The 60,948-nt window shown below is 45.5% G+C and overlaps 2 protein-coding genes across 3 annotated transcripts in view; one reads left to right on the plus strand and one right to left on the minus strand.

Moving 5' to 3' along the window:
• PLPPR3 (phospholipid phosphatase related 3) overlaps nucleotides 1–1,682 on the plus strand; it is a 13,024-nt gene extending 11,342 nt beyond the window's left edge. Inside the window, exon 8 of the mRNA XM_060784916.2 lies at nucleotides 1–1,682. This exon is cut by the window's left edge and continues 748 nt beyond it. Coding sequence (XP_060640899.1) covers nucleotides 1–578 — 578 coding nt within the window. The 3' untranslated portion in view covers nucleotides 579–1,682.
• An 11,566-nt stretch (nucleotides 1,683–13,248) lies between these two features.
• PTBP1 (polypyrimidine tract binding protein 1) lies at nucleotides 13,249–60,680 on the minus strand. 2 transcript variants are annotated; one of them, XM_060784914.2, is made up of 15 exons: nucleotides 60,565–60,680; nucleotides 50,768–50,798; nucleotides 36,037–36,112; nucleotides 34,841–35,013; nucleotides 33,239–33,385; nucleotides 32,172–32,342; nucleotides 31,942–32,052; nucleotides 31,275–31,449; nucleotides 30,180–30,257; nucleotides 26,621–26,769; nucleotides 22,088–22,121; nucleotides 21,495–21,587; nucleotides 20,390–20,606; nucleotides 18,199–18,276; nucleotides 13,249–15,996 (listed from the first exon to the last, which is right to left on the minus strand). In XM_060784914.2, the coding sequence occupies exons 1-15, from the start codon at nucleotides 60,570–60,572 to the stop codon at nucleotides 15,864–15,866; spliced, it is 1,674 nt and encodes a 557-aa protein (XP_060640897.1). In that variant the 5' UTR covers nucleotides 60,573–60,680; the 3' UTR covers nucleotides 13,249–15,863. The 2 variants fall into 2 exon arrangements, with proteins under 2 accessions (XP_060640897.1, XP_060640898.1); XM_060784915.2 differs by lacking the exon at nucleotides 36,037–36,112 and having other exon boundaries at nucleotides 60,565–60,646.
• Nucleotides 60,681–60,948: the final 268 nt, after the last annotated feature.

Consider the following 60,948-nt stretch of genomic DNA (forward strand, 5'->3'; position numbering starts at 1 on the left):
TCGCAATGTCCAAGCCACCGGGGATGGTGTCGGTGACGCCGAAGCACTCGGAGACCACCTCTTCCTCCTCCACCAGCTCTGACTCATCACAGTATCGCTCCCCGTCTGAGCGGGACAGCTCTAGTGTGGTTACCATCGATGCCCACGCGCCGCACCACCCCATTGTCCACCTCTCATCTGGGAATGGACCCTGGGAGTGGAAGGCCACCCAGAAACAACCCTCAGATGGCGGGCAAGACGTGTACGAGATCAGCGAGGCGGGCAAAGACTATCGTGGCTTCCGGGTGGCAAAGAGCAGTGGTGGCGGGGTGTCGCCTGGCTCATCTGTCAGCGACATGGAGCAGGACATGGAGTCCCGGTACGGGAGCGTGGCCACCATCAACGTGGCCGCTGGGGTGGGAGCAGCCTTGGGGACAGCAGAGGCCATGGCCCTGGAGAGCGCGCTGGGAGTGGCCAGCCGAGAATCGACGCTGCGGAGGAAGCCGTGCAGCCTGACCGTCAGTGAGAAGGACGGCCCTGCCGAGGAGGCCGAGAACTTCTACAAGAAAATGCAAGCCAACCGGCGGTTTAAGGAATAACGCACCAGATTTGGTGCCAAAACTTGAATGGAGACATGTACGATTCCTCCACGAAAAAGAAATGTATTTAGGATAGCGGTTCGGGTTCGTTTTGTGGTGGTCACACACACAGACTAGCGCCTCACTTCAAACAAAGTTGTCAATTGACCGTGAATTGTACAGATTCAGCGGTGATCGTTTTGGCTGAACATTGATTGGATTTTTTCGTAGTGGAGGGAAAAAAGCCTGCTGATCAACACCTTATTCACACCTACCGATTGTAAAACTATTGATTGTAAAATTAGAGCCAGGTAGCTAGAGTGCAGGAATTTTTATAGAAGATAGAAAGATTCCTCTGTATTCCCGGAATGTAGTTTCCAGCGCAAAGCAAAGAATTTTGTCGGCAAAACGAGGGAATGTGTAAATAGTAAATGAACAAAAGAAGGAGGGTTGGAAATGCGTGGGGATCGGACCCTGTGTTTTGCCGGGATCCCCCCCCCCCCCCATGGACACTGCTGATTGAAAGATATTAACTTAGTTGTAGACTGTACGAGGAAGAAAAAGAAGAAAGCATAGGACGGATATTCTTCCATCGATAAGGAAGAAAGGTCGAATAGGCTTTTGGGGGAATATTTTGTCTTCCTCACAGTAACACCTGCAAGAAAGCAAAGCCGTTGAGCAAGGATGTGAATCTCGGTTGTGTCCAGCATTCTCGCTGCGTCAGCTAGAATGTTTTCAACGCCGTCACATCATTCAAACTGATGGTTCTTGGTGCTTTTTGGAAAGGAGCGCTGGGAGAAATTGCATGAGGAAGACATTAAAAATGTATAGAAATATGGAGAGGGATGCCTTTGGTTTGGAGGGGTAAACGAGTGAGCTATTCCCCAGCCAAGCGAGACAGTGAGCATGGAATGTCATAAACATGGGGAGTATTCGAGAGTAGAAGTAGTGGTTCACTTAATTCAGCCTGTAATTGTGTTTTTGTTCCTGGTTAAAAATTCATTCCCATGTCCCATTGTTCCTTGCGAAAGAGTCAAACAATGTACTATACGCTTTTGTCCAATAATCCAGTTTTTTTGTCCTCACATTTTTGAATTAAAGATTAAAGGGGAGCGGAAAGGGAAACTGTTGTTTCCAAAGGTCTTTTGCTATCGTTGGGTTCATCTACACCAGGCATGGGCAAACTCAGGCCTGGGGGGCGGATGCAGCCCTTTGGGCTCTTTTCTCAGACCTCCTCTTTCACCATCCTATCCTTCCTTCCTTCTTCCTTCCCTCCCTCTTTCTCATTCCCTTCCACCTTTTTGTTTTTCCTTCCTTCCCTCCCCCATTCCCTCCCTTTTTCTCCTTCCATCCTTCCCTTCCACCCTTTCGTTTTTATTTCCTTCCCTCTTTTCTTCCTCTCCCTCTATCCTTCCTTGCCTCTTGTCTTTCTTTCCTTCCTCTTCCCTTCCACCCTTTCTTCCTTCCCTCCCTTTCTCCTTCCTTCCCTCCCTTTTGTCTTTCCTTCCTTCTCTATTTCCTCCCTCCTTCCCTCCCTCCCTCCCTTCCCTCTTCCTCTTTCCATCCTTCCCTTCCACCCTTTCATTTTTCTTTCCTTTCCTCTTTCCTTCCTTTCCCTCTTTCCTTCCTTGCCTCTTGTCTTTTTTCTTTCCTCTTCCCTTCCACCCTTTCCTCCTTTCCTTCCTTCTCTTTCTTTCCTCCTTCCTTACCTCACCTCCCTCTTTCCCTTCCACCCTTCCTTCACTCCCTTTCTCCTTCCCTCCCTTCCCTCCCTCTTCCTCCTTCCATCCTTCCCTTCCACCCTTTCATTATTCTTTCCTTCCCTCTTTCCTTCCTTTCCCTCTTTCCTTCCTTGCCTTTTGTCTTTCTTACCTTCCTCTTCCCTTCCACCCTTTCCTCCTTCCTTCCTTCTATTTCCTTCCTCCTTCCCTCCCTCACCTCCCTCTTTCCCTTCCACCTATCATCCTTTCTTCCTTCTTTCCCTCCCTTTCTCCTTCCCTCCCTCACATTTGTCTTTCCTTCCTTCTCTATTTCCTTCCTTCTCCCCCTCTCCCTTCTCATCCTTCTCTCCTTCGCTCTTTCCCCTCTCTCTTTCCCCTCCTTCCCTTTTGTCTTTCTTTCCTTCTCTCTTTCCTTTATCCTTCACTTCTTCCCTTCCTTCTCTTTTTCCTTTTCCCTTCCTTCCTTCCATCCTTCCTCCCTTTCTTCGTTCCTTCCCTTCCTTCCTTCCTTCCCACCGTTTCATCCTTTCTTCCCTTTTGTCTTTTCTTCCCTCTTTCTTCCCACTCTCCCTTTTTCACCTTCCATCTTCCCCTTCTTTCCTTTCATCATCGGGAAACCAGTCCTCCTAGCAGGGAGTGCTAGCATGCAGCCTCCAGGTTAGAAAGTTTGCTCATGCCTGATCTACACTGTATGATTAGTGCGATTCGACGCCAGTTTAAACTGCCCTGGCTCCTGGGAGTTGTTGCTTAACCTTCTCTGCCAAAGAGGGACGAAAAGACAACTCTCAAGACACCTCCGTTGCATTGAAAGTGGCGCCCAACTGCCTTCATCCTCCCATGGTAGATGACTCCGTAGGCCTCTTTTTGTAGGAATTTTGGCATGTAGAAAAGGATTCATCCTAAAGAAGAAGGGAAGATAGAACTTTAAGGGGATTTTTAGAAAGAATCCCGACCCACAGCATGAGAAACGGCGGGGTTAGAAGAGGGACGCATTCACAAAGTGGGGGGAAGGGGGGAGCATGCATTTTGGGGACATTTTGGGACGTTCTCTTTGAGGTTCGGCCCACGGGTGGGAAAATTCGCCGTGGATCTGTTTTGAGTTTCCATCCTTGTTTTTCCAAACTCTGTACAGATTTGTCATTGAATACCATTGGGGCTGCCCATGCCGTTTCCAAATGTCTTATATACGGTCGCGAAAACTGAAAAAGAAAAATGAGAGTCTTCTTGTTTGAAATTTGGCGCCGGCAAAGGGTGATGTGGAAGCCGAAGATAAATAAAGGGATCCAAAAAAGCAAATCCAAATGGTTTTCCGAGACTGGAGTTTTCGTCCAATGATAAAGCTTGATGAATTGGCTGAGTGGTTTACGTACGAAGATGATCACTGCCTCGTTGGAGCAGGGACAAATACCATAGAGCCTACAAAAGGCAATAGTAAGACCAATTTTGAAGAAGGCATCCTAGGATTCCTCAATATTACATAACTATCAGCCCATGTTTCTCAACCTTCCTAATGCCGTGACCCCTTAATACAGTTCCTCATGTTGTGGTGACCCCCAAACATAACACTATTCTTGTTGCTAATTCATAACTGTCATGTCACTGTATTGTCGAAGGCTTTCATGGCTGGAATCACTAGGTTCTTGTGGGTTTTTTCGGGCTATAGAGCCATGTTCTAGAGGCATTTCTCCTGACGTTTCGCCTGCATCTATGGCAAGCATCCTCAGAGGTAGTGAGGTCTGTTGGAATTAGGACAATGTCATGTCACTACTGTTATGAATCGTCATGTCAATATCTGATATGCAGGATATATTTTCATTCACTGGACCAAATTTGGCACAAATACCCGGTATGCCCAAATTGTAATACAGGTTGGGTTGGGAGATGTCATTTGGGAGTTGTAGTTGCTGGGATTTATAGTTCACCTATAATCAAATAGCATTCCAAACTCCACCAATGATGAAATTGAACCAAACTTGGCACACAAACTCCCATGTCCAACAGAAAATACTGGAAGAGTTTGGTGGGCATTGGCCTTGAGTGCTGGAGTTGTAGTTCATCTACATCCAGAGAGCACTGTGGACTCAAACAATGATAGATCAAGACCAAAATTGACAGGAATACAGTAGCAACACTGGTGGAGTTTGGGGAAAATAGATCTGAACATTTGGAGAGTTGAAGTTGCTGGGATTTATAGTTTACCTACAATCAAAGAGCATACTGAACTCCACCAGTGATGGAATTGAACTGAACTTGGCACACAGAACTCCCATGACCAACAGAAAATACTGGAAGAGTTTGGTGGGCATTGACCTTGAATTTTGGAGTTGTAGTTTACCTACATCCAGAGAGTACTGTGGACTCAAACAATGATAGAACTAGATCAAAATTGAGAGGAATACAGTAGCAACACTGGTGGAGTTTGGGGAAAATAGATTTGAACATTTGGAGAGTTGAAGTTGCTGGGATTTATAGTTTACCTACAATCAAAGAGCATACTGAACTCCACCAGTGATGGAATTGAACCGAACTTGGCACACAGAACTCCCATGACCAACAGAAAATACTGGAAGAGTTTGGTGGGCATTGACCTTGAATTTTGGAGTTGTAGTTCACCTACATCCAGAGAGCATTGTGGACTCAAAAAATGATGGATCCAGACCAAATTTGGCACAAATACTCAATATGCCCAAATGTGAACACTGATGGAGTTTGGGGAAAATAGACCTTGACATTTGGGAGTTGTAGTTACTGGGATTTATAGTTCACCTACAATCAAAGAGCGTTCTGAACCCCACCAACAATAGAATTGGGCCAAACTTCCCACACAGAACCCCCATGCCTTGAAGGGACTCTCTGGTGAGAGTTTCCCTCCAGCCTCGCACACTCTCCCTTGCCCGCACATACGCAGCACGCTACCATGTGCCGAGCACGCCTGCCCTCCCCTCCCCGCTTGGAGTCTCAGAAACAGCCTCCCCTTGGATGAGAGACCGGCCAATTACAGCAGAGGAGGGCTTTTAGTGGGAGGATTTGCCGCCTGTTTCCAAAAAAGGGAGAGAAGGACAGGCGGAGAGATCTTCAGCCTTATCTGTCAAAGGGGTTCCTAAGACCAGCAGAAATATGATTTCTGATGGTCTTTGGCAAGACCTCTAAAAAACCCCTCGCAACCCCCGCAGGGGTCCCGACCCCCAGGTTGAGAAACGCTGTTCTAGAGCAAGTGGTGGCTTCTGAACTCCAGAGATTCTTGGATGAAACTGATTACCTTGATCCATCACAGTCTGGTTTTAGGCCTGGTCATGGAACGAAGATGGTCACCTTGGTGGATGACCTCCGCAGAGAGCTAGACGGGGGAGTGTGTGCTTGTTGGTTCTCTTGGACATCTCAGTGGCTTTCAATACCATCAACCATGGTATCTTTTGGGGGTGGCTCTCTGGAATGGGTCTTGGGGGCATTGCTTTGCAGTCAATCCACTCCTTCCTGGAGGACCGTTCCTGGATGGTGATGTTGGGGGACACCAGCTTGGATCGCTGGCCATTGACCCGTGAAGTCTCGCAAAGTCCCATTCTATCCCCCATGCTCTTCAATGTCTACATGAAACACTGGGTGAGGTAATCCGGAGTTTTGGAGTTGAGTGCCATCTCTATGCAGACTTGGGTTGTTGTAGGTTTTTTCGGACTATATGGCCATGGTCTAGAGGCATTCTCTCCTGACGTTTCGCCTGCATCTATGGCAAGCATCCTCAGAGGTCCAATTTTCGTGTGTCTTGGAACAGTTTCTCCCCGTAGAGATGTTCAACGTATTGTCAAAGGCTTTCATGGCTGGAATCACTGGGTTGTTGTAGGTTTTTTCAGGCTATATGGCCATGGTCTTTCCACCAAACTCCAAGGAAGCCCCCTGGATCCTTGACCAGTGTCTGGCAGCTGTGATGGACTGGATGAAGGCTAACTAGCTGAAGCTTGATCCAGATGAGGCAGAGGTTCTCCTGGTCAATTGTGAGGCCGATTGGGGTCTAGGGTGGCTACCTGTGCTCCCCTCTGAGGACACAGGTCCGCAGTCTGGGGGTCCTCCTGGACTCAGCACTGAATATAGGAGCAGACTTCAAAATGATGGACAACCATAGAGAAGGTAAGGAAAGAGGAAGAAAAGGAAAGGAAGGTGGGAGAGAGAGGAAAAAATGAGAAGGAAAAGGAAAATAGGAAAGGGAGAAAAAGAAGATAGGAAGAAAGAAAAGATGAGAGACGGGAAAAAGGACAATGAGAAGGAAGAAAGGAGAAGCTGGATGGAGGATAGAAAGAAGATGAGAAAAGAAGAAGGAAGAAAATTAAAAAGAAGGAGAGTGGGAGGGAGGGAGGAAGGAAAAGACGGGGGGAAAGAAAAGGAAGGAAGAGAGGAAGAAGAAAGGTAAAAAGAGGAAGAAAGAAAAGGATGAGAGGGAGAGAACAAAAGGAGAAGGAAGAAAAAAGATGGACAAGCATAGAGAAGTGGAAGAAGACAATAGAAAAGGAAGGACAAGAGACCTCTTCCAGAAAATTAGAAACATCAGAGGTAAAATGCAGGCAAAATGGGTATGATCCAAAACAAAGATGGCAAGGGTCTAACAGAGGCAGAAGAGATCAAGAGAAGGTGGCGAAACTATACAGAAGATCTGTATAGGAAGGATAATAATATCGAGGATAGTTTTGATGGCATGGTGAGTGAATTAGAACCAGACATTCTGAGGAGTGAGGTTGAATGGGCCTTAAGAAGCATTGCTAATAACAAGGCAGGAGGAGACGATGGGGTTAGGAAAGGAAGGAAAAGAAGATAGGAAGAAAAGAGGAAGAAAGAAAAGGATGAGAGAGGAAAAGAAAGAAAGGAGGATAAGAAGGAAGAAAGGAGAAGATGGATGGAAGATAGAAAGAAGGTAAGAAAAGAAGGAAAATGGGAGGGAAAGAGGGAAAGGACAGAAAGATTTCAAAAGATTTGACCATTGAATCTAATGCACATCTCAATTTTGGCTAAAACAAATTGAGTAAATATCGTAATAATAATAGTCCTAGAGTTGGAAGAGATCCAAGATCCAACTAGTCCAACCCATTTCTACCATGCAGGAAAAGCACAATTAAAGCCCTCCTGACAGATGGTCATCCAGCCTCTGCTTATAGAGAAAATACAGCCATGTTTTAGCCAGCCTAGTGTGAAGAGCAAACCTCAAGGGAGATATTGACAAGCTGGAATGTGTCCAGAGGAGGGCGACTAAAATGATCAAGGGTCTGGAGAACAAGCCCTATGAGGAGCGGCTTAAGGAGCTGGGCATGTTTAGCCTGAAGAAGAGAAGGCTGAGAGGAGATATGATAGCCATGTATAAATATATGAGAGGAAGCCACAGGGAGGAGGGAGCAAGCTTGTTTTCTGCTTCCTTGGAGACTAGTATGCGGAACAATGGCTTCAAACTACAAGACAGGAGATTCCATCTGGACATGAGGAAGAACTTCCTGACTGTGAGAGCCGTTCAGCAGTGGAACTCTCTGCCCCAGAGTGTGGTGGAGGCTCCTTCTTTGGAAGCTTTTAAACAGAGGCTGGATGGCCATCTGTCAGGGGTGATTTGAATGCAATATTCCTACTTCTTGGCAGGGGGTTGGACTGGATGGCCCATGAGGTCTCTTCCAACTCTTTGATTCTATGATTCTATGATGCTACAGTTTCCTCCCGCCCAGTTGAAATATTCGAACTGCTCCAATATAAAACATCCTGGCTTAGGACAATAGCAGCAAACTCGGGCGTCGAATTCTCCCACCTTGGCCTTATGGTTTCCAAATATCAGAGCTGATACCTTCCTTCTCTGCCAACGGGAGGGTGGGGAAAGAAACGAGATATTTGTAGCCGCAACGTGGGCGGCCCAGGCTGCCCCATTTAACCTCCCGACAAGGCTCATGGTTAATCCTAAAGCCCCAGATGTTTGTTTGCTAAATATACGGGTTGACCCTTTGCAGCCTTAACACCACAATCACACACCCAGATCTCCTTTCTCTTTCTCTGCGCCGCTGGGCTTATCTTGTGTGTGGATTAAGCCTGGGTGCATGCACCCCATGTAGAGAGATAGATCTAGAAAAGTCAAAGTATATAGATTTCCCCTGACCCACTTCTATTTATCACAGGATGCTGAAACTGCACCTGTGTAATGATATATGTCTCTATAGGTGACGTGTCAATTTACAACTCAGAACTGAGAATGGCCTTGATGTGACAGGTGCGGAAGTGGTGTGAGGTTTGAGAATGGACCCAGTGGAATACGGAGCAGTCCTCAAGTTCCTTTCCTTGAAAGGTCGCACACCAAAGGAGACGGTCGACGAAAAAGGCTTGTGGTGGTGATTCTCCATCATAGCACGGAGTCAAGAACTGCATTCATTGCTGAGTCTAGAACCCCAGGTTTCGGCGGTGGCCAGGGGAGCTTTTGCACAGCTAAAACTCGTGCACCAGCTGCGCCCGTACCTTGGGAAGTCTGATCTGGCCACGGTGGTCCATGCTCTGGTTACATCCTGAATAGATTACTCTACATGGGGCTGCCTTTGAAGACTGTTCGGAAACTTCAACTAGTTCAACGGGTGGCAGCCAGATTACTGAGGCGGCATACAGGGAGCATACCACCCCCCTGCTATGCCAGCTCCACTGGATGCCAGTCCATCTCCGAGCCCAATTCAAAGTGTTAGTTTTGACGTATAAAGCTCTATACGGCTCTGGCCCAGCTTACTTGTCCAAACGCATTCATCCCTACGTCCCACCTCGAAATCTAAGATCATCCGGGGAGGCCCTGCTCTCGCTCCCGTCAACAGCACAGATGCGTCTGGCGGGGATGAGAGACAGGGCCTTCTCGGCTGTGGCTCCCTGCCTATGGAACACACTCCCAAATAAGGTAAGATCTGCTCCCTCCCTCCTGGCTTTTAGAAAAAAAATAAAATCATGGTTTTGGGACCAGGCCTTCAGGCAGTAGAAGTAAATGTATGCAGCATTTCAGAAAGACAATGACTGGAACGGCGATTCGACGGGCGAGACTGTTTTATTGTTTTAATGATTGTATTATTGCTTGTGGATGCACTGTTTTTAACTTGATTTAAAAACAGGGGCCCTGCTCTCGGTCCTACCACCCTCGCAATCATGTCTGGTGGGGACGAGGGACAGGGCCTTCTCGGTGGTGGCCCCTCGGCTCTGGAACTCTCTCCCATTGGAGATTAGAACTGCCCCTTAGAAAGTTGATGAAAACCTGGCTCTGGAATCTGGCATTTGGTGAGTGAGTCAATTAACTCTTGACCACACGGACAGACGGTGATGAATTGTGATTTTATTCTGACGACTTGGCCTTATGTAATTATATGATTGTATTTTAATGTGTTTTTATATTAGCGTATTAGGGGATGTGATGTTTTAAACTATTGTGTATGAATCCTCTGTTGTAAACCGGCCTGAGTCCCTCGTCGGTGAGAAGACCGGTATATAAAAGTTCTAAACAAACAAATAAATAAATAAATAAATTTATGTCTAATTGTAGTGTATAATTGTAATTGTTTGTACTGGCATTGAATTTTTGCCATTACTTATGTGGAAACCGCTTTGAGTCCCCCTCGGAGTGAGAAAAGAAGTATACAAAACTGTAAATAAAATAAATAAGAACTGGCATCGTCCATTCCAATGTAGTTGGATTTTGGTGCAAACAGCTCCCGTTCCAGGGCGACTCCACTCTGCTATTGAGGAACACACCATCCAGCAAGTGGAGGTCGCCATTTTGGGAAAACACAGCGTAACCATTCACCTGGCCCAAAATGTCAAGGTTAATGTGAGGTCCGTGGGAAAAAATCACCCAAGACCATCTTCACATGCATAAGGTATCCACTCGCTGGGTCCCCCAGCTTCTCACACCTTTCCAGAAGCAGGAACGAGTCAAATGCTCTCAGGCTCTCTTGACAATGACGTGCCACGGAAACCGGGACTTTTTCAACAGATTGATCACACATGGGGAAAGCTGGGTCCATCGCTCTGATCCTGAGACTCAAGTCCAGTCGATGCAGTGGAAGCATCCTGACTCAGCATCTCCAAAGGCGGCATATGCCCAACTCTTAGCTGGCAAGGTCATGCTCACAGGATTATGGGACCAGCACGGAGAAGTATGGAGGGATTTCCTATCAAAGGGAACCAGGATCACTGGGGCTGACTGGGCTTCACTGCTGCGGACATTGTGGGAGGTCATCAAAACCAAGAGACAATGCGGCATGCTCCCCAAAGGGGCCCACCTTCTGCAAGACGATGCACCAGTTCACTCCTCACCTGTTGCCCAAATGGAAGAAGCATGCTCCAGTGGCTTTGGAAGTCAACCACATCCTTTCTTTACCCGACCTCACACCATTGGATTTCCACCTCTTTCCAACAATGATTTTGGAAGGGCAAGTGTTTTTCAGTTGACGAGATTGTGATTTCTGAAGACACAAGGTAGCTTTTGGAGCAACCTGTCACTCCTACAAGCAAGGTGTTTACAGTTGCTTAAAAAGATGGGAGGAGTGTGTGTCCCTAGGTGGCACCAATGGAGAGAAGGACTCAGAACTGGACCAAGTTTCATTGCTCTCAATCCACAGGAAGGGGGTCAGGGGAAATCTTTAGTAAACACCCCTCGTATGTACATTGGTTTGTAACCCCAAAGCTGGCCCACAGACCATTTACGATCAAACTTTTTTAAAAAATGGAGTTTGAACTTAAGCTGATGGAAAGAAACCAAGCTGATTGGCTGTGGGTGGGTGAAGTGGCCCTCTATGATGTCACTAGGAAAGAGAGTGAAGTGGCAGCTGCTAGGTAATGTGTGAGAGAAAGGAAGGAGAAAAAGGAAAGGAAAGGAAGGGGGAGAAAGAAAAAGGAGGGAAGGAAGCGAAAGGAAGGGATGAAGGGAAGAGAAAAGAGAAAGGGGGAAGGAAGAGGAAAGAAAGAGAAGGAAAGGAGGGGGAGTAAAAAAAAGGAGGAAGAGAAATGAAGGAAGAGGAAAGAGAAAGGGAGAAGGAAGAAAGAAGGGAAAATAAAAAAGAAGGGGTGAAGGAATAGAGGGAAAGAGAAGGGAGAAGGAAAGAAAGGGGAGAAAGAAAAAGAGGGGAAAGAAGGGATGAAAGGAAAGAGAAAGGAAAAGGGAGAAGAGGGAAGAAAGATGGAAGAGAAGGGGAAGAAGGGATGAAGGAAGAGAGGGCAGAGAGAAGAGAAGGAAGGGGAAAAGGGAGAAGAGGGAAGAGAAATGAAGGGATGGAAGAAGGGACGAAGGAAAAGAGGAAACAAAGGAAAGGGAGAAGAGAATGGGAAGGGAAAAGGGATGAAGGAAAAGAGGGAAGAGGAGGGAAAACGAAGGAAGGGGGAGAAAGAAAAAGGAGGGAAGGAATAGAAGATAGGAAAGAAATGAAGGAAAAGAGGAATAAGAAAAGGGAGGGAAGGAAGAGAAAGGAAGAGGGGAAAAAGAAGGAATGAAGGAAGAGGGGAAAGAGAAGGGAGAAGATTTGGATGAACTACAACTCACATCATGCCAGATTAAGCACGAAAAACTTAATCAGTACTTCAAGTTTGTTATGTTGGGCACGTTTGCTCTAGATGCATCATCAGTTGGGTTCAGTGTTCTCTCTGGCTGAAGGCTAAACTACAACTCCCACTATGAGTCATACCCCTCCAGTACATTCACTTGGCCATGGGTGTTGTGTGCCACGTGTGACTCAAGTCCATCATCTATGAAGGTCACAGTTTCTATGGTTGTGGATGAACTACAACTCCCAGAAAGGAAAGTCAGCCCCCACCCCAATCCTGTCCAGTAATCAAATTTCTGCATATCAGGTACGTGTGCCTGGTTTGTTCCAGATCCATCCGTGTTTAGGTTCACAGTGCTCTCTGCATGTAGGTGAACTACAACTCACTCACAATGAATTTTCCCTAAAGACCTGCAGAATTTTTTGCTGGTCATGGGGGCCGTGTGTGCCAAATTTGGTCCAATTCCATCTTTGATGGAGTTCAAAGTGCTCTTAGATTACAGGTGAACTATACATCCCAGTACCTATAACTCCTAGAAATCATGAATTCTCCCCAAACCTCTCTAGTATGCTCTGTTGCAGATCAATTCCTGTTTCCTATGTGCCATAGAAAAGAACAGGAAAGGATGAAGGGAGAGGCAGTGGGCAGGGTCATGCAAATTCCACACCAATGGAGAGAGTAAGAAATACTGGGATGTCTGTGGTAAGAGGAAAAACAGAAAATCAAGGATGAAATTGTTCCCGTATGAAAGCATTCACTTCGGTGGTGGACAGAATGGTGTTTGTGGAGGACGCTGGCAGGGCTCTTGGACATGTTCATGGCGCTCTTTATAATCTGCGATGTCACTGGAGGGAGGGCCATTGGTGTCTCCTGAGGAGTGGGAGCTATAGCTATTTGTGGAAGTGGGGTCCCGTCTGTGTAAGTGGACACTCGAGCCACACACATACATATGTATTTTCAATATATTGAGCACCCTTGTGCTGGCTGGACTGCTGACCTAAAGGGTCAGTGGTCTGAACCCTAACAGTGGGGTGAGCTCCTGCCTGCCAGCTCCAGCTTCCCATGTGAGGAGATGAGAGAAGCCTCCCATAGCATGGTAAAGTATTTGGGCGTCCCCTGGGCAATGTCCTTGCAGACGGGCAATTCTCTCACACCAGAAGCAACTTGCAGTTTTTCAAGTAGTTCTTGACACAAATATATATATAATCATGTAATTAATTTGTTGTTGTTCTTGTTATTATTATTATTATTATTGCAGAGGTAAGTGCAAAATGTCACATGTGGTGGCAGCGGAGAGATATATGCACACCCACAATCAATCCAAACCCTTTGGTTATATGGGAAGGAAAGGGAACATAAAATGGGAGGCAGCTAGAGTCGCGCAAGGAGTCAAGCAAAACAAAACAGAACAAGAGGCAACAATAAAAGGGAGGAGAAAAAAAAAGCAGGAGCAAAGAATACAGAAGACATTTATTGAAAGGCAAAATAAAAAGAAGTACAGACCGGCCACTGACTGCCGTTTACTACAAACTTAAAACAAGCCAATTGCTAAAAGGCTATGGAAAAAGATACTACAGTCTGTTATAAAATAGTTTTAATTTCAAATATCTTTTTTTGTAATACATGTTGTTTTTTTTGTCTTTTCAGCCAGGCAATGGGAAATCTGCTGTTGCGCATGGCCCGCCCCTTCCACAATACTGAACCTGGCAATCGCTGGTTATCAAAATATACATCTGTTTCGCCGTAAAAATGCATGCGGGCGGGCAGCGCCCTTCTCATGTCTTACAACAGGTATAAAAAAGTATAAATATTTACACCTTTTGCTTCTTCTCGTTACTTACATTTACATGCCAAAAAAGAGAGGAAAACACAGGATCCAAAAGAAAGGGGGGGGGGGGGACTCCACTCCAGACAATGCCACAGAGTGACCCCACTGTCAAAATAGCAAAATATTAAACTTAAGACCATTCTAAGGTGGATTGCATTAGGATTGGAATGTGCGGCGACCCAGGAGGGACTCAGCTTGGTTTCACTTTGCCCCGCAAAATGTGAAGAGGGCTCCTGGAAGCCCCTTCCCATCCTCCTCGTACCCCTTCTGCCATTATTTTGGGGACAGTTAGGGCATATATTCGTGGAGAATGGTGATAAGATGGTGATAACAATGGCAAAAAAATGAGGAGGCTCCGTCTGTGGTATAAGCGACTCGGCCACCCAAACCGACAACACTTCATCATTCAAGCGGTCCACACACTCCTCCAGCATAGACTGCATCCCCCCTGTTGAAAACAAGGGATGACTTTCCCCAAATGGAGTCTAAGACTTCAAAGAGAAAAAAAAGAGAATAACCTCAAGTGACAAAAGCGAGCCAACGGCTCCTGCGGAACAACAACAACAACCAGGAGCAACTTGAGACAACACCACATACACTGAGAAAAATAAATCAAAAACAAACAACAGCTTTGGTCCACAATTTGAAAAAAAACCCCTGATATGAACTACAACATTCTGGTTTTTATCTTTATACGAATGGAAAGATAGAGGGAAACAAACCGGTAAGGCAACATCGGAATATACAAACAGGGTTGGAATGGGAAAGTTGAAAGGCCTCGATGGAATGGTGATTTAGGCACCGATTGGGGAGGGAAAAGGTAAACGAAGGTATCTTTAAATAATGCAGAGAGCCTGGATTATTCAAAGATGACGCCCCTCCCCTTTATTTTTTAAGTCAGATCCCTTTCGTTTGAAGCAAAGCACTTTACGTTTAAATGCTCCTCTCGATAAAAACTAAAAGGGCTGTTTTCGCCAGCTTACAAATTACTAAAGTACAGGGATACAAAAGTAATAGAAGACTAAAGTTTTGATATATTTATACTGTCTTATCTATGACAAACATTAACGCTATCGCCTTCTGCATATATATATATATATATAAATACCTTGATGAACCCCATTAGGATATTTGGTCAACTGGGAATACAGCTAAGGCAGAGGACAGACCAAACAAATAAAAGAAGAAAGGACTAATTTTTTTAAAAAGGGGAGGATTATAACCAGGATTTGAAGGCTGCTATAGTTAGAGATGCTGGTTTCAGTGACGGAGGTAACCAAGGCACCTTAAGGCTCAAAATGGGTAGTTTCCAATCCGCTTGGGTTGGATGGTACTTACATTCGGGCCTCCATTTGCACCGTGTTTGCAAAAAGGCTGACGGCGAAATGTTTTAAACCTGTGTCATTTTTTGATCAAGTATTTTCACCCTGCAGGGAAGCTAAGCTTAGGCCACAATGGGGGCAACGTTAAGCGCCGGAAATGGAGGAGACAAAAAAGCCGCTTGTCTCCCCTTTCCTTCACTGCATGTGACTCATAACGTCCCACAGCCCTTTTGTAACTTTCCTAACGATCCAAATGAGGAATTGTAATTTCTCTAAGGCACCATGAGGTTAGTTGGGCGCATAGGCTGAGGAAAAGAAGGCCTTTCCTCATCCGCCCCCCCTCCCGCAAAAGGCTGAGCGGCATTTAGAGAAAATTCAGAGCTGATGCTAACAACGCATCAGACAACTTAGACTGGGGAGCTTCCAAGGCCGAAAGCTAACCTTGTGAAGGCAATACTACGCTCTAGAGTGGGTGCCATCTTTGTGTCTCGGCTCCCCAACAAGAACGTTAACTTTTTCTCCAGCGTAATGGATTTCATTTGATTTCTTTTCCCTTGGTCAAAGGATTCTGACACATCAACATTGGATTTTGAAAAAAAGGCCTAGTAAACTGCACTTCTCTTTAGAAAAATAAAACATCTGTTGTCTTTTTAAGGTCACTTCTGCTGCATTCGTTTTCTCTCCCTTGTGCTGTTTTGTTTTGTAAAGTGGCTTCCCCTCCCCTCCCCTGGAATGATAGAAGTTGGTCTCGCCCGCATCAGTGGGCTAGCCCCTTTAAAAACAAAAATAATAAAAAAATCAAGAAGCCGGACCCTTGAAGAAGGGCGGCAACGGCGGCAGTTGACAATTGCGATTCGTTGTTTTATCAGTCACGTTGCTGCCACCGCCATGTTGTTGCTTTCTTTTTAAAAGGCGCTTAAATGGTAGATTTTGAAAAGGAGACACGCAAGTGGTGGCTCTCGCCGAGGTCATGGTTGTGGAGGTCAATGAGGGACTGGATGGCTTCCTCGACAGAGCCCATCTGGATCAGCGCCATCTTGCGATCTCTCCTGTTGGGGGACAGCAAGAAGGATGAGAGAGTTAGGGGATCAGGGCCTCTGACATTTGCTCTGAATGCGTGGCCAGAGGGAAGGGGGGGGGGCATCTCTTTGCTGGGTGATTTCAGAACAGGGAAAAAAGGGGCAACAGCAGCCCTTTCAGCAGATCAGAAGCTGCTGAGCACAGAAGCAGAGCCAATGAACTCCAGCAATTACAGGAGCGGAGTCAAACTTAAAGCATTACAAAAGACTTTACTGAAAGAACTACATTTCTGTGTTGTCAAAGGCTTTCATAGCCAAAACCGCTGGGTTGCTGTGAGTTTTCTGGGCTGTCTGGTCATGTTACAGAAGCATTCTCTCCTGACATTCCACCCACATCTATGGCAGGCATCCTCAGAGCTTGTGAGGTCTGTTGGAAACTTGGCAAGTGGGGTTTATATATCTGTGGAACGATGTCCAGGGTGGGAGAAAGAACTCTTGTCTGCTTGAGGCCAGTGTGAATGTTGCAATTGGCCACCTTGATTAGCATTTAATGGCCTTGCAGCTTCACAGCTGGCTGCTTCCTGCCTGGGGGAATCCTTTGTTGGGAGGTGTTAGTTGGCCTTGATTGTTTCCTGTCTGGAATTCCTGTTTTGTTTTTGTTTTTTTTGTTTTTTTTTTAGTGTTGCTTTTTATTTACTGTCCTGATATTCAATCTTTTGGATAGTGGGAACCAGATTTTGTTTCTTTTCATGGTTTCGTCATTTCTTTTGAAATTGTCCATGTGCTTCTTCTGGATCTCAATGGCTTCACTGTGTAGTGTGACATGGTGGTTGTTAAGAGTGGCCCAGCATTCCTGTGTTCTCCAATAATATGCTGTGTCCAGGCTGGTTCATCAAGTGCTCCGCTATGGCTGGCTTCTCTTGTTGAATTAGCCTGTATTGCCTTTCCTGTTCCTTGATTCGTACCTGGGCAATGCTGCTGCATTTGGTGGTCCCTATGGAGACTTGTCCACAGCTGCATGGTATACGGGAGACTCCTGCAGAGCTGAGAGGATCCGCCTTGTCCTTTGCTGAACGGAGCATGTATTGGATTTTCTTAGTGGATCTGTAGATATTTTGTAGGTTGTGTTTCTTCATCAGCTTCGGTCAGTGGTTCCCTTGATGTATGGCAAAAACCCTTTTCCTCTGGGTGGACCTCTGTCTTGACTCTTGTGGCTTGTTCTTGGTCTTGCTGTTCTTCTGTTGTCTGTGGTGGAGTCTCCATTGGCCTGTATAGCCCAGTTCAGGTGGTTCAGTTCACCTTGTAGGTTGGCCTACACACTATCAACAGACCCAATAAGAAAATCCAACAAATGCTCTGTTCAGAAAAGGACAAGAGAGATCCTCTCACCTCTGCAGGAGTCTACCGTATACCATGCAACCGTGTACAAGTCTACAGAGGGTCCCCAAAACGCAGCAGCAATGCCCAGACATGAATCAAAGAACAGAAAAGGCATTGCAGATTGATTCAACCAGAGAAGTCAGCCATAGCAGAGCACCTGAAGAACCAGCATGGACACAGCACAGTATGCGAGAACACAGAAATGCTGCACCACTTTCACAACCACCATGTCAAGACTACACAGAGAAGCCACTGAAACCCACAAGCATGTGAACAATTTCAACAGAAAGGAAGAAACCATGGAAATGAACGTAATCTGGATACCAGTATTAAAAATTCTAAAATCAAGACAGAAAATAAAGAAGACTTGAAAAACAGGGGAAATCCAGACAGGAAACAATCAGGGCGAGTTAACATCTCCCAACAAAAGATCCCCCCAGGCAGGAAGCAGCCAAGCTTTGAAGTCGCAAGGCCATTCAATGCTAATTAAGGTGGCCAATTGCAACATTCACACTTGCCTCAAGATGACAAGAGTTTTTTCACCCACCCTGGACATCATTCCACAGATATATAACCCCACTTGCCAAGTTTCCAACAGACCTCACAAGCTCTGAGAATGCCCGCCATAGTTGCAAGCGAAATGTCAGGAGAGAATGCTCCTGGAACATGGCCAGACACCCCAGAAATCTCACAGAAACCCAACTACATTTCTATATAGGAAGGTCAGGACCTTTTCCTCTGGAAACATCTTGAGATTGGCAAGGCCAAACTAAAGGCAGCAAGGAAGAAAGGAACATGACCTCACCCGGAATCACTACTCTGCTCCCAACTCAAGGAAAGAACTGGACTTACTGGAAAAATTTGAAGCCTTTCACAATGCCTCCGTTGCTTGAGAACAGCAGCTTGATGTCCTCTTCAATGATTGAAGGCCTAGAGGGAGGAAAAGGGAACAGAGGCTCAAGAGTCTTCAAGGCATACTTGCCCAATGGGTTGCTTCCTCCTCCTTTGGTTTTTAACTATGAATTTTAAAGGAAATAGGAAATCTCCTACAAAACAGGAGCTTTTTTGTTGAGTTCCAAGAGCCAGAGAAGTAGACGGTGAAAACAGAAGAACAGCCTGCCTCAGGGGAGCATGCTTGCTTCATCAATGTTCAATATTTACACAAATGACCAGCCACAGCCAGAAGGGACAGAGTTTCATCTATGCCGATGACTGTGCCATCACCGCTCAAGCAGAGAACTTTGAAATGGTTGAACAGAAGCTCTCTGAAACTTTAGGTGCTCTTACTGTCTATTACCAGGAAAACCAGCTGATTCTGAGTCCATCTAAAACACAGACATGTACTTTTCACCTTAAGAACAGACAAGCATCTAGAGCTCCGAGGATGACCTGGGAAGGAATCCCACTGGAGAATTGCCTGGAAGTCACTATGGACCGTGCTCTGACTTACAAGAAGCACTGCTTGAATATCAAGCAAAAAGTAGGTGATAGAAATAATATCATACAAATGTTATTTCTAGCACAACCTGGGGATCACAACTAGACACAGTGAAGACACCTGCCCTTGCGCTTGGCTACTCTGCTGCTAAATACGCATGCCCAGTGTAGAATACATCTCACTACGTTAAAACAGTGGATGTCGCTCTTAATGAGACAGCACTGCTTGAATATCAAGGAAAAAGTGTGTGATAGACACAATACTATATGAAAACTGACAGGCACAACCTGGGGATCACAACCAGGCACAGTGAAGACATCTGCCCTTGCGCTTTGCTACTCTGCTGCTGAATACGCATGCCCAGTGGGGAATACATCTTACCACGTTAAAATAGCGGATGTGGCTCTTTTATAAGAAAAATATTTTTATTGAAATTTGTGGCTCTTAATGAGACATGCTGTATTATCACAGGATGTCTATGTCCCAAACCGCTGGAGAAATTATACTGTTTAGCTGGTCCTTCACCACCTGACACCCGCCAGGAAGTAACTGCAGCCAATAATGAAAAAACCAAGGCAGTGACATCTCCAGCCCATCCTCTATTCGGATATCAGCAGCACACCAATGCCTTAAATCAAGAAATAGCTTCCTAAAATCTACAAAGATACTCTCAGGAACACCTCAGCAAGCGAGAGTCCAATAGTGGCAGGTTAAGACCTGGAACCTCAATCCATCGCTGATACCGAATAAGAAACTCCCTCCTGGGCACACAAAAGACTGTGCGACTTGGAAGGTGCTGAACAGGCTGTGCTCTGGCACCATGAGATGCAGACCCAACCTTAAGAAATGGGGCCACAAAGTGGAGTCCACGACAAGCAAGTGCAGAGAAGAGCAAACCACAGACTACTTACTACAATGCAACCTGAACCCTGCCACGTGCACAATGGAGGACCTTCTCACAGCAATACCAGAGGTACTCCAAGTGGACAACTACTGGTCAAAGAACATCTAGTATAATGCCAAGTTTTAAACTTTGTGTTTTTTAATACATTACAACTGTACTCTCAATTTGCTTTTGACACGATACATAAATCCATTGTAAAATGCCATCCATTATAATGTGCACCCTAATTTCTGTACTACTGATGCCAACAAAAATACGTAAGATACACCCACAATTCTAAGATGCAGCCCATTTTTTGAGATGTTTATATAGAGGGGGAAAGAATGTCTTAGAATGGAAGAAATATAGTATCAGAGTCAGCAAATCATTCAAAAGGAGACAGAAAAGTGCTCTGCAGGGTATTAATTATTATTGTTTTAATTGGTTTTTATATGATTTTTAATATATGTTAAATGTTTTTAATTGATATGTATGCATGTATTTTTATGGCATCTAATTGTTGCCAATCTGTATGCCGCCCTGAGTCGCCTTCGGACTGAAAAGAGCAGGATAAAAATGCTGTAAATAAAATTAAATAAATAAATAAATAATGTTCATCCCTCAAGTTTCAGGCAGGGAAGGGTATTTGCTGGCTTTGCTCAGAGACTCCAATGGGCCTGCAATTCTCTTCTTCCCTAGAGGAACCCATTTGGACCACTTACGGGATGTTGGAGAGATGAAGAGTGGCCGATGGAGGGAAAATGTTCTGGAAGTTCTTAGAACCGGGCTTCTTGAAGCGGTGGAGGGGGGAGTTGCCATAATCCTTGGTCAGGCCCTGGTCCTCCTGCCCTTCACGGGGCAGCTGCACAGTCTGGTGCTTGGAGAGCGTGATCCGGATGGGCTTCCCATGCAGTTTGTGGCCATTGAGGTGGCTCATGGCTGTCAGGAATGAGAGAACGATACAGGCATTTTACGTCACGGAGGCAGCACCGGCCTTCAGGGCACAAATACGACAACATCCTATCTTTGGGAAATGTATTGGATGGTCTTTGGGATCTCTTCCGACTCTAAGATTCTATGATCCATCCATCTTGGGGAACTGGATGGCCTTTGGGGTTCCTTTGACTCTAGGATACGATGATTCAATCATTCATCCATCCATCTTAGGGAATTGGGTGACCTTTGGGGTCCCTCTGACTAGGATTCTATTATCTATCTATCTATCTTTGGAAATTGGACTGGATGGCCACTGGAGTCACATTAGACTTTTGAGATTTGATCATCTATCCATCCATCTTTATGAATTAGACATCCTTTGGGATCCCCTCTGACTACAGGATTCTATCATCTATCCATGAGTCAATCATCCATCCATCTATTTTTGGGAATTGGATGGCCTTTGGAGTTCCTTCCAACTAGGATTCTATCATCTGTCCATCCATCTTTGGGAACTGGATAGCCTTTGGTGTCCCTTCTAACTCTAGGATTCTACGATTCAATCATCCACCTATCTTTAGGAATTGAATGGCCTTTGGGGCCCCTTCCAACTCCAGGATTCTACCATCTATCTTTGCGAATTGGACAGGATGGCCACTGGGATCCCTTCCTACTCTAGGATTCCATGATTCTATCATACATCCATCTGTCTTTATGAATGGGACATCCTTTGGTGTTCCTTCCCACTCTAGGATTCCATGATTCTATCATCCATCCACCTATCTTAAGGAACTGGATGGCTTTTGGAGGCCCTTCCGACTCTTAAGATTAGCCTTCCCAGACTGTTCTCAGATGGCAGGCCTCACAGGGAAGGAAAGCCCATATGCTCACCCAATTGGGCTTGGTTGCCATCTGCCATCTGAACCAAGGCGTTCTCCTTCTTGTTGAACAAGATCTTCACTCTCTGGACATCACCATAGACCCCTTGAGGGGAAAAAAAGGGGGTGGGGACAAAGACATGTCTTCAAGGGGGGAAAACCTGCCATTTCTTGCCCCCCTCCCAAATTCACCAGATTGCCTTCAATTGGGTTGTATCCCAAGGGCGAATCAGAACACTAAAAAAACCCAACTAAAAAATAACAAAGTCAGCAGACCTGATGGGATCCTTGCTGAAAATTTGAAACTGGACCAGCGGTGAAGTTGAGAGGGGCAATTCTCTGGAGCAAAATGCCAACCGCTGTCAGCAGAGACAAGGTAAACCAATGCCTCACTTCCCCTTATGCTATTTCAATGTGGCTGACCCCAAGGGGCATGCAAAGCAACCCAAAACCATGCACAAGAAATAAAAACTTGCATTTGGGTAACTAAAGCATTCAGCCCAACCACCCCTCTTCCCCACGCCAACACCGTCTTTCCCTCCCCCCCCCAAAAGTAATGAAACAAACCAAATAAAATAAAGTAATAAAAAAGTGTGAATAACATACCGAAAAGAATAAAGAGGCATTGGGGCGTAACTCTCTTTAGAGAACAGCAGAGCAAGGCAGCGGAGGGACAGGGAAGAGGTAAGGAATCGGAGGGGAGAGCGAAGGTTGCGCAAATCGTCGCCAACGAAGGAAAGGTAGAGTAGTCCCCGCAGGAAATGGCGAAATTGGTTGATGGATGATGAAGTTTTCAAGATGGTTAATATTGGAGGGCAAGTTGGTTTCCGAAGAGCAGGAAGGTTTGGTGTTTTGTTTTTGTTTTTGAGAGGGGTGTATTTTTTTTTTGTTTGGTTTGGTAAATAAAATAAAAAAATTGTTTCAAGCAACAACAGGAAGCAGAAGAACCGTGCAGTCAGTTGGCAAAGAAATTCCGGATCGGGGAGAAAGGGAAGGAAGGGAAACAAAATAATAAAATATCAAGGGAAGGGGGTGGGAGAGAGAGGGGGGGGAAAAGGAAAAAAAGTAGCAAAAACACAGGTCAGTAAATACATAAAAGAAATATGTAGTGTTCCATCAGTAAAAGATGTATAGATTTCTAAAAACGCACAACACTTTCGTTTACAGAAGGGGAAAAAACTAGTTAATAGGTGGATTTGTTTGCAACCTAGTGGAACACAACAATAAAAGAAGAGTACTTTACTTCAAGTAAGGTTTATCTAAGAAAAGGAGGCAGCACTGCAACAGAGGGGCTTCGGAGCAAATTTTGACCCTTTGTTTTGCTGTCAAGAGAATGGCGGTGGGGGTCTTCCACTTTGGAGTCTTTCAAATTGAGGTCAGACAGGCGTCCTTCGGGAGTGCTTTTGTGGTGGGCTCCTTTATGGTGGAGTGGCCTCTGGGATCCCTTCCAATTATAGGATTTTAAGCTGGATGGATCTCTCTCTGGACTGCTTTGGTTATGTGTCTTCCTGTTTAGCAAAAAGACATGGGAGCATTTGACATCCCTTCTGTGACTTAACGGCTCAGAGACATCCATGAAAAAAGGTTACTTCGGCCTTTATTATCTCTATATTTCAATTATATTGTACCCTGCCTCAAGCCTTGACAAGAGGCAGGTACGAAATAAAATAATTACTATTCTTATCTATTTATCTATCTAAGGTGTGTATGTGTATGTGCGCGCTATAAGCAGCTCCGAGTCCCTGTGGGGAGAGGGGGCAGGATAAAAATAAAGCTTATTATTATTGCATATCATAGTTTGTCTCTCGTGTTTGTATGTCAGACTGTACCACTGTTAGGCGACAATCCCGTAGCCCTTCCAGATGTCACTGGACTGGCTGCGGTTAGGTGAAGTGGCCCTCCACAATGTCCCTGGGAAAGAAATGGGGGGGGGGGGAGGGACGAAAGAGGGCCATGTTGCCATGAAGACATTTTGAGGCAGGCTCTTTCAGAGCAGGAGAAGGGAGAGAAGAAAAGGAAAAGGAAGGGGGGGGGAGAGAGAAGAAGGAAAAGGGTATGAGGGGAGGGAAAGAAAAAGAGAGAAGGGTAAGAAAAGGAAGAAAGAAAATGGAGAGAAGGAAGGAAGAGAAAGGTAAAGAAGAAAGGAGGGAGGGAAGAAAAAAGAAGGAAGAGAAAGGACAAGTATGGAGAAGAGAAAGAGAGAAGGGAAGAGAAAGAAAAGGAAGAAAGGGAAGAGAAAGGAAGGGAGAAAGAGAAAGGAAAAGTATGGGGGAGGGAAAGAAAAAGAGAGAAGGGAAAGGAAAGAAAGGAAGCAAGCAAACAAGAAAGAAAGAAAAATGAGAGAAGAAAAAGAAAGCAAAAGTATGAAGAAGGGAGAGAGAAAGAGTAGGGAAAGAAACAAAGAAAAGGAAAGAAGAAAGAGAAAGGAAAGCTATGAGGGAAGGGAAAAGGAAAGAGAGAAGGAAAGGGAAAGGGGAAGGAAGGAAGGAAGGAAGGAAGGAAAAGGAGACAAGGAAGAGAAAGGAAAAGAGAGAAGGAAAGGGGAAGGGGAAGGAAGGAAATAGAAACAAGGAAGAGAAAGGAAAAGAGAGAAGGAAAGGGGAAGGAAGAAGGACAAAGGAGTGAAAGAAGGAAGAGAAAAAGTTATGAGGGAAGGGAAAGTGAAAGAGAGAAGCAAGGAAGAGAAAGGAAAAGTATGAGGGAAGAGAAGGGAAAAGAGGGAGAGATGGAAGAAAAAGAGGGGAGGAAGGAAGAGAGCGGAAAAGGAAAAAGATGTAAGAGGAGGGAAAGAGAAAGAACGGATTAAAGGAGAAGGGCAGTAGTCCCTCCAACATCCACGCAATGCTGGGTATATATGCTAGTTATTACTATCAATGGCCCTTGAGGAAGGAAGTGGTGCAATACAAATACACCAGTAATGTGGCTCAGCGAGGCTTATGTGCTCCCTGGTCTTTTGAGACCCCCGATCAAGGTGGAAAAAGCTGTTTGGAAAGACATTAGAGTACCTGTAACTCCCCAGGGTGAAAACCCCAAGCACCAGCTCCCCTCCCCTCCTACTATGGGGCTGAGGGATCAATCAATTGAGAGGCAAGGACCAGAGATCCTCTGCCTTCGAAACCCAGGTTTCCAATTTGGATGGGAAGAGCCGAGGCCCCTCTGATGAACACTGCCTCTTGCACAGCTCTATGCACAGATTAAAAAGTCTCTACAACACTGATTATATACAAGCAATGGTGGGGAAGCGGGAAAAAAATCACAAGGAGTCAGAGTGGTTAGTTCAGTTTCACTACAGGTATCACAGTGGTTTCGGCCCTAAGGAGGAAGCCGGATGGATGAGCCAAAGGAAAGAAGAGAGGAAACATCCCCACACAAACACACCAAGAGGGCATGACGTAGCGGCTGCGGAGCAAGACTCGTACGGGACGGCACACCGCACAAGGCTGGCGCACACTCACCAATACACTTGGATGTCTCCTGATTCTTCTAGGAGGAAATGCTGGCAGGGGGATTTGGGTGGCAAGGGGCTTACTTAGGAAGGCCATTTTCCCACCCTGCAAGCAATAAATATGTCTCCAAATAGATTTAATGCCTGAGAGTGATTTGGGAGAGTTATGGGAAGCAAACCGTTGCAATTCAGGACCCATTTTGAAGCAAAATAGCACCTAAACAATGTACTAGAGTTTCCAGAACCCGACTGGACAGTCTCTGTTCCTCCCCAAATGGATTTTCTCCATAGAGTAGAAGGAGAAATACCTCCCCATGGAAAAAGAGAAAGGCATCCATGATCAATGACTGACAGTTTTTCTTGCAGGAAATCCCTTTTGTTATCAACTTGGGAAGACTTTGGATGGTATTTGCCTCCAACTAAGAGTGGGTGAGTATTGCAGGCAAAACGTCATGCCCCAAAAGACTGAAGTGGACAGAAAAGAAGGACAGAGAAACAGATGAAAACAGGGTTAATTTCCTATTCGGTTTCCTCATCCATGCCTCTGCTTTCAAGATTTCAGGCCACTACAAAGCAGGACTGCCACTTCTGCACACTTTTTTCGAGCGTCAGGCTCTAAACAATGTTGGTAAAAGACCCAAACGCTGTGCCTCCGCAAAAAACAAAAAAAAACCCAAAAAACAAAAAAAATTCCAAATACAACTGAATGGACACCCTAAAAGGACACAGATTTTTAATTTCCCCCCATATGTGCCTTCAGCCTGCCGTAATGCCATCCAAACATTTCAAACTTTTTGGGGGGAGAGGAAAGGGGTAAAATCGTTGGGAGATATTGCAAATAAATAAGTAAATAAATAAAAAGATCGGAGTTAAAATGCAACAGCTTCAGAGAGGTAAAGGTGGATGTACTGATACATAAGCAAAAGGAAATATATACTTGCAAAAGGCAGGGGATATGAAGCTAAGCTGGCAGGAGGATGTTTTGGGGGAGAGGAATGGAGACAACAATGAAAAAAGAGAGGATCCATATTGTCTCCCCAAATGATGCATTTTGAGGTTGCAGCATATGGGAAAAAAAGGTTGACCCAAGTAGAGACTAAACCAGGCATGGGCAAACTTCGACCATCCAGGTATTTTGGACTTTCCAACTCCCACATTTCCTAAGTCCAAAACACCTGGAGAGAGTTTGCCCATGCCTGGGCTAAACTGTTGTGAGGAGGGGGATTCTTCATAAAGACATTTTGGGATCTCATTTGGAGTTGCTGATTTGCAGGCTTTGTCAACCTGCGGCCCTCCAGGTGTCTTGGACTCCAGCGTCCAGAATTCCTGACTTTCAGCTAGGACTTCTGGGAACTGGGAGTCCCAAACACTTGGGAGGGTTGAAGAGGTCTGTTCGAAGTTATCCGCCTCCCAGTTGGGTTTTAGGCTGCTGCTGGACTCTCTCTTCTTGGGCATTCCCCTTTCGGAGTGATTGAACGAGAGAGAGAGAGAAAGAAAAGGGAGGAGAGCTCAGCAGCACAGTGAAAAGGATTCCTGAGAAGCGATTGGCAGAACAGTGAGATGGGAAAGTAAACTGGAAGGTAAGCAAAAGAATAATAGTAATAATAATAATATAATGATAATAATAATAATAATAATAGACTGTGAGTTAGAATATACTGGAGAGAAGAGATGGCAACAAGGGGTCCACTAACCTCCGAGTTCAGATTGCTAACCAGCAGGACAGAGTTCCCTGTCCCGGAGAGGCCGGGAAGGGCAATCCGTCCTGCGGCAGCTGCGGCAGCGGCTGCGGACGGGATGGCCAAAGGAGCCAGCGCCCCGTGGACATTGGGGACTGAGAGGCCTGGAAGAATTACAAGAGCGTGAGCCGACAAAGCGATCCCCTGACACCGTTTCCCCTCGTTGCACTCCGAACACACGCTCCCAAAAGTGGCTGAAGCCTCTCCAGTCCGGGATAATGAGGTGCGTTTGGCTCTCCTTGGGCACCAATGAGCCCTTTTGACAACAATCCCTTCACACATCATACACATACACACACACACAAACAATAAAAGTGAAAATATGTATGTATGTGTGTGGCTGCGGTGTCCACTTACACAGACTACCTCCCGCCTCCACAAACAGATATAGCTCCCACCACACAGGAAACACCAAAGGGGCCTCCCTCCAATGACACTGCAGGTTATAGTGAGTGCCATTAACATGTACAAGAGCCCTGTAAAAACTGTAAATTGTAGAGGTGATAAGGAAATATGGTGTATATACTGTTTTATCATATCTTGTATTTATTTACTGTATTGTTGTAAGTATCTTATTTTAACTTACTACATAGACTGCAATCAAGTCTTATCAAGCCTTGTTGTTTTGTTTGATAATGTGATGTGGCCTAAGGGATAATCAATAAAATTACTACTACTACTAGAGCCCCCAAAAATCATACTGCCCGCCACCCAAGTGAAGGCTTTCATATGAGGACAATTCAATTCTAGATTTTATGTGTTTCTTCCATCACAAGCATCTCAATGTTTCTGACTCTTCCCATTGGTGTGAAATTTGCATGACGCCGCCCACTGCCCCTCCCTTATCCCTTTCCTAATATTTTCTATGGCACACAGCAAACAGAGCAATTGATCAGCAACTGAACATACTAGAGAAGTTTGGGGAGAATTCACCAGGATTTTTCTTAGCAATTATAATGAAGTCTATGAATTATAGAAGCCATTATAGAAGAATTATAGAGCTGTAGGTACTGGGATGTACAGTTCACCTGCAATCGAAGAGCACTCAGAACTCCACCAACGATGGACCTGGAACTAACTTGGCACACAGATGTCCCATGACCAACAAAACATACTGGAGGTCTTTGGAGGGATTTCTAGGAAATGTAGTTTACCTGTATCCAAACTTGGTATGCACACCCAATATGCCCAAAATGGAATACTGGTGGATTTTGAGGGGGACTGGCCTGGATATTTTGGAGTTGTAGGTATTGGGATGTATAGTTCACCTGCAATCAAAGAGCACTCTGAACTCCACCAGAGGGAATTGGACAAAACTTGTTACACAGACCTCTCATGACCACAAAAAATGGAGGTCTTTGGAGGAAAATTCACCTTGATTTGGGGGAGTTGTAGTTCACCTACATCCAGAGAGAACTGTGAACCCAAACTTTCCAATAGAAAGCTTCGTTTTTTTTAAAAAAAAGGATGAGCACTAATCAGATAAAAATATGACATAGTTTGGTTATAATATTTCAGTTTGCTCAAACCAACATCTGTATATGCTTAACTAGTAAAATGATTCTGTTATATCTTTGGGGATAGAAGCATATTTAATTGGGAGATACATCACACGCAACATATGAAGAGATTCAGGCTCAAAACAATGGATCTATCAAAACAGGGGCATGAATTGTGTTTCTCTCATGTTGTTGAACTGCCACTCTCCAAAAAATTCCTTACCACAGCTATGTTTTTAACTGTCTTACAAGTTCACCACATATAAAAACAGGAGCCCTTATCTTGAAAAGCCTGGACATTGGTTTCTTAAGACGTTTTGGGCTGCATGCCTTTTACAAAATTAAGAAAACACCCATGCACAAGGTTACCACACACACTGAGAGTCTAGCCAGCGGTGAGTTATCTTGGAGGGCTACGGCATCTTGTGTTTCCGCCAAGATGGCAAAACACGCAAGGGACATGCAAGCACGTCACACGGCCACTGCACAAATGCCGAGCACAGTAAAGAAAAACAGACGGGATGCAGGGATGGGATGCATACATGTCCGCATATGGACCATTTGTGTGTTTTTGCAGTGGGGGTTAAGGGCCCAAATCCGCTCTGAATCAATGGCTCTGTTTCAGCTGGGACTAGTTGGATTGAGGATCATGGAGTGCTATGCTTTCTATGCAGCTTCCAACATCTCTAACCAATATAGTGGAAACTCACTATAACAACGGTAAAAAAGGGAGAAAGGAGTGGACTCTGTTACCCGCACAGCATGTTGATATACTGACCTTAATTTAAGATGCTGGGGGATATGGGGAAAATCTGTATACTGTATACAGTTGAGTATAAGTCGGATTTTTCAGCCCTTTTTTAAAGGCTGAAAAAGCCCCCTTCGGCTTATGCTCAAGTCAAGGTTATTTATTATTTTACCTAATTTTATTATATTTATTATTTTATTTTTTATTACATTTATTATTCTAAGGTAAGGTAAAGGTTTTCCTCTGACAAGTCCAGCCGTGTCCGACTCTGGGGTGTAGTGCTCATCTACATTTCTTAGCCAAAGAGCCGGCATTGTCCGTAGACACCTCCAAGGTCATGTGGCCGGCATGACTGCATGGAGCGCCCTTACCTTCCCGACGAAGCGGTACCTATTGATCTACTCACATTTGCATGTTTTTGAACTGACAGGTTGGCGGAAGCTGGGGCTGACAGAGGAAGCTCACGCCGCTCCCCGGATTCAAACTTGCGACCTTTTGGTCAACAAGGTCAGCGGTTTATCCCACTGCGCCACCGGGGGCTTTTTTATTTCACTCTATTTATTATTATTCCATTTATTATTTTACTCTATTATTACTGGAAGGATATGTAAGAACATTTATATTGAGGAAGGTTAGAGTAATGGTTTAATCAGAGCTGGACAGTCTTATCTTAAAGTAGTTTTACGTAAGTATTCAAAAACATGTAACCTACTGATGCTTCAATTCATGTCATTTTATTGCTATCTATTTTTATTTTGAAATCTACCAGTAGCTGCTGCATTTTCCACCCTTGGCTTATACTTGAGTCAATATATTTTCCCAGGTTTTTTTGTGGCAAAATTAGGTGCCTCGGCTAATAATCTGGTCGGCTTATATGGTATATATGATATGTATTGTCGAAGGCTTTCATGGCCGGAATCACTGGGTTGTTGTAGGTTTTTCAGGCTATATGGCCTACATCTATGGCAAGCATCCTCAGAGGTAGTGAGTGACCTCTACCTCTGAGGACGCTTGCCATAGATGCAGACGAAATGTCAGGAGAGAATGCCTCTAGAACATGGCCATATAGCACGAAAAAACCTACAACAACCCATATATGGTATGCTTTACAAAAAAATAAAAACCTAAGCTCAGGGGCTTCTCAATCTACTCCTCCTTTTGCAACCCCCTTCGTAGCCCAGGAAGCCCAAATGGCAATAGGGAGAACTGAGTAAAACCCTTTCTCTTAGTAGTAAAATCAGCAAGCTGATCTGTGAGTTTAAAGTACCTGCAGCTTGAGGGATGGCGAAAGCAGGGGGGAAGCCAGCCCCGGTGTAAGGTGAGGCCGAAATGATCCCTGGTGCACCTGAAAAAAGAGAGCAACACAGGTTAAGGGGAGTGGCATAGGAAACAAAACAAGGGAAACAAAGTCCAAGCGTCCCTTTGGCTACAAGAGGGAACTCACAGGACAGGTAGGTTAGCAACAGACTTCTGCCTGCCATTTATATCTGTTTTCCAAAGGCATACTGTCACCAAAACTGAGCATCCTTATAGATAGGTCAATTTTGACTGAAAATGGCTTGCCTTACACTCAACACGAGCAGCAAACCTCATGCTAACAGGAAGTTTTGCAAGATCTACTGTATCTAATGCTCTCTTTTTTGGCTACATCACCTTACCAAAATTAGGGTCCAGATTAGATTCATGTAATACGGTAATTGTAGTGCTGAACCAAAGCAATAGAGGAAGCTGCTTAAGGAGTCCCTGGAGATCCCATTTCAGGGATGTCATCTGTAATTTAATTGTCATAGATCAATGCTATGTAATCCTGGGATTTGTAGTTTGGTGAGGCACCTGCACTCTTTGGCGGAGCAGGCTTCGAGGCCCGGTCAAACTACAGCTTCCATGACTCCTTAGCACTAAACTAAGCAAATTAACGTGGATTCATTCTGCAGCATAGAATGAATGAAGGACGAAGTATGTGATCAAGGGCTCTTCGTCAGAGCCCGTGGCCAGAATTGTACACAACCTCCAGGACGCCGAAGTTGGGAAAAATGCCGACATAATATCTCTATTTGTTGTCTGTCCTGTCTTTTTAATGGCATTGAATGTTTGCTATGCATGTGTTCTGTGATTCGCCCAAAGAGTCCTCTTTGGGGTGAGAAGGGCAAAATATAAATGCTGTAAATAAATAAATAGATGCACCTAATCTATTCATGGCTGTATTCCAAAATGCACCTTTTGCTGCCACTCATTACATTCGACAGCGAATTTTTTTTGGTTTCAGGGTTTTGCAAATGGAGGTACACAATAGATCTGATGGCACATTAGGCTGAAGTAAACATGGGTCGTTTGTGGATGGAGTGGTTAGTGCTCCCCTCACCAAAGGCAGCGGCCATGGTCTGATCAAGGGAAGGCTGGTTGTCCCCTGAAGGCAGGTCCGGACGAGTATAGTCCCGGCTCTTGTCATTGTTGTACTTGACGTTAAGGCTGGTGAGCTTGGAGAAGTCGATGCGGAGGGTGCAGCAGGCGTTGTAGATGTTCTGCCCATCCAGAGACTGCAAGGAGAGAGCAGCAGAACTCACTTTTGGAAAAGGATAGGGTTCACTTCCAGACACAATGTGCAAAGTGTGGAGCTTCACCTAGAGCACTCCCAACAGTTGAGGTCCTGAAAGCCTGTCTCTTCCAATACTAAACTTACTGCTTATTTTGTTTTCTTTCAGCAAACTTTTAATGTATAATCAGGGGTGATGTTTTATTAAAATTTTACATTTTTGAAACTTTTGTATGGTTCCAATTAACTCTGTAAATATATCATGTTGCGGTTTTGTGTGTTTAAAGACTGTGTAGGAATGTATTGTTTTCAGGAGCTCTCTTGAGTCCCACTGTGGGAGAAGGGGGCATTGCTGGAAATAGCAACCTTCTACAAGCCTCTTATACTAGTTATTTGATATGTAAATAGTTCAGATTGCATTTTTTCATGTCTCCCAGATGAAACCTGCGACATCTAATTCTAAATCTGAGTTTTACAGTCCCGCTGTTGGACTCACCAGCTTGGCATGCTGGGCGCTCATGGGGTCGGCATACTGCAGGAGGGCTTGGAACTGATTGTTCTTGGTGAAAGTGATGATCTTCAGCACAGTGCCAAACTTGGAGAAAATCTGCGCAAAATGGGGGGAGGAGAGAGAGAATAGTAAAGTTATATATGGGGAGGGAGGGATAGCAAACGCAGTGAGCGAAGGAAGGTGCACCACAGGGGAACCTGGGACCCTCTCCTCACCTGATGGAGGACATCCAAAGTCACAGGGTAGAAGAGGTTTTCCACAATGATCCTCAGGACGGGGCTCTGGCCGGCCATAGCCATGCCAGCGTCCACGGCCGCAGCGGAAGCAGACAGAGCCAGGTTCCCGGACTGGACTGAATTCACCGCTTGGAGGGCGGCCTGAGCCCGCTGTGGACACAAAACACGGCAGCATGTGAGCAAGCCAGAGGTAAAAAAGCTAAAGGTTTTTCCCCGACATTAAGTCCAGTCGTGTCGGGCTCTGGTGCTCATCTCCATTTCTAAGCCGAAGAGCTGCTGTTATCCATAGACCCCTCCATGGTCATGTGGCCAGCATGACTGCATGGAGCTCCATTACCTTCCCACCGGAGCGGTACCTATTGATCTACTCACATTTGCATGTTTTCGAACTGCTAGGTTGGCAGAAGCTGGGGCTAATAGCGGGAGCTCACCCTGCTCCCCGGATTTGAACCTGCAACCTTTCGATCAGCAAGCTCAGCGGTTTAACCCACTGTACCACTGGGGGCTACTTAAGCCAGAAGCAGAGGCTTTCCCAAGTTTAGCTTGGGGCCTTAATTTCATCTCTGTGTGGAGTGGCAAGATGTTTTAAGGGCGAGTAGATGTTTTGGGGCACTGAAGAGAACACTTCTGAAACTCTGCTGTTTTTTTGTGCACCGATATATCTTTGTCCCTAACAGTTGAAAGAAACATCTAGGGATTTCAGTGTAACACTTAAGAAACCTAATGACCTTGCATGAATACTAGTGGATATTTACCACTAAGGAGAAAGTTGACTTAAGCGAGTTTTTAACTCTTCACAGGAAGATTGCACTTTACTATCTCTAACAAGGTCATGCCTTTCCAAAAGATTCCTGGTTTTCCCAAAAGGTTCTGAATAACCATTTTCCAAAAGGTTACGGAGATTTCAATTTCCCAAAACTCCATCACTTCTACCCTCCCCTTTCCCTTTTTTTTTTTTACAAGACTGTATTATAAACTAAAAAAAAACAAACCCATGATTTTGGCTCCCAGATCAACCTCCCACAAACCATTACATTCTAACTCACCGCCTGGTTCGGAGAGTTGTCAGTCTTGAGCTCCTTGTGGTTGGAGAACTGGATGTAGATGGCTTGGCTCCGGAGGACGGGCGTGATGGTGGTGTAGTAGTTCACCATGGTGTTTGCTGCCTCCTCTGTGTTCATTTCTATGAAAGCCTGGAGAGGCAGAGGGCAAACGCAGGTGATGCACAAGCCACAAGCATTCTTGGCCCAAATGCTCTGGCCGAATTCAGGAAGGAGCTGCTTCTGCACCCCTTTAACTAACAGCGACAAAATGAGGTATAGGCCATGAGAAGTATAAATACGGATGTGGGAAACGTAAGACAGCATGGCAAAACAAAGTCAACAGACTCGTGTTCATGGCGGCGGAGCCATTGGAAATCAAGTAGCTGGAGACCCCATCTTGGGACTTGTGTGTCTCAAACACTAAGGGTTTATAGGAGGAAACTGGTGCCGTTTTTGGAATCAGCAGGTCAAATATACCCAGAAACAGAGCTAACACTTGAGGCACCAAAATGTGTGTTGACCAGTGGTAATAAAACAACTAGTCAGGTTTATGCCATTCTCCTCTTACTCCAAAATATTTTTTCACAGAAACAAACATAAATACTTTTTACCCCTTTTTTCATACTAACCATACATTTCCTTTCAAAAGTTATGGAGAAAACGCAGCAACTGGAATGCGGAAAATGGCTTTCTAAATTCTTAAGGTGCTTTAAGCCAAAATGTCCGACTTGAGGCTATAGCTCAGGCATCCTCAGACTGCGACCCTCCTGCTGTTTGGGCCAACAACTCCCAGAAGCTCCTATTGCCAGCTTGTTCAATCGTCAGGAATTCTGAGAGTTGGAAGCCCAAAGTCTGGGATGTCAGCTATAGTTGGCAAGGTTGTGCAAAGCTTCGGAGGTCCGTTTCATAATTCGGAGATTTGTATGATTAATTAATACAAATCTCCGAACGACTAAGCATTACGAAACAAAACGGAAGCCTCTGAAATGTTGTGGAGAAATTAGTAAAGAGTTGTTTTGTTTTTCATTGTTTCAAGCTGTGTTTTTTTCAATGTGACATACTGTGGAAATGTCTGGGGTGGGAGGGGGCTGATGTGAATGAAAACGGCAGATGCATGCTGGTTCTTTCCCTTGTCAGCCAATCACAGCTTTCTGCAAAGCTGGTCACCTCCCTTCACCTCTTTGTGGAATTAGTAGAAGAAAAACTTTAATTGAAAAAAACTTTTTAAAATTCCTAAAAATATCAGTAGTTGAACAAATCTTTCTGAAACACAGCAGGATTGATGCCCTTTTTATGTTGTCTTATTGTGCATAAAATCAAGGGAATACCTCTTGTAGCTTTTTAAAAAATTGTTTGTAAAAACTTTTTAAATTCCTAAAATTCAGTGGTGTAAAAATGACGGAAACAAACCTCGCATTTTTTTCCATTGCCTCTAACGGAACAAATATTAATAAAACAATTACAAAGTCAGCTCACGAAACAAAACCCCTTCAAAATCTTTAACAAATGAAGCGGAGACCACTCAAATCTTCAAAACAAAATCATATTTCTGCTGCTTCTCACACCTCTAATAGATGAAGTTCTCCATCACTATCCATTAAATACCTGGTTCTTCCCTTTCAGCATCAGGAGGTTGGTGACTTTGCCGAAGGGAAGCCCCAAGGAAATCACTTCCGCCTCTGTGACGTCACCAGGCAACTTGCGGATGTGGATCACACGGGATGGGACGCCGGCACTCCGGGTGTCACCCTTGAACTTCTTGCTGTCATTCCCATTGGCTGCAAAAGAGCGTAGAAGTGACCCTTCCGATGGGAGTCCTACCAGGCAGGACTTCAGAGCCTTTGCTTTTGAGTGTGATGTTGCCCTTCGATAAAGGCCCTTTCAACCTGCAGCTCTCCAGGTGTTTTGGACTTTAGTTCCCAGAATTCCTGGCCATTGGACAAGTTGGCTAGGGGCTTCTGGGAGTTGGAGACCCAAACACCTGGAAGGCTGTAGATTGGGCAGGCCTGAATTATGGTAGATTCTCTCCACTTTTACACCCTAATCTCACATTTAATCCCTGTAACTAATTTGAATATGTCCGATTTAGAAACACATTGCCCAGGACAATAATGTGACAGAACTTGGTTGCATAAAATACAAAAATACAACTAAAGGACACTAGGATTCTCCTGTCTTCTCAATGAGACGGGAGAGATTGTTGAGCACATTCCAGAGAATCGTGACACGAAGGACCACCATTTCAGTTGTCTGCAGCCCAAACTCTGAAGGGTTCTCCACAGAAGAGATCATTTCAATATATCTGTCCTGCCTTACATTGGGTGTGCTCTTGGCGGCATGCAATTGAATAGTTTCTATTAAAACATGTCCAGTGAAAAGCAGGATAATGTCAAGGGGATTAAAAAAATAAATCGACAGACGAAGGCAGTAGAGAAAGTTGAAGCAGTTGTCAAAACGTAGCCGGATTAGGTCCCAAAGGTCTCAATGACAAGCCAGGTTTTAACTTGGCACATATAAGGGACGAAAGTTGGTGCCAGCTACTAACTTGGGCAGTGGATTTCCACAAACAGGAGATGGGACAAGGCTTGAGTTAATGCTAACTGTAGGCCCAACTATAGCAGTGTGAAGAAATCCAGGAAATCCCGCCCCCCCCTTCCGCCAGATCCCAAGAATTAAGGATAGGTTGGAGAGAGAGCTGCAACCATCTGAAGGCCATGAAAAGTGCAAAGCTGAACGGCGCCGAAGGAAATATGGCTCTGTGGGCAACCGGGTGCTGCATTCTTTGGGCCGGCAAAAGTTACCTGCAGAAGGAGAGTTGCTGCTCATGATAAAGGGTCCGTTAGTGACACAAGTAGAGAAAAGTTCGTCAGATCCCCGCTGGAAGAGAAACAAGAAAAAAAGGGAAGGAAAGGTAAGTTGACAGCACCGTGCTACATTCTACTCAGGCATCGCAGAAACAGAACTGAAGCAGTGGGAAAATGGAGCCGAAGGGGCAAAGGGGAGATGAAGAAGGGAAGGGGCCTCCCAAATCCAGCCCTTGGGTCTGCCCACATGGCCCATTCAGAACCACATAAACCAAAAGGCAGATCTACTCCATCCAAAATTGACAGGAAAGCCCGATTTCCCTCAAGAGGAGACTTGTGAAACTCGATGCTTTGTGAAGAACATGCCATCAGCACTCTCGGAGTGGCATCACTCAAGGTGTTCCCTTGAAACTCAGGGCTGCCATGCAAAGGAGGTTTGACTGACCAAATAGGAAAGGCATGGCATTTCCATAGTCACGCTGCCATATTTAGTTTGTCCTTAGGGGAGATGGCAGAGATGCCAATCGTCTACAGACATCCTCTTTGTGAGATGTATTGCTGCACACCTGAGAGCACAGACTGCCTTGCAAGAGCATCAGTGGGACTAAATTATCCTCAAATGCATACAAGACAGCTGGCTTGGATCTTGCTTCTGCCTGAGGCTGAAATGCATCTACATGGCAATTTAACCATGGATGTGGCTCAAGGTTCTCTCATGTTTTAAAACAACCATTTTAAAATGTTTCTTTACATCAACTCATCCGGGCGTCCCCTGGGCAACGTCCTTGCAGACAGCCAATTCTCTCACACCAGAAGCAACTTGCAGTTTCTCAGGTCGCTCCTGACATGACAAAAAAAAAGGGGGGTGTCCTGTGCCCTTAATTCCAGCAAATGTGGAGCGCTAACTGGAATGCTTTGAGGATACTTTCTCAGGCCTGGCCCAGCAGCACGGCGGTTGAGTCCAAATCGGCATTTGCATCAGCCAAATCCACCTTGAAAGTACGTTCTGTTCAGAGTATGTTACTAGGGATGTGTAAAAAAACTGGAAGTGTTGGAAATCAGAAGTTTTGTAAGTTGGAAGCCATATCCATAGCGTTTGCATGGCCCACACCAAATTATTTTAGAATCAAAATTTACCCCATACATTTTTGTTTTAGTTTTGTAAATCTCAGAAGGCTTCCAGTTTCATATTCAGTGCAAGGAAGCAAAGCCATTCAGCCAAAAAGGCTGCCTGCTTGGAATTAATGGAATCTTGGCATTAGGAGACATGAAAAGAGGAAGAAGTGCATTTTGGGAACAGCACAGAACTCTGGGAAATGTAATTTGGGAAGAGGAGGAGCCCTATGGAAAAGAATTCAAAAGGCTCTGCCCTAAACTACATTTTCCAGTATGCGTCAGCATCAGAAAGCCCCAATTAGGAGAGATCAATCTGTAGTCAGACGGAATTCAATACATTTGTTAATATTCTACACTATGATTTCTGTTCCTGGGTTATAAATGCAATTTCCTATTGGTTCCGTCAAACACAGCAAAAGTTTATTACACTGCAAAAACTGTCTTTACGCAAGAGACATCATCCTACAGCACATTTTGCTTTGTTGAGTCTCCACCAATTTAATGAAGTTTCTGCCACAAAAACAAAGTTTCTGAAGTAAAACAACTACTTTCAAAGTAAAGACTGCACAATTAAAAAGGAAATAATTTCAAAGTAGGAACAGATTTTCTTTATTAGTAAAAAAAACCTTGTTTACAAAAACGTTGAAAATTTGCCAAAAATCCATGGATAAGTGAAATGTCCTGAAATTTGGTGGGCTCACAGTAAGTTTTACCCAAATAGCATTAAGATGAGGGAGATAGGAGCCCCTAAAGTTTCCCTAATTATAGTAACTTAATTATGTGCAATGACTGTAACGAAATAGTAATGAAATTTTGTTACTCTCGTTATGGTAACAATTTTTCACTAGCTATACTTTAGAAACACTTAGAAATGGAAGCGCCACCGCCCCTGTTTTGTTAGTACTTTTGAACTATTTTTAATGGATCGCACATCCCTATATGTTATAATATGACTTCCGTTAGGAAAGACAGGCTTTATCAATGAAGATGGAAATGGGCTCCTTTTCTGGACGCCTCTTTCCAGGTTTCTCCAAAGAGGGCTCACTACATAACTCGAGTTGGCTGTTTGTGGTGAGAAAGCAACAGTTCAACCTCCATTGCAATGAGTTACCAGCTTATAGTCACTTACTTACCTGTTCTAAAAACTGACAATAGTACATTTGAGTCTTTGGAGCATATGCTTTGTGAGCACAAAGCCACCTATGCTTTCTATAAATGCTATCAGTATGTGACTTGAAGACAGAAGTCATGTACAACACTGTCCAAAACTTGCTGAAATCTAAAACAAACACATGGATTGTTCAATATAGGGTGGCCCAACCTTCCTTTTTCCCCTTACAAATCTCAACAGACACCAAAGGACCTTCTTAGGAACTGTCACAGCAGAGGAAAAGCATATTATTGAAAACCAAACGGCCATGAGAACATATAGGGAACTCTCCTTCCACCCTTTTAGAAAAGAAGGACTCATTTCTCTTGATACCTCACACACACTATCAAAAGCAGCTCTTCATAGGATATGAACCTGGCAGCATTCAAGGCCATGAATAATGCATCTAAAGCCTGCATTTGCCCACAAAACCTTTTGTTCTGGGCTTTGCAATGGCAATAATGTGCTTCTAGATCTGGTACTTGGTGTTAGAACAATTAAACGCAATTTGCTCCTCCTAGATACACCCAAGACAAACATATACAAGAAATGCAGGACAGCCGCGTCTTAGGGGAAGCACAGTGATGCATTTGAGGGTGGAGCGAACGCCAGGCTTGAAACTTCTAAGGAAATTGCAGGTAACAACATGAGGACATCACAACTAGCCCTGCTCAATGACTGTATTGGCACAGGGCCCTCTCAACCCCTTTTCACAGAAATCCTGACTTCTTTGCAGCTGTGGCTGGATTAACACTGTCAAAAATGCAATTGCAATCAAACTTTATTACAGCTCAAAAATTCAATTTGCTCTGGTTTCTCTTCATATCATAAAATATTTTGCCTTTTACTAAAAATGCACATTTATAGAGCTCTACACTGACTGTATAAAAAAGCTCAAACACTCTTCTGCCACAGGATGAAGAATTCAACCCAATGTTTTCCCAGCCCTTGAAAGGACGAATGGGTTTTAGAAGCCAGAAGGAGTACAGACCCAGCCATATAATTATCTTGTCCCATTTCCATGTTTTAGGTGTCAAACTCATTTCCATCAAGGGTAAAATCAGCCTTTTGGTTGCCTTCAAAGGGCCGTTGAATCCATGGATGGAGAATCCATTGACAGAGGGTCAACTATCACTTTTTATATAGGTGCTCTTATGTTTTTATCCCCAGGTGTTAATAAATGACAACTCCCAGCCATTCTGATTACCTGCCCTGCAAACTGGGGATAATGGGAATTGCAACCTAACAGCCCTTGTGGCCCTGAGGTCAAAGAACACTTGAAAGCCAGGCATTGTCTCCCCAAGCCTTGCATCTTGATCCTGATTCAACAGAACAAACCACAACCATTCATATCTCCATGTATCACAACATCCATTAGTTCCAGCCATGAAGTCAAATGGGGAGGGATGCAGGAGATGTAGTGTACCATAAAGAGACCTTGAGCTTGAAATATGTGATTTAGCCTGTTCTCTAGCGATGCCACAAATCTGTCCAAGTCAGACATTTGTGACAAAGCAATCCTACCTTCACTTCCTTTGGAGGGGGAGGCCTTTCCTGCTCAGCAAAGAAAATAGCTGCAACGGTTAGGGCCAATGGACAACCAATGCAGAAGTAAAGCCAACTCTGATGGTCAGGAATTACTCCAGACATTTGCAGAGCAAGTAAAAGAGGTGGCATTTGACTCCAGAGCAGGAAAACCCCAAAGTGAAGCCATAAAATGGGTCTGCTCTTTGGAAAGGATTCCAGGGTGTGGCGGAAACACTCACTATCTCAAGAGTTCAGAGGAAAGTGAAGCTATGCAGCCATTTGGAACAAGGACACACCTCGGGCAACTGCCAGGAGCTGCAATAAAACCTCTGCCCAATCCCCACCCTAAAAGCTTGAGAAAAGCCTTGGTTGGAAGCAGGGAAATTCATACGCTGCAGGGAAGTCTCAGGCCCAGTTGGGGAAAATGAAAACTAACCAACAAAAGCCTTTCAGAAAGTGTGCCGAGGCTACTGTTGTCCAATATCTTTGTGGCCAATGCATCTTCAGCTGAACTGGCGAGATGCTGACGTTGTTTCTTTCTCCAACTTAACCGAAGAGGCATTGGCTACAAAAGGCATTTGAACACACTTTCTTAAAGGCTTTCTGGACTGATCTGATCCAATTTGCATGGGGTTTAGTGCATGCATTGGAGAAGAGGGTTCAAATCCTCACTCAGCCCTAGAAGCTCACTCTTTCAGCCTCAGAGGAAATCAAAGCCTTTGAATAAATCTTGCTAAGCAAACTCCCATGATCTTAGCATCCCCATAAGTTGGAAATTACCCAAGGATACGGAAAACTATTTAAGCATTACATATTACGTCATGATTGCCAGAAATATTAAATATTATCTAGGTATTTTCGATTACAAAAATGTGAATCAAACACTGAGTTAGTAGGCTGAAGCAGAGTCCGTGGGCCAAAGCTAGCATCCTGAGGAGTGTGAGAAAAACCTCTGTGTGAGAGAAGCATCGTGTGAGAAAGCTCCAGTGTGAAGGCTGCTGTGTGTAAAGCTACTGTGTACTTGTTTATTTGTGTTATGTAAACCTTGTTATAGTCAATAGCAGGGGTCCTCAAACTTTTTAAACAGAGGGCCAGGTCACAATCCCTCAAACTGTTGGAGGACCGGATTATAATTTGGAAAAAAATGAATGAATTCCTATGCACACTGCACATATCTTATTTGTAGTGCAAAAAACACTTAAAAACAATACAATAATTAAAATGAAGAACAATTTTAACAAATATAAACTTATTAGTATTTCAATATCAGCTTTTGGCAGATGAGATAGGATTGTTGTTGTTGTGTGCTTTCAAGTCGTTTCAGACTTAGGTTGATCCTGAGTGGGGGCCGGGTAAATTACCTTGGAGGGCCGTATTCGGCCCCCGAGCCATAGTTTGAGGAGCCCTGGTCAATAGTGTGAAAGCCTTCCATGGAAGGGATAACATTGGTCTGTGTTTTTGTTCTTTTTATCATTTGTGGCTACTGGTGCTGGGTCACGCTGCTGCTGCTAAGTTACTCTGCTGTGCATTTATGAGGAGAGTCTTTCGTTGATAAGCCCACTCAACAATGATCACTCATGCCATGCAACTACTTGCCTATGGCCAAAAGGGAGGACAGGCTGCTGCAAGGACACATGAACCGGCCATAAAAGTCAATTGCCCTGAGGTGGGAAAAGGTGGGCTCTGGTATGTGGAAAAGGGCAGGCACAAGGTGCCAGGGCTTTTGGGTGATTGATGACATTGTAGCTAGGGCCCTATATAGATGGGAAGTAGTGCTAGATTCTTGTATTCCGAACAATAAAGATGTATAGTATCTTCAGCCCCTGTGCACTTTGGCATGTTCTCTTCAGAGAAGACTAAATCCATAGCAACACAGTTGGAGCAAAGAACCCTTACACATTATTATGTTTATTTACACCCAGCTTTTTCTCTCCACAAAAGGAGACTCAACATGGCTAATGGTTTCCTAGTTTTTTAAGACTTGCTGTTTTAAAAGATACATCGGACTGTACGGATACAAGATCCTCAAAAATAGTGTATAATACAAGCAACTAACTAAAATGAAGAGCTACAAAAGGACAATATAAGGACCAGGTGGCATCACAAACCAGGTGAATTTGGTACATCTGACACTGAATTTCAATTTTACAATGTGCCCCCCTCCTATGTTTGACCAGTCCTCCTTGTTATCTATAACTGAATTCTTTTTGAGCAGCATTGCATTGAAAAAAAATGGCAAACGAGGTCTGGGAAAAGACAGGCTTTTAACATAAACTCTATACCCATAAAAATAATGAAAATACCTATGTGTGTGGCTGGGGTGTCCACTTCCACAGACAGGCTCCCACTTCCACAAACAGCTTTAACCCACAATGCTGAGGAGCCACCAAAAGCCCTCCCTCCAATGACATTGCAGGTTATAGCAAGTGCCATGAACATGTAGCCCAACCTCTGCCAACATCCTCCCCAAACACCATATTGCCCACCACCCAAGGAATGTTTTCATTCAGGGATAATTTCATCCTAGACTTTACATGTTTCCTCCACCACAGACATCTCAGTGTTTCTGACTGTCTCCATTGGTGTGGAATTTGCATGATCCTGCCCATCACCTTTCCTACTCTTTTCAACTATGTCTGCACAACAAACAGAGAACGGATCAGCAACTAAACATACTGGAGGAGTTTGGGTGACTGATTCCACATGATGGAAGTTGTAGTTCACCCTGTATCAAGTCAGTGCACTGTGAACCACACTGACAATGGACCACATTTGACACACAAAACTCCTATTACCTAAGAAAAAGACTGGAGAGATTTGGGGAGAATACGTCTTTATTTACAGCCATTGTAGGTACTGGGATTTATAGTTCTGGGATTTATAATTTGTATGACCAACAAAAATTACATGAGGGTTGGGGGGGGGGGGGAGATTCTCCTTGATTTATAGGAATTATAGCTCACCTACATCCACTGTTAACAAAAAACAATGATGGCTCTGCACCAAAGTTGGCACGCAAACCCGATATGCCAGAATTTGAATACTGGTGGGTGTTGGAAGGAATTGCCCTTGACATTTGTTAGTTGTAGGTACTGGAAATTATAATTCACCTGCAATCAAAGAGCCCTCTGCACCCAACTGAGGATGGACCTGGACACAGAATCCCTATACCCTACTGAACATACTGGAGCTGATTTGACGGAGTTCACCCACCATGGTGGGAGTTGTAACTCATCCTGCAAACAGAGAGCACACTGAACCTCATCGACGAGGCATCTAGAGCAAACCTGCCCAACATGATAAATTGCAAGTATTGATGAAGTTTCAGGGAGTTAACCTGGCATGTTGTGAGTTGTTGTTCACCCACAACTTTAAGCATTTTGTAAAATAAAAAATATCTTCTTCTAATAAGCCGGGCAATGCCAGGCACCCAATCTAGTTGCAGTAATAACATGCAATAAAGTCTGCACTGGGAGAATGGCCTCCTACTCCAGAAAATATGGCTATAGATAGGAAAGGCAAAAATTGCTGAACACGTAGTCTTAAATCTATACTACTTCAACGTTTTGGCAAAAATCAGTTAAAATCATGCTGTTTTGCACTTGATCTAATGATGTATCTAACTCATCTCCATATTTTTAGCCTGGAACAGATTTAATCAGCAGATAAAATATTCGTATTGCACATCCAGATTACACTGCCCCACAACTCAAGATACTTCTGTTTTGAAGGGATTTATGACATTTGATACAACCAACGGAAACAAACTGATACAAGTTCCAAACAGGAAAGACCGAAACGCAAACAACATTCCAAGTAGAAAGCAACCTCTCTCTCAACTGGAGTAAATCAAGCCTGTTTCGGTTTGAAGTTGATTCCCTGGCTTTTTTTAATACCCAAAATGGGCCTGGAGCGGTTTCTATTTCCTGTGTGAAACCAAACTACACCCTTCAGAGGCAATCTGCAGCAATCATTTTATTTTAAAAACTCAGGGTACATCTAGAAATCCAGCCAATGATGGAATATTAGGATGAGCTTTCCTTCCCATTTTTTACTACATGGGTTATTTGAAAAAGTCAATTTTTAATTGTACAAAATGCCTAAGATTATGGATGAACTACAACTCACATCATGCCAGGTTAGCCCTGAGAATCTCCATCAGTACTAAAGTGTGTTATGTTGGGCAAGTTTGCTCTAGATGCATCATCGGTGGGGTTCAGTGTGAGTCAGTCCCCTCAAACCCCTCCAGAAAGTTGGGTTAGTCATGGGGGTTCTGGGTGAACTACAACTCCCAGAAAGGTCGATCAGTTCCCTCAAAACCCTTCAGCAATCAAATTTCAGCACATCAGGTCTGTGTGCCAAGTTTACTTCAGATGCATCGGTGTTCGGGTTCACAGTGCTCTCTGGATGTAGGGGAACAACTCCCCCAAATCAAGGTGAATTTTACCCAAAGACCTCCAGTATTATTTTTTTTTGCTGGTGATGGGGGCTCTGTGTGCTAAGTTTGGTCCAGGACCATCTTTGGTGGAGTTCAGAGTGCTCACTGATTGCATGTGAACTATAAATCCCAGTACCCACAACTCCAAAATGTCCAGGCCAATTCCCCTCAAAACCCACCAAATTCAAATTTTGGCAAATTGGGAATGCATGCCAAGTTTGGTAAAGATACATCATTGCTTGGGTTTATAGTGCGCTCTGGATATAGGTAAACTATAACTCCTAGACATCCCTCCAAAGATATCCAGTATTTTTTGTTGGTTATGGGGGTTCCATGTGCACTGTTGGTGGAGTTCAGAGTGCAGTTCTTAGATTGCAGGTGAACTATACATCCCAGTACCTACAACTCCTATAAATAATGGTGAATTCTCCACAAACCTCTCTAGTATGTTCCATTGCTGATACATTCCTGTTTGCTGTGTGCCATAGAGAAGAAGAGGAAAGGGTTAAGGGAGAGGGCAAGGTCATGCAAATCCCACACCAATGGAGAGAGTAAAAAACACTGAGATTTAAGTTGTGGAGGAAAAACATAAAATCTGGGAATGGTCCCTGTATGAAAGCCTTCACTTGGGTGGTGGGCAGGATGGCCTTTGTGGAGGACATTGGCAGGGCTCTTGAACATATTCATGGTGCTCACTATAACTTGCAATGTCACTGGAAGGAGGGTCTTTGGTGTCTCTTGAATGGTGGGAACTATAACTGTTTGTGAGGCAGGAGCCTGTCTGTGTAAGTAGACATCCCAGCCACACACATTCACATTTTCACTTTTACTAGCTGTGCCCTGCCACGCGTTGCTGTGGCCTATAGTAAAACTTTTCAAAGTAGAGGTAGGTATCTGGAGTGTTATGAAAGAGAGGTACCTACCTATTCCTTCCCCCTTTTTCTCCCCCTTTCTCTCCTTTCTTCCTTCTGTACCTCTTTCTTTCTTTTTTTCCTTCTTTCGCTCCTTGGTTTCATCCTTCTCTCTTTCCTTCATTCCCTCCCCCTTTCTTCCTTTGCCTCCTTTCTTCCCTCCATGTTTCCTTCCTTCTTTCACTTTTTATTTTCTTTTCTCCTTCCTTCTTTACCTCTTTCCTGCCTTTCCTTCCTTTTATTTTTCTTTCCTTTCTACTTTCTCTTTTTCCTTCCTTCGATACCTCTTTCTTTCCTGCCTTCCCTCCTTCCTTTCTTCCTTCCCAATGCTTACCCAACCCTTCTCGTGCTTTCTGTTGGGTCATGGGAGTCCTGTGTGCCACGTTTGGTTTTTTTCCATCGTTGCTGGAATTCAGAATGCTTTGATTACAGGTAAACTATAAATCCCAGCAGCTACAACGGAGGGGGGTGGGTGGAGGAGGAGTGCAGGGGCGGGGCGTCGGTGGGTGTGGGCGGGGCTTGGGCGGAGGGGGTGGGAGGAGGAGTGCAGGGGATGGTTTTTGCAGTTTGAAGGGGGAGGGGCTTGGAGGTGGCGTGGGCAGGGTAAGATGGAGGAGGGATGGTTTTTGCAGTTTGAAGGGGGCGGGGCTTGGAGGTGGCGTGGGCAGGGTAAGATGGAGGAGGGATGGTTTTGGCAGTTTGAATTTTGAGTAGGGCTTACCCAACCCTTCTCGTGCTTTCTGTTGGGTCATGGGAGTCCTGTGTGCCACGTTTGGTTTATTTCCGTCGTTGCTGGAATTCAGAATGCTTTGATTACAGGTAAACTATAAATCCCAGCAGCTACAACGGAGGGGGGTGGGTGGAGGAGGAGTGCAGGGGCGGGGCGTCGGTGGGTGTGGGCGGGGCTTGGGCGGAGGGGGTGGGAGGAGGAGTGCAGGGGCGGGGCGTCGGTGGGTGTGGGCGGGGCTTGGGCGGAGGGGGTGGGAGGAGGAGTGCAGGGGCGGGGCGTCGGTGGGTGTGGGCGGGGCTTGGGCGGAGGGGGTGGGAGGAGGAGTGCAGGGGCGGGGCGTTGGTGGGTGTGGGCGGGGCTTGGGCGGAGGTGGTGGGAGGAGGAGGAGTGCAGGGGCCGGGCGTCAGTGGGTGTGGGCGGGGCTTGGGCGGAGGGGGGTGGGAGGAGGAGGAGTGCAGGGGCGGGGCGTCGGTGGGTGTGGGCGGGGCTTGGGTGGAGGGGGGTGGGAGGAGGAGGAGTGCAGGGGCGGGGCGTCGGTGGGTGTGGGCGGGGCTTGGGTGGAGGGGGGTGGGAGGAGGAGGAGTGCAGGGGCGGGGCGTCGGTGGGTGTGGGCAGGGCTTGGGCGGAGGGGGGGTGGGAGGAGGAGGAGTGCAGGGGCGGGGCATCGGTGGGTGTGGGCGGGGCTTCGGCGGAGGGGGGTGGGAGGAGGAGGAGTGCAGGGGCGGGGCGTCGGTGGGTGTGGGTGGGGCTTCGGCAGAGTGGGGTGGGAGGAGGAGGAGTGCAGGCAGCATGGGCAGGGTAAGATGAAGGAGGGGGCGGAGAGATGGTTTCGACAGGGCAGGAAGCGGCGTGGCGGGGCTTGGACTGGGGGAAGAGGGTGGCAGGGCTAGAAAGGGGCGAGGCTTGGCAGCGGCGTGGGTGGGCTTAGCAGGGGGAGGGGGGAAGTTGCGTGGTGCATGTGTGGGCGAGAAGGGGGCGGGGCGAAGTTGGATGTCGGTGAACTACAACTCCCATACTCAAGGTCACGGAGGGAAGGGGTGGGGCGAAGGGAGGGGGCGGGTCTTTCCGGAGGGGGTGGAAGGAGGAAGGAGTGAGTCAGGGAGGGAAGGGGTGGGGCGAACGGAGGGGCGTGTCTTCAAAGTCTCCCCCTCCCTTCACCCCACCCCTTCCCTCTGTGACTCATTCCTTCCCTCCTCCCTCCCTCTCTGGTTACACGCCCCCTCCCTTCGCTCCACCCCCTCCTTCATCTTACCCCTCCCACGCTGCCTCCAAGCGCCGCTGCCTCGCCGCGCCGCATCCCCACCGGCGTGTCTTTCCGGAGGGGGAGGGAGGGAGGGAGGAGGGAAGGAGTGAGTCAGGGAGGGAAGGGGTGGGGCGAAGGGAGGAGGCGTGTCTTTCCGGTGGGGATGCGGCGCGGCGAGGCTTGGAGGCAGCGTGGGAGGGGTAAGATGAAGGAGGGGGTGGAGGGAAGGGGGCGGGGGGAAGTTGCGTTGTTTGTGTGTGTGTGGGCGGCGACATGTTCGTGCTGGGCGGGGCGAGGGAAGTGCTGAGGGCGCATTGGCCGTTCGGCCATGTGTGCGCGCGAGCTGGAGACTTTGCTCCAGTGCGCATGCTCAGTTGTTTTGCCATTTTGTGAGTGTGTTGTTGTGTTGTTTGTAATTGTGAGTGGATTAGTTTGTACCGAGTGGGTTGTCCTAGGGCCATGGCAATTTTGGTGCAGTTTCGTTGGGGGGGTTTAGAGTTTACCTGTCCGGTATAACCAACCTAACAGATTTATATATATAGATTATGTGTGTCTGTGTATCTTCTTACATGTGATGCATATGACACAAAGCGGAGAGACGGGTAACCAGAAGACAATCACTCAAACTCTTTGCTCTCTCTGATATGTTTGACAGAAAGGGGTTTAATACTTTCCCCAAAAAGAAGCCCTAACTGGAAAATAAGCTCTATCTCGCATGATTCTCCAGGATTCTCGTAATATAAGCCCCATCCTAAAAATAAGACATAGTTCAGATTGTCAGTCAGACGGATGCATTGAGTATGTCCATTGCAACACACGACAGATGCATTGAATTATAAAATATTGCTATATAACAATATAAATATTATCAACATTGATATGTAAAAAACGGGAATATAAATGAATTAAATATTTCTAAATACTCAAAATGGACACCTTTGGATACGAGATTTTGGGTCATGAACCAATGTACAGGTTTTTGATTGTGACAAAATATAGGTTGCTGTATATGGGGGAATAAGATATCCCCTGAATATAAGCCTCAATACATATTGTGGAGCAAACATTATAAGACCTGGCCTTATTTTGGAGGAAATAACAGTATTTAGGAAGGTTCGGTTTTGAAACTGGAGGAGGATCACTCCTGGCACAGACAGAACTGACTATAAGACACATTTTCTCCAATTCTGCTACACACCCATTCCAAAATCAAGAGAAGTCTATTTTACAGGCAAGAGACCAGGTTTTCCTTGTACTTAAGGCCGCACTGGTTACATACTCTGCATGTTTCCCCCATTTCCCTCCTGCCTCTGTCTCCGCAAATGTGGCGCACAGACAGAACTCCAGCCTGTTTGGGCAGGTCCTCCAAGCGAGAGCCGTTTTCTCCTTGCCGCCTTGGAATGCCTCCGCTCGCATTCCTGGCTTGGGGCCAGGAGCAGCCATGGCCGTTCCCATGGCAAAGAGCTTGGCCCACAGACAAAACCCAGGCCGAACCCAGCCGAGCGGAGCAAATAGCTCTCCTCAAACAAGGTCCGCAAGCAGACTACAATGAGACACACTGCTTTCAAACAGGGAGGGCCATTTTCAGGTTTGCGGAGCAGCCGTCTTCTCCATGTTCTTTGTTCCTACTCGTCTTCTTTCTCGGTGGGAACTGAAGCAACATTTGAGAACAGACAGCCAGGTGTTTTGGATTCTGTTAGCCCTCGGGAAGCCTATCGTCAGGACCCACCTCAAACTCATCCCCAAAGAAACTTTCTTCCCCACTTTGTTCCTTTTCCCTTTTTCTTGCATCTTAAAAGTCAAAACTTTTCCCTTTTAGATATTTTCCTTAAGGATCTTTCTCCTGAGCTACAAACAAAAACAAGTGAGTGAATAAGGGCCTTTAGACCATTATAAAATGTTACTGTTGATAAGAAAGTAGGAGAAGGCAGCGATATGCTACCAAGTGGGCTAAAGTTTAAAGTAAGGCCCCATCTACACTGCCATATAATCCAGTTTCTGAATCCAGATGATCTGCTTTGAACTAGACTATATGACAGTCACATAATCCAGTTCAAAGCAGATAATTTAGATCAGTGTTTCTCAACCTTCCTAATACCATTCCTCATGTTGTGGTGACCCGCAGCCATGAAACTGTTTTTGTTGCTACTTCATAACTGTAATTTTGCTACTGTTACGAAGCATAATGTAAATATCTGATATGCAGGATGTATATTCACTGAACCAAGTTTGAATACTGGTGGGATTGGGGGGATTTTGTCATTTGGGAGTTGTTGGGATTTATAGTTCACCTACAATCAGAGAGGCATTCTGGACTCTGCCAATGACGGAATTGAACCCAACTTGGCACACAGAACTCCCATGACCAACAGAAAATACTGGAAGAGTTTGCTGGGCATTGACCTTGAGTATTGGAGTTGTAGTTCACCTACATCCAGAGAGCACTGTAGATTCAAACAATGATGGATCCGGACCAAATTTGGCACAAATGCTCAATATGCCCAAATGTGAACACTGGTGGAGTTTGGGGAAAATAGACCTTGACATTATGGAGTTGTAGTTGCTGGAATTTATAGTTAACCTACAACAAAAGAGCATTCTGAACCCCACCAACAAGAGAATTGGGCCAAACTTCCCACACAGAACCCCCCTGTCTTGAAGGAACTCACTGGCATGAGCCTCCTTCCCGCCTCGCGCGCTCTCCCTCATCTACACATGCTGCCATGCACCAAGCACACCTGCTCTCCTCTCCCCTCCCCATTTGGAGTCTCAGAAACATCTCTCCCCTTGGTTGAGAGGCCAGCCAATCACAGCAGAGACGGCTTTTGGTGGGAGGATTCGGAGTCTGTTTCCAAAAAGAGAGAGGACAGGCAGAGAGATCTTCAAGCCTTCTCTGCCAAAGGGGTTCCTAAGACCATTAGAAATGTGTTTTCTGATGGTGTTTGGTAACCCTCCAAGGGGTCCCAACTCCAAGGTTGAGAAACGCTGATCTAGATTCAGAAACTGGATTGTATGGCATTGTAGATCCAACCCCAAATGCATCCTGTCCATGCAAAGATATGATGTGTATTGTCAAACTCTGGTCAAGATCCAAAGGAGTACTTCAGCAACATCTTTGCCTCCATTTTCAGAGCCAATCCAGTAGGATGAACAATTGAATTTCCATTCACCCCAAGACACTTGGCCGCTTCTAATCAGGAAAAAAACAAATGCCCAGGAAGTTATATTAACACATTTCCAGGAAAGCTTAAAATGGGGATCCATTATTTTGACACAAATGTCTTAGGTACACCCTTGGCCCCATCTAGCAGTTGCTTCTCAGGCTTCAAAGAAACCTCTTTCATAACTGAGGAACTTTCTAGAAGTATCTTTTCAAAAGCACAGAACATTCCTTTGGGGGGAGGGGGTTCCCAGCATTCCTTTGCATGCACTGAATAGACACCCCTGGAGACAGATCATTCATTGGAGCTTCAAGTTTGTGGGGGAAGGATAGCAGCACCCCATGTAACTGAATGAGACATTGCTACAAAACAGCTTGATCTGGGGAGAATGGCAATGGCATGCAGGGCATGATTTGCAGAAGACAACCAAAGCAAGGAAGAGAAATGCCTACCTTTGTACCAACTGTTATATCTTGGACAATGCTGTAAGAGAAGGAGAGAAGGTAAAGTTAGATGGTTGGAAGGTGCACTGAGAACAGATATAATGAAAAGGAAAATACAGTCAACTTGCAGCAAGTAAAAGAACCCCTAGGCTTCAAAGGGACATCAAGGAGTTGAGGTTTTTAGGAACACTGTACAGAGGAGACGGCATCTCTTGCATAACCAAGCTTGCCGAGAATGTGACACAACTGGATTTCAGAGATTTCCATGTTAAAGGGCAGGTCTGCGATGCTGATATACTACTTCTACAAATGAGCTTCAGTTTAGTCTGGGTGGGCACAGCAGCCACCAGAGCATCAGCTCAATCAGAGCATCAAGAAACTATCCTTCATTGTTTCTCCCCCCCTCTCTCATACATGCTCAAGGTGTTGCCAAAGACTTTTATGGCCAGAATCACTGGGTTGCTGTGAGTTTTCCAGGTTGTATGGCCATGTTCCAGAAGCATTCTCTCCTGACATTTCACCCACATCTATGGCAGGAAACCTCAGGGGTTGTGAGGTCTGTTGGAAACGACCCAGAATGTCCCAGACTGGAGAAACAACTCTTGTCCATTGGAGGCAAGTGTGAATGTTGCCACTGGCCACCTTGATTAGCATTAAATGCCCTTGCAGCTTCAAAGCCTGGCTGTTTCCTGCCTAGAGGCATCCTTTGTTGAGAGGTGTTCCAAAGAAGAAACAATCAGGGCCAGCTAACCCCTCCTGACAAAAGATGCCTCCAGGCAGGAAGCAGTCAGGCTTTGACGCTGCAAGGCCATTTAATGATAATCAAGGTGGCTAATGGCAACATTCACACTTGCCTCCAACAGACAAGAGTTCTTTCTCCCATCTTGGACATTTACAGAGAGATATAAACATCACTTGCCTAGTTCCCAACTGACCTCACAACCTCTGCCTGCCATAGATGTAGGGGAAACGGCTGAAGAGAATGCTTCTGGAACATGGCTATACAGTCCGGAAAACTCACAGCAACCCAATCATACATGTTCTTTGCAGTACAGTGAGACCAAATGAATCAGGAATGAAGAACGTAAGCCTCTCCAAATGACAATAAGACTACACATTACTCTTCTTTGTGTTGCGGTGAGGGGAGTGGCCGTGGCACATCTAGAGGGTCCCTCTCCATAGACCCATACCTCATCCAGGGCTATGAGAAAATCTAGGATATGTAGCCAATCATGGTTAAAACACACTCTTTTAAAAATTATGTTCACTTGAGTCAGTGTTTGTGACACACTACTACTTGTTCCTTTCCTGAATCAACTTCTGCCCTCTCATAATCTTAGCCATTCGCAATTGATGCTACACTCGATAGAAGAAAGGCTGCGCTGTGGCAAACCATCACTAAAAATGCCCAGGGCGGCAAGACAGTTCTGGGTTTGTTTTAATGACTCAAGTGTCTAGAATTGCCAGCTAAGACAGATGTGCTTTGTGGAGAGCTTGAATGCAGATTTGGATTTGGAGTGGGATAATAAAAACCATCTGGGCATCAGGAGCCAAACTGAACCAATCAGACACCCAGCTCCTCCTCTTTTGCCCAAATTCTATTTGGGAAGCATAAAGAATTTAAAATGCAAGTAATCTGAATAAAGTCAAATCAGCCAGGAGAAAAATTCCCAAACAGACGGTCTCAAAAGTGAACTGCAAACTGTTACTCCTACTCTTTTTCCAAGGTTCACAAGAGAAACCTGTTACAGGAAGGACATAACTATTTGTTATATGAAAATGTTACCCAGACAACTGTTTGAAATAAACAGTTATACCTAGGTTCTTAAGAGCCTCAAAACTTATGAGGGCAAGATAAGCTATTTGCAAGCAATTCCCACTGTTTACAACACTCACTGGCAGATTACTATGACAGTAAAAACTGCCATTATGAAGTTTAGATAACGTTCACAGCTTTGTATCCCAGCAAGTACACACTCTTCATGGAAAGGCAAATAAAAGAAACTCTCCCAGTATACCAGGCTTGCCAATCCAACAATTCTCTGTGTTATCAGAACCCATTACCAAATAACAATGGGTTAAATCCTTGTGACAGCAGGACTGCTAACCAAAAGGTCGGTGGTTCGAATTCGGGGACAGGGTGAGCTCCCATCTGTACCAGTAGTGACTTGCAGTTTCTTAAGTCACTCCTAACACAAAAAAGTTCTTATTTCACCTCTGAACAGGGCCCGAAGCATTCCCAAGTCACAACTCTTTCCTTTTTGATCCAGTTCCATTCAAAATGAATGCATAAGGCAATTGTGAATACCTCCTCCAATAATGTTCCCATTTCCCCTGCCATATTTTCTTCCAGTAGTTGGAAGAGTAACATTTTAGTATTTTTTTTAGCTCTGGGTAGTATTGGGAAGGCTGAACACACCTTGTGGTTTCTTTTGCTGTCTGTGCCCCTGTTCAGAGTATTTCCAATCACTTTCTGTCCCCGTGAGAAGTAGATTTTGAAACACTTGGCTTGATAGAAACAAGGATTGGGGATAAAGCTTCAGTTGGAGACCACTTTCCCCCATGATAACTCTTCCAGGACTGCATTTGCCTTCCAAGAGGCAGATTTATCTCATTTCCTGTTGTCTCATCCCTGTTCCAAACTAGGAGTAATTTTTAAGTCAGACGTGTTCTAAGTAGGAGTAATTTTTAAGTCAAGCGTGTTCTGAACTAGGAATCATTTGTAAGTCAGACACATTCTGAACTAGGAGTAAGTTAGACCTTTGTATGTCGGGGACGCTGTATTTTGCTTGGTGTCCAGATATTCAAGAGACTGTCCTTTCATCAAATGCAAGAAAAATGAGAATTGTGACAGGGAGCAACAGAACCATTAAGACTGCTGATAGCCATGATATAAAATTATATAAGGTAGACTTTTGACACAGAAGACAAAGCACCTGGTGCTGAATGTAAATACAGCCTCCCATCAGTTTCCTACCGTGGCCCCCAAGCTCCGACCACTGCCTTCTACGAGGAGACATGATGGCCACATATAAATATGTGAAAGGAGGCCATAAGGAAGGGGAGCAGGCTTGTTTTCTGCTGCCCTGGAGACTAGGACTCAATGAAGCCATGAGTTTCAATTACAACAAAAGAAATTCCATTGAACATTAGGAAGCACTTCCTGACCGTACGAGCTGTTCAGCAGTGGAACTCTCTGCCTCTGAGTCTGGTGGAAGCCCCTTCCTTGGAGATTTTTAATCAGAGGCTGGATGGCCATCTGTTTCTGGGTGGGTGGGGGGCTGACTGTGCTCTTCCTGCTTGGCAGAAGGGGGCTGGACTGGATGGTCTTTGGGGGCCACTTCCAACTCTAGGATTCTGTGAATTTCCATCCTCAAGGTTAGCTTTCCATAGAAAACTGTTTAAAAAAGGGCAGAGCCACCATTAAAAAGAAAATCAGGAAACAAGCCTCCACCCTGCACTGCTAGCAGGTGAAAGTCTACCCAGTCTCAGGCAAAGAATTAAAGATAGTGCTGAGTTGGCAGAACAAGCAGGATCCTCACAGCTGCCTTTCTGAAAGGCTCAGTTTGGTGTTTCGTAATAAAACCTCACAACCTCCGAGGATGCTTGCCACAGAAGCAGGCAAAATGTCAGGAGAGAATGCTGCTGGAACATGGCCATACAGCCCAAAAACTCACAGCAACCCAATAAATATGTACAATAAATTCCATAATGCTGCAAAAAGGGAACTGTGCTGTGGTGAGAGAAAGGGATGCCGAAAAATGTGACGACGGTGTAGAGAATGACAAATGAGGATTTGAAGGACAGGCAAATGTACTTCGAAGGTGGATCAAGCCTGAGGAAATGACCTTTCTCCTGGTGTAAAGATGGGGCAAACCTGGAAAGGGGAACAGTTTCTCTGCTTCAATCTGACTTTGGAAACAAGGCCACGATCCCAGGCCAAGCTGTGACAAGGAATGTAAAGGGTTGCCTGTAAATTGTATATACTTGCATATACTTACATGTGTTTATAGGAGCAACAAAGCCAATAAATAGCCATGGAAAGCATGTCAGGAATCTAAAACAGCAAACCAGCAAAGTGTTTCAAGGATGGGGCAAGGATTCCCAAAACAATGGGAAAAGCCAGTATGAGAACCAGGTGGAGTAAAATACAAAGAGAGAAGTAATTTCCATGGAAATTGGTTACAGATCAGAAGGGTGCCCAAAGCCATGTCATAAGAGATTCATGTGCTATGTAAGTTCCATTATTTTATAAAGGGTTTCCATCTTGCTGCAGAGCTCCGAAGTCTCCTCAATGCCCTAATAAGAAAGAGATCGATGCCTAGAATCATAGGGTTGGAAGACAACATCAAGATGTTTCAGGGAGGTGGAAGAGACCTCATGGGCCATCTAGTCCAACCCCTTTCTGTCATGCAGGAAAAAAGCACAATCAAATCACCCCTGACAGATGGTCATCCAGCCTATTTAAAAGCTTCCAAGGAAGGAGTGTCTACCAGTCTCCGAGGCAGAGAGTTCCACTGCTGAACAGCTCGTATGGTCAGGAAATTCTTTCTAATGTTCAGGTGGAATCTTCTTTCCTGTAATTTGAACCCATTACTCCTACTTTCAAGGGAGGCAGAAAACAAGCCTGCTCCCTCTTCCTTATGACACCATATCACATATTGATACATGGTTCTCATGTCTCCTTTCACCCTTCTCTTCTGCAGGTTAAAAAGACCCAGTTCTTTAAGACACTCCTCATAGGGATTCATGGTCTCTAGATCTTTCATTTTAGTTGTCCTCCTCTGGACACCTTCCAGCTTGTCAATATACCCTTTGAACTGTGGTGCCCAGAACTGGACACAGTATCCCAGGTAAAGAGGTCCAACAAAGCCAAATAGAGGGACCTTACTTTCCTCAACCTGGGCACTATACTTCTTTTGATAGAATCCTAGAGTTGGGAGTGATTTCATGGCCCATGCAGTCCAATCCTATTCTGCCAAGTAGGAAAATCACATTCAAAGCACCCTCGATAGATGGCCATCCAGCCTCTGCTTAAAAGCCTCCAAAGAAGGAGCCTCCACGACACTCCAGGGCAGAGAGAGTGTTCCACTGTTGAACAGCTCTCTCACAGTCAGGAAGTTCTTCCTCATGTTCAGGTAGAATCTCACTTCTTTCCCGTAGTTTGAAGCCATTGTTCCATTGCATCCTAGTCTCCGGGGCAGCAGAAAAGAGGCTTGCTCCCTCCTCCCTGTGACTTTCCCTCACATCTGTATATATGACCCTCATCTTGTCTCCTCTCAGACTTCTCTTCTGCATGCTAAACATGTCCAGCTCTTTAAGACATTCCTCATAGGGCTTGTTCTCCAGACCCTTGGATCCTTAAGAGTCGCCCTCCTCAGGACACATTTCAGCTTAGAGTCAACATCTCCCTTCAATTGCGGTGCCCAGAATTAGACAGGTGTGATTCCAGGTGTGGTCTGACCAAGTCAGAATAGAGGGGTAGCATGACTTCCCTGGATCTAGACACTATACTTCTGTTTATGCAAGCCAACATTCCATTGGCTTTTTGAGCTGTTGTATCACGCTCTTGGCTCATGTTCAGCTTGTCTTTTTCTTACCTTTAAAGCCCTAAATGGCTCAGGTCGATTATTTGATGAACGCATCTCCCACTATAGACCAACTTGATAACTGTGGTCATTAGAGGAGGCTGCATGCACAAGCATGGCTGGTGAGATCGAGAGAAAGGGCCTTCTCTATGACCACCCCACCACCACCTCTGAAACTCCCTTCCTAAGAAGTTAAAGATGGCCCTCCTCCTTCCCCGCTTTCAAGAAACAGCTGAAGATGTACCTTTGCTCACTGGCTTACAAAAGGAGGAAGAGTAGTTGGCAAAACTACCATTATACCTCTGGTCAATAGTTACCATCCAAATTTCATTACTATGGATGTATTGTTGTGTTCGGGCATTGAATGTTTGTCTTTTATGTTTGGAATCCGCCCTGAATTCCTCCAAGGAGATAGTTCTGGCCCACCTTACTTGTCCGAACGCATCCACCCCTACGTCCCACCTCGTAATCTAAGATTATCCGGGGAGGCCCTGCTCTCACTCCCGTCAACCGCACAAATGCACCTGGCAGGGACAAGGGACAGGGCCTTCTCAGTGGTGGCTCCCCACCTATGGAACATGCTCCCAACTGAGGTAAGATTGACTCCCTCTCTCCTGGCTTTCTGAAAGAAATTAAAGGCATGGTTTTGGGACCAGGCTTTTGGACAATAGATGTAAGCAGCAGCTTAGAGGGACATGACTGGAACGACGATACGGCTGACGAGACTATTTTACTGTTTTTAATGATTGCTTATGTACTGTTTAATTATGATGTATGTTCAATTGTGTAATTGTTATGTAGAGGCCTCGAAACGGTGCGTATTGTAAGCCGTTCTGAGTCCCCCTTCAGGGGTTGAGAAATGATGGGATAGAAATGCAGGAAATAAATAAAAAAATAAATAGGACAGAATATAAATTATTATTATTATTATTATTATTATTCATGAAGACTCCAAGGCCTTTCTCACACATCCTGTATCTTGGCATTTCCTTTTTTTCTGCCTGAGTGGAGTATCTTCCATTTGTTCCTGCTGACCTTCATTTTGTTAGTTTTGGCCAATCAGCTCTCTCATCTGTGATGGTCATTTTGCATCCTGATCCTGTACTCTGGAAGATTAGCTCTCTCTCCGAACTTGGTCCCACCTGCAAACTTGATCAGCGTGCCCTCTAAACCTTAATCTAAGTCAGTGGTTCTCAACCTGTGGGTCCCCAGGTGTTTTGGCCTACAACTCCCAGAAATCCCAGCCACTGAGAACCACTGATCGAAGTCATTAATAAAGATGTTGAACTGAACTGGGTCCAGGACAGAACAGAACATATATTTATTTAATTTACTTCTATACCGCTGTTCTCAGCCCGAAGGCGACTCACAGACATAGAATCATAGAATCCAAGAGTTGGAAGAGACCTCATGGGCCATCCAGTCCAACCCCCTGCCAAGAAGCAGGAATATTGCATTCAAATCACCCCTGACAGATGGCCATCCAGCCTCTGTTTAAAAGCTTCCAAAGAAGGAGCCTCCACCACACTCCGGGGCAGAGAGTTCCACTGCTGAACGGCTCTCAGTCAGGAAGTTCTTCCACATGTTCAGATGGAATCTCCTCTCTTGTAGTTTGAAGCCATTGTTCCGCGTCCTAGTCTCCAGGGAAGCAGAAAACAAGCTTGCTCCCTCCTCCCTGTGGCTTCCTCTCACAAATTTATACATGGCTATCATACCCCCTTCTCAGCCTTCTCTTCTTCAGGCTAAACATGCCCAGCTCAGTTATAGCACCCAAATAGTTACTTCTTTCCAGGATGAAGAGGAGGAACCATTGGGGAGACGCAACCTTTTGGGTTCGGTCACTGAACCAATGACAGATCTACCTAACAGTAGCCTTGCCTAGCCCACATTGGACTAGTCTGCTTACAATAAGGTTATGTGGGACCTTCTCTAAATCAAGATCTGCTGCATCCACAGCATTCCTTGCATCTACCAAGCTTGTAACTCTATCGAAAAAAGAGATAAGATGAATCTGGCATGACTTTTGAGAAATCCATGCTGATTTTAAGTGATCACAGCATTCCTTTCTAAGTGATTGGGAGTGATCCTGGACTCATCGCTGAGCCTGGAACCCCAAGCCTCAGCAGTGGCTGGGAGAGCCTTTGCACAGTTAAAGCTGCGCCCGTACCTTGGGAAGTCGGACTTGGCCACGGTGGCCCACGCTGTGGTTACATCCCATATAGACGATTGCAATGCTCTCTACGTGGGGTTGCTTATGAAGACTGCCTGGAAGCTGCAATTAATCCAACGCTCGGCAGCCAGGTTACTAACAGGGGCGGGGTACAGGGAGCATACAACTCCCTTGTTGCGCCAGCTTCACTGGGTGCAAATTAGCTTCCGAGCACAATTCAATTCAAAGTGCTGGTTTTAACCTATAAAACCCTATACGATTACGGCCCAGTTTACCTGTACGAACGTATTCTCCCCTATGAACCATCAAGAGTGTTAAGATCGTCTGGAGAGGCAATCCTGCCATCTTCGCAGGCGTGTCTGGTGGGGACGCCTCGGCTATGGAATTCCCTCCCAAATGAAATTAGATCTGCCCCCTCCCTCCGGACCTTTAGGAAACTAGTGAAAACCTGGCTGTGCAACAAAGCTTTTGCGGAATGTTGTCCGAGACCGGCAATCGAGTACTGATCACAATATATGTACCGGACATACGGACTGAGTTGGACACGATTTTATTCTGGCGAATGGCTTTTATGTAATTTTATGCAATGTAATTGGTAACTTAATGTTGTGCATTATGTTTTAGATTTTCAGTGTTAGCACTGAATCTTTGCTGTTAGCCAGTCCGAGTCCCTCTGCAGAAGTAGAGAAGATAGGGACATAAAAGTTTTAAATAAATAAATAAATGATTGCAGGCTGCCACTTTCATGATCTACTCTTTCCCGGTATCTTTAGGAATATTTCCTAAAATCACAATACGAAACATGCAGGCCCGTAGCCAGGATTTCGATTCGGGGGGGGGGGGGGGGCTGAGTCTGAGTGAAAGAGGGTCTAGCCTAGCAAACCTTTTGTATCATTACCCCAATATCCCCATGCATATGGGATATACTGAGTATGGTGATCAGATCATAATATGAATAAATATAACACAGTTTAAATAATGCACCAGTAAGGCCTTTTCGCGAACCATCATGAGAATTTCGGGGGGGGGGGGGGCTGAAGCCCCTCAAGCCCCCCCTCCCCCCCCCCGGGCTACATGCCTGGAAACGTGGCTTCCCTCCATCTTGCCGCAGAGGAAGCCGAAAACGAGCCAGCGCGCATGCGCCTCGAGAGCCCGAACTTTTTCGAGAAACAGCGAAGAAGTTGAGGCGTTCCAAACGTTCGCGAGGGATGGGCAGAAGCGCATGCGCGTGAAGGAAAGTGCCGAGGGTGAAACGTGGTGAGCAAGAGAGACAGCGCGCACGCGCAAAGGCGCCTTTCAGAACAGAGCGCGCGAGGTTTTTTTTTTTTCCGTGTCAGTAGCGACCTGAGAAACTGCAAGTCGCTTCTGGTGTGAGAGAATTGGCCGTCTACAAGGACGTTGCCCAGGAGACGCCCGGATGATTTGATGTTTTATCATCCTTGTGGGAGGCTTCTCTCATGTCCCCGCATGAGGAGCTGGAGCTGATAGAGGGAGCTCATCCGCCTCTCCCCGGATTCGAACCTGCGACCTGTCGGGTCTTCAGTCCTGCCGGCACAGGGGTTTAACCCACTGCGCCACCGGGGTCTCCATTCGCGAGGGGTAAAATTAGAATACTAGACACACCAAAAAAAAAAAAAAAAAACCTACAAAAGCAGGGAAGAGCGCGCGCCAAACGAACCAATGAGAAGCGAGAGGGGGTGGGGCTGGCTGGAGCGGCGGGCCAATCTCCGCGAGGGGGAGCGAAGGGGCGGGTTCTTGAGGGGAGAGAGGGGCGGGGCCTAAAAGGAGGACAGAAAAGAGTTTCTGAAGAAAAGCGAAAGAGTTGTTGTGGGGAAAGTGGATGCGCGCGCAGCTTCCCTATCCCTCCAGTCCTCCCCCGTCCTCTCCCCTCCCCCTCCCTCCAAATTTTGTGCCTCAGGAAAAGTCGCTTCAACTTTTCTCCCCTCACGGAAGGCCATTCTCACAAACGCCTTTCTCCTCACAAATGGCCTCTTTCACCCGCGCCCCCGAGGCCTAGCGTCTCCCCTTCCCGCCTCCGTTGCACTCACCCGTCCATGGCCCACGAAGGCGACCCGAAGGGAAAAGCGGTGAGCAGGCGCCGGACGAGCAGGAGCAGACCCAACGGCTACGTGTTATATAGACTTTCAAAATGGCGGCCGGACCCTGTCCCGCCCTCAGTCGGGAACACCTCCTGGCATCCCATTGGCCGCCTCGGATGTCGCCATGACGAAGGGGGCGGGAAGAAGAGCCCCGCCCTCTTTGGCCTGGCTTTGGACTCGGAGGCGGGCTGAGCTGCGTTTCCCGTGCCGCCATTGGTCGTCGCCCGCCATATCAACAGCGGGAGGTGAAGTCATCGTGGACAAGGTAATACTTCTCAGCTCGGCCAATACGAACGGGGAATAAGCTCGTCGGGTGGCGGCCATATTGGGCGC

This window comes from Anolis sagrei, chromosome X, assembly GCF_037176765.1.
Source record: "Anolis sagrei isolate rAnoSag1 chromosome X, rAnoSag1.mat, whole genome shotgun sequence".
NCBI lineage: Eukaryota > Metazoa > Chordata > Lepidosauria > Squamata > Dactyloidae > Anolis > Anolis sagrei.

Bases quoted from the DNA above. Each gene is read 5' to 3' on its own strand.
- PTBP1 (XM_060784914.2), bottom strand. The intron at 22,122-26,620 runs GTTAGTGGACCC...TGTTCTCTAAAG, and splicing joins TTAGCAATCTGAACTCGGAG to AGAGTTACGCCCCAATGCCT. The intron at 15,997-18,198 runs GTAAGTCCAGTT...GTCCCCCAACAG, and splicing joins AAAGGCTTCAAATTTTTCCA to GAGAGATCGCAAGATGGCGC.